This window comes from Piliocolobus tephrosceles, chromosome 10 (assembly GCF_002776525.5).
Source record: "Piliocolobus tephrosceles isolate RC106 chromosome 10, ASM277652v3, whole genome shotgun sequence".
Taxonomy (NCBI): domain Eukaryota; kingdom Metazoa; phylum Chordata; class Mammalia; order Primates; family Cercopithecidae; genus Piliocolobus; species Piliocolobus tephrosceles.
In genome coordinates, this window is record NC_045443.1 from 6,532,525 (window position 1) to 6,596,732 (window position 64,208).

General features: G+C 50.9%; 1 protein-coding gene across 1 annotated transcript; it reads left to right on the forward strand.

Annotated features, from left to right (window-relative positions):
- The first annotated feature begins 20,440 nt into the window (after nucleotides 1–20,440).
- On the forward strand, nucleotides 20,441–59,749 carry CD9 (CD9 molecule). The gene is made up of 8 exons (XM_023232399.2): nucleotides 20,441–20,683; nucleotides 45,725–45,833; nucleotides 52,964–53,061; nucleotides 53,740–53,814; nucleotides 56,137–56,235; nucleotides 56,383–56,472; nucleotides 57,095–57,178; nucleotides 59,247–59,749. The coding sequence occupies exons 1-8, from the start codon at nucleotides 20,618–20,620 to the stop codon at nucleotides 59,310–59,312; spliced, it is 687 nt and encodes a 228-aa protein (XP_023088167.2). The 5' UTR covers nucleotides 20,441–20,617; the 3' UTR covers nucleotides 59,313–59,749.
- Nucleotides 59,750–64,208: the final 4,459 nt, after the last annotated feature.

The window sequence follows — 64,208 nt, forward strand, 5'->3', positions numbered from 1 at the left end:
GAATGTGTGCCCCATATTCATGCCATACTCTCCTCTCCCCATCCAGTTCCAGGCTCTGCCTTATGTAACAAGGGAGCCTTTCTCCTTGGCCTTTCTATTGCTGGACAGGTACCAGGTTTGACTCAGTGGACCTGAGGAAAAGGCTTTATCCCCCAGAATGCCTGCCCTGACCCCACAGAACCAGGGTTGCCCGAGGCAGCCCCAGCCAGACTTTCTGCAGGGGAAGCCGTCTCACTCAGGAGAGACCACACTGCTCGTCCTGGCCAGAGACAGGTCAGAGGCTGCAACTGCCCCTGGCTATTCTAAGAACAGACAATTTGTCAAAACGTCTCTGAGCAGGCCCCAGGGCCAGCCACTCCCTCCCTCCTCCTTCCTTCCCCATCCATTCATTTACCCATAGGTATTGAGCGCTCCCAAGGGCCCAGGACTCGCTTCCTGGACTTCCAGTCCAGCAGGGGAGACACACTGAGCAAGTAATAACTAGTGTGACGAAGCAGTAGGGAAGACAGAAGGAAAAGGAGGCCAGGGAGGGAAGGAGCAACCAAGAACAAACGAAGGAAAGAAGCCAAAAGCAGAAGAGGCGTCACAGGCCAGCCCCTCCCTACTCTTCCCTGCATTCCAGAAACCAGAAGGCCTGGAGAGGAGGCATCAGTGAGCCACAGACAAGCATTGTATTCATTTTCTGGGGCTGCAGTAACAGAATGCCACAGACTAGGGGGCTTACACAACAGAAATGTACTGTCTCACAGCTCTGGAAGCCAGAAGCCTCGAGGCTCCTTCTGAGCACTGTGAGGGGGTCTGTCCCACGCCTCTCCACTGGCATCTGGGGGTTTGCTGCAGGCTTTGGCATTCCTGGTTGTGGATGGCATTCTCCCTATGTCTTCAATCAGCTTCCCTTTGTATGTGTCCCTCTACACATGGCATTCACGTGGCTGTTAAAAGTTACCATTTTTAAGTATTTAGTTCAGTGGCATTATGTGCATCCACGATGTTGTGTCACCATCCATCTCCAGAACTTTCTCATCATCCCAAACGGAAACTCCATATCCATTCAAGACTGACTCTCCATACCCTGTTCCCCAGCCCCTGGTCACATGTATTCTACCATCTGTTTATGATCTCACTATTCTAGGCAGCTCCTCCATGGAATCACACAGTTTGTCCTGATGTGACTGGCCTTTTTTTTTTTTTTTTTTTGAGATGCTCTGTCACCCAGGCTGGAGTGCAATGGCACGATCTCGGCTCACTGCAACCTCTGCCTCCTAGGTTCAAGTGATTCTCCTCCCTCAGCCTCCCAAGTAGCTGGGATTACAGGCACCTGCCACCACACCTGGCTAGTATTTTGTATTTTTAGTAGAGACGGGGTTTCACCATGTTAGCCAGGATGGTCTTGATCTCCTGACCTCGTGATCTGCCCGCCTCTGCCTCCCAAAGTGCTGGGATTACAGACATGAGCCATCACGCCTGGCCATGGCTGGCTTATTTCACTGAGCACAATGCCTTCCATTTTCATCCATGTTCACGTGGCACTATTTTATAAAGGATCCCAATCATAGAGGGCTAGGGGCCCACCCTCCTCTAGTCCAACCTCATTTTAATTTAACTAATTCCCTCTGCAGCAACCCTATTACCAACTAAGTTCACAGTTTGCACTGGGAATGAGGACCTCAACTTAGGAACCTGGGGGGATACAACACAACAGGTGTGCCGTGACCGAGACAGAGATGGGAGGAACAGAAAAAGACACCCTGACATGCAGCATGGGAGGAGTGACGGGCAAGTTCTTGTTTTGTTGACCCTTAACTCCTCTGTACTCCTGACGGGAGCCACTTCCCTGGCGCACTTCCCCAGCCCAGCTGACTCACTGGACAGAAAGAGGAAAGGCAGGAATTCAGGCCGATGAGCCAGAGACCCTCACCTCTGGCCGGGCCTGGCACAGCCTCCTGGGAAGCCCCTGCACACCAGCCTTCCCAGAACCACTCGGTGTGTCCTGCCTGGCTGATGGGCAGTCACGTATGCCCCACCCTTCCCTGACCATGCCCACTTACCCAGGGGCCCAGCTGTCTTGGCTGGGAGGCGTCCATTACAAGTCACTCCTCCGTCCACACAGACAGATCACTCACGTCCCTCACTCCGTCCCTTGTTCCGCAGTCAGTGTTGACACCCACTACGGGGCAGGCCTGGCTGCAGGCCTGGAGATGGAACAGCAGCAAAAGGAGCAGCCCCTGCCCCAGGAGGCTCACATTCAAGTGAATGCAGCAGACGAAAGCCCACGGCAATCGAGTGCACACTGTCAGACGGTGATGAGGGCCAAGGAGGCCCGGCAGCAGGGGAGGGGACACGGAAGGCCCCGCTGGGCTGGGCTGTGTGAGCCCAGCTAATTTTTGGAATTTTTAGTGGAGATGGGGTTTCACCATGTTAGCCAGGATGGTCTCGATCTCCTGACCTCGTGATCCACGCGCCTTGGCCTCCCAAAGTGCTGGGATTACAGGCGTGAGCCACTGTGCCCAGCCATGAAGAAGCACTGGTTTTTAGGCTTTGAGTTTGGGTTTTATCCCCAAGAAACTGGGGGTAAAAGAGGGAGTAAAAGCAAAACATCCCATGTCCTCAAGGAATGTCTAGTCCAGGATTAGAAGTGGGGCAGTCCCAGGAAGGAGCCATCTTGACGGTGAATTCACGCGGACCACGGCGAGCCCAGCTGGCCCGGAGAGACAGAGGTGCTTTGCAGGGCGTGGGGAAGCAGCAGGTCTCAATCGAGAAACCTGGTTTTCTGTCTGTATTGGTTGAGGACTCTTTTTCCCACAAGGAGTCGCTTGTTTGCTTGTTCACCTTAAGTTTAAATTGAGAGGGGTGAACGGCTTTTGCCTCAGAAGGCAGGCTGGCCTGGCAGGGTGTGTGTTGTGAGGTGCGGAAACACATCTTCTCCAGCTGGCCTCACAGGCCAAGAAGCAGATACTGTCTTCCTTCTGCCAGCTTCCCTGCAGCTTGGTTTTCCTGGGACGGTTCCTCTGCTGGAGGAAGGGACTGGGGATGGGTACAGGGGATGGAGGAGGAGTTGGGGAGACCCTTCAGAGAGTGTTTGTTTGTGGCAGAAACGTGTGTACAGGCTGGCACACGGCCACAGGTGGCTACGGGGAGAAATGGGAGCGGAGCTCATGCAGTTGCTGTGAGTGAGTGCGCTCTCGCAGCTCTAAGGATTAGGGAAAACAACGTGCAGATCCAGACATGTTTATGTAGGGAGGGGTGCAGTGTGCTGGACCAGGTCCAGAACTAAAAATAACGCAGTATTTCTGTGCCCAGCAAGAGCGCTAGCAACTGTGAGGCTTGTTTGGTGTGTGGTGGGAAGACTGTGGTTTCAGCTGAACCAGGCACGGTGCAACCAGAACAGCAGGAGGGAAGGCCAGGCCTGGGTGGGAGGCCCCAGGAGGGGCGGGGAAGGACTGAGGTCGAAGGCCATCCCATCCCGCAGCAGAAGAAAGCCTCCAGGCAGCCATGGGCAGCCCACCACATGAGGCTGGATCTGGGTCCTCCTGCATGTCTGAAACAGCACAGAGCAGTGGGGCAGCCTCCAAACCTCCCCGGCAAGGAGCAGTTAAGGGATCCAGAGGGCGTGGCCTGGAGCAGAGGGAAGGGGAGCAACATGTGTGGGGCATTTAGGAGTGCGGGATGCCTTCCCCAGGCTCCCATGATGATCTGGACAGGTAGGCGTTTTCCTTCCCTTTTTGCAGATTGTGAAAACAGCGTTCAAAAAAGACTCACAGGCCGGATGCAGTGGCTCACCCTTGTAATCCCAGCACTGTGGGAGGCCAAGGCAGGCAGATCACGAGGTCAGGAGTTCGAAATCAACCTTGCCAACATGATGAAACCCTGTCTGTACTAAAAATACAAAAATCAGCCAGGCGTGGTTGTGGGCGCCTGTAAACCGAGCTACTCAGGAGGCTGAGGCAGGAGAATCACTTGAAATCGGAAGGCGGAGGTTGCAGTGAGCCGAGATTGTGCCACTGTACTCCAGCCTGGTCAACAAGAGTGAAACTCTGTCTCAAAAAAAAAAAAAAAAAGTCACTTAACCGTGGGGCCACCCAGCCACAAAGAGGCAGGGCTGGGACAGGTCCCTGCAAGTCTCCTCTGGAAGGCAAAAGGGCTGCTACTAGGAAGGGGCAGCAGACTCATCCCATGTGGCTTCAGAGGGCAGGACATGGACAAGGGTTATGGGAAGGGAGGGGAATTTTCCAATAACCAGAATGCACAACAGTGGAGTGGCTCGTCTCAGGAAGGGTAAGCTCATGCAAAAGCTGGCTCTTGGGGACATTGGGAGGGACTCTGAAGGTCCCCACCACTTTGAATCTATGCTGTGTGGGAGGATACCAGGGTCCACTGGGCCCATGATGTGCCTTTAGTGTGGGAAGCAAGGAACCTCAACTTTGGAAAGAGTGAGGGCACAGTGACGTCCAGTCACTCCCAGAAGCTGTCTGTTAATAGAGCATCCCCTTGGACAGTGTGCAATCCTAATGACCAGCGCCAGGACATCAGAAATAGGGTCCCTGCCCTCACACTGCTGACCACAGTCTAGGAGACAGGGCTGCACACAGACGGAACCAAGCACACAAGACAAGAGAGGGTGTGTGCTGCGGAAAGCAAGGGTTCATTTATGTGCCGCGTTTTTGGTCTGCGAGGAGTCAGAAGAGAGGACAGTGAGGCCAGGAGAACTCAGGGAACACTGCTTGTTGTAATCATCACAGTTGTGTTAATCATATTACCAGCTGTTCTTTCGTGACCATTCCCTATGTGCCAGGCTAAGTGTTTTGTATGCACTGTATGATTTAATCCTAGAACCACACTATGAAGCAGGAGCTCTTATTATTCCCCTTTTACAGACGAGGAGGCAGCTCAGAGAGGTGATGTAACTTGCCCAAAATTATACAACTAGTATGTGGCACAGCCTGGACTCAAGCCCAGATGTGTTGGACTCCAGACCCCGCGTAGAACCAGAAGGAACTAATGCTGCTGCAATTTCTGCATTGATAGGGAGATCTCTCCGAGATATCATGCCGTTGTTTTCTGTCGTTGCTATAGCATATTATCACAAGTTGCACACATATTTATTGCACTACACTTCTGGAGGTCAGTAGTCTGACACGTGGGTCTCACTGGGCCAAAATCTCAGTGTGGGCAGGGCTGGGTTCCCCTCTGGAGGCTGCAGGGCAGAATCCCTTTCCCTACCTTTCCCAGCTTCTAGAGGCTGCCTGTGTTCCTTGGCTACTGGCCCCTCCTCTGTCTGCAAAGCTACCACTGTCATGTCTCTCTAACCGTTTGTCACAGCTCCCTCTGACCACAGCCAGGAAAGATTCTCCGGCTGGGCGCGGTGGCTCACACCTGTAATCCCAGCACTTTGGGAGGCCGAGGTGGGCGGATCAAGAGGTCAAGAGATCAAGACCATCCTGGCGAACACGGTGAAACCCTGTCTCTACTAAAAAATACAAAAAAAAAAAGTTAGCCAGATGTGGTGGTGGGCGCCTGTAGTCCCAGCTACTCAGGAGGCTGAGGCAGGAGAATGGCGTGAACCTGGGAGGCGGAGCTTGCAGTGAGCCAAGATCGGGCCACTGCACTCCAGCCTGGGCAGCAGAGCGAGACTCTGTTTCAAAAAAAAAAAAAAAGATTCTCCGACTTTAAGGATCCATAGGATTAGATTGAGCCCACTTGGATAATTCAGGATACTCTCCCCATCTCAAAGTCCTTAATCTTAATCACATCTGCAAAGTTCTTTTTGCCAAGTAAGGTAACATGCACACCTTGCAGAGATGAGGGAGTGGTCACCTTTGTGGGGCCCATTATTCTGCCAACCACATATGAAAAGGAAAGAAAAGAAGCCGGGCGCGGTGGCTTATGCCTGTAATCCCAGCACTTTGGGAGGCTGAGGCAGGCAGATCACAAGGTCAGGAGATCAAGACTATCCTGGCTAACACAGTGAAACCCCATCTCTACTTAAAAAAAAGAGGGGGGGAGAGAAAAGAGCAAGGTGCAAACCAGTAGCAAGGTGCTTCTTCTGGTGTTAAAAAATTTTTTAAGTGGGGAGAATAATAATATACACTACTATTTGCTTGTATTTGCATAAAGAAGGATGCAGTAAAGAACCAGCATTGGTTATTGGAGAAGAGCTAGACTGACGGGGACAAGACTGGATGGAGATTTTTGTTATCATTATGGAAGTGCTCAAACACACACAAAAGTAGAGAGAACAGTATAGTGAACCCCATATACTTATCGCCCAGCATCAACGGTTTTACATTCTTATTGCATTTTATCTCTCCACTTCTGGGGAAAGGGACTGAAAAATTTAAAGCAAATCCCAGACATCATACCATTCTACCCACAAAAACTGCAGTGTGTGTCTCTAGGAGGTACGGTTTTCTCAAAAACATAACCACAATGCCATCATCACACATAAGAAAGTTAACAATATTTTCGTAACATCATCCAGCCCTTAGTCCATGTTTAAATTTCCCTAATTGCCTACAAAACCTTTTTTTTAATAACTGGTCTGTCTGCATCAGGATTCAAGAATCAGGCCCACACATTGCCCTTGGTGGATGGAACTCCTAAATCTCTCTTACAGGTTAACAGTTTCCAGGAGAAACACATTTCCCTCTCTTATATCTTTATTTTTCAGTTATGTAAACAAATAATCTATTTTTAAATTAAATTTAAAAGAAAATAAAAATCTAATGCTTCATGGACATGTCAGGGAGGCTCCCAAGGGGGCCCAAAAAGTGGTGGGTGAGGGAAAGTCTCAGTGGAACTCTGGGCCGGGGCAGATGGGAGGCAGCAGGCCCCACCAAAGCACCATGTGGTGAACAGACTCGGGGAGTCTAAGCTCTGACATTCTGGTTTCCTGGCCTGCTTGGAGGTGGGTGGGGAAGTGACGGGGATGCCAGCGATACAATTTAGCCCTGAGGAAAGTCCCCAAAGTCAAGGGTGCTGCAGTCACTCTACGTGGGTAGGGTGGGGAGAGCCACAGGAAACCCACCATCCTTCCGTCAGAGCCATATCACACTCCTAGACCCAGGTGTTAAATCAAAGCGCCCCCAGATTGGACTCCAGGGGAAACTGGAGATGTGCAGAACGTGCAGGACAGAGGGGGCTGGCTAAACTGGAAGTCAGGAGGCCCAAGTCCTACTGTAGCTCTGCTACCAGCCACCTGCACAGTCCTGTGAGAGCCACCTGTAAACACACTCCTTCTAGTAACCACGGCTGGGAGAGGTAGAATGGGGAATAACATCTATTAGTGTTTGCTTGTATTTGCATAAAGAAGGGCACAGTAAAAACCAAAGCAGCATCAAATGAGATCCTGGGTATGGAAAACGGAATGTCAATTAATATTGTTAACAGCCAGATCCCAAAACCCCAATCCTACCAAGTTCCCAACATGATCCCTAATCTAAGAGAGGGGTTCTGCAGGATGAATAGGAGTTTGCTGGAAACAGGAAAGTTATTGTAGAAAAAGAGAATGACAGGGTCAAAAACAGAGAGACAGGAAATGAGCCCAGTGAGTCCAGAGAATTTTTAAAAATGCAAAATACAGGCCGGGCGCGGTGGCTCACGCCTATAGTTCCAGCACTTTGGGAGGCCAAGGCGGGTGGATCACGAGGTCAGGAGATGGAGTCCACCCTGGCTAACACGGTGAAACCCCGTCTCTACTAAAAATACAAAAAATTAGCTGGGCGTGGTGGCGGGTGCCTGTAGTCCCAGCTGCTAGGGAGGTTGAGGAAAGAGAATGGCGTGAACACGGGAGGCGGAGCTTGCAGGGAGCCGAGGTCACGCCACTGCACTCCAGCCTGGGTGACAGAGCAAGGCTCCTGTTCCAAAAAAAAAAAAAAAAAAAAAAAAATGCAAACTAACAGGCTGGGTGCACTGACTCATGCCTATAATCCCAGCACTTTGGGAGGCTGAGGCGGGAGGATTGCCTGAGGACGGGAGTTCGAGACCAACCTGACCAACATGAGGAAACCAGTCTCTGCTAAAAATACAAAAACTAGCTAGGCATGGTGGCAGGTGCCTGTAATCCCAGCTACTCAGGAGGCTAAGGCAGGACAATCACTTGAACCTGGGAGGCAGAGGTTGCAGTGAGCCAAGGTCATGTCACTGTGTACTCCAGCCTGGGCAACAGCGAGACTCCATGTCAAAAAAAAAAAAAAAAAAAAAATTACAAAATACAAAATGCAATGTGGAAACTTGGATTGGATTCTGGAACAGAAAAAGGACATCAGTGGAAAAACTGATGAAATCTAAATAAAGTCTACAGTCTAGTTAATAGTATTGTACCAATGTTAATTTCTCAGTTTTGAAAAATATACTATGATTATATAAGACGTTAACATTAGAAGGAATCTGCACTATCTTTGCAACTTTTTGAAAACTAAAATTATTCCAAAATTAAAAGTTTATTAAGAAAGAGGGTTGGCAAGAAGTGGAGATTGCAGTGAACTAAGATCATGCCACTGCACTCCAGCCTGGGTGACAGAGGGAGACGAAAGAAAGGAAAGAAAGAGGAAGAGAGAAAGAAAGAAAAAGGAAGGACAGAAGGAAGGCAGGAAGGAAGGCAGGAAGGCAGGAGGGAGGGAGGGAAGGAGGGAAAGAAGGAAGGAAGGAAGGGAGGGAGGGAGGGGGAGGGAGGGAGGGAGGGAGGGAGGGGAAGGAAAGGAGGGAGGGAAAGAAAGAGGGTTACAGTTATTTAGGGAAGTAGAGCTGTTAACAGCTAGAGCAGGCCAGGCACAGTGACTCACACCTACAATCCCAACACTTCAGGAGGCCAAGGCGGACAGATCCCTTGAGTCCAGGAGCTGGAGACTAACCTGGGCAACATGGTAAAACCTCATCTCCACAAAATATACAAAAATTGGCTGGGGGTGGTGGCGTACACCTGTAGTCCCAGATACTTAGGAGGCTGAAATGGGAGTATCGTTTGAGTCTGTGAGATCGAGGCTGCAGTGAGCCATGATCTCGCCACTGCACTCCAGCCTAGGTGACACAGTGAGACCCTGTCTCAAAAATAAACAAATAAAATAAAACCAGCTAGAGCATATGAGGTGCCAGAATGGGAAGTCAGGTGCTGAATGTCAGCAGAGGCTGGTTTACAAAGGCCTGTGCCACACAATGAGGTTCAGACGTCCTTTGTCTTTAGGCAGTGACTCCACGGCAATATTCTCCCTCTCTGAACCCTTCCCACAGGCCACAGGTAGACATTAGTGACAGCTTCTTACCTTCCCTGTATTTTACCTGCCCATGTTTACCTGAACCTACACAGGAAAGTCCCAGCTCTTATACACACGCACACTGTCCCTCTAGGGGGACCTTTGTCCCACCCACCCCGATACAGCTGAGAGAGACAGAGACCCTGCATCCACGTGCTTATAGTTTCAGGAGCATCAGCCAAACATTGCATGAGACACCAAGAAACTGTCAGCAAGATAGATTCAGCAACTTCGGTTGCCCTTTGATATGAATAGAACCTTCTCAGGAGCAGCTCGGGCTAAGCTGTGTGGAAATGGGAAGCAGGCACAGAGCTGAGCCCAGCAGCCCCCAGCACTGCCCTGTCCCCACCCGTGTCTTGCTATGGCTGCCTGGTCAGCCCTGCTGTCAGATATCTGAACCCCTGCAACTCCTCACTCCCCTAACTCTTCCTCACCCTGTTACCATCTAATGATTGGCGTCCACCGCATCCTATATCCCCAGTTAGGAGGTGAGTTTCTCATGAGCAAAACTAGGGTGTGGCTTATCCTGGGCCCCTCCCACGGCCTAGCACTCAGGTGATCAGTAAATGTGGGGCGAACAGGAAGGACCTAGCATGCTGGGCTAAGACACTCAGAAGACACAGCTGAAAATGCTCATCTGCCAACATTCTCCAAGACTCCAAGCCTTGGGGCTATTTAGCATTTTGTTTTTTTTTTTTTTTTTTTTTTTTTGAGACGGAGTCTCGCTCTGTCGCCCAGGCTGGAGTGCAGTGGCCGGATCTCAGCTCACTGCAAGCTCCGCCTCCTGGGTTCACGCCATTCTCCTGGCCCAGCCTCCCAAGTAGCTGGGACTACAGGCGCCTGCCACCTCGCCTGGCTAGTTTTTTGTATTTTTTTAGTAGAGACGGGGTTTCCCGATATTAGCCAGGATGGTCTTGATCTCCTGACCTCGTGATCCGCCCGTCTCGGCCTTCCAAAGTGCTGGGATTACAGGCTTGAGCCACCGCGCCCGGCCTATTTAGCATTTTGTAACAACCAAGTCCATTATCCCTGTACTCTGAGATTAAAATTGAAAATCAAGTTTGTAAGCACCCTTACAGTTTACAAGCACTTACACATCCAGGATTTCATCTGACTCTCTTACAACAGCAAAGTAGGAGTTTTTATTAAGCCCATTTTGTGGATAAGGAAATGGAGTCTCAGAAAAGCGAAGAGACTTGCTCAGGTCATCTCTGCTCCCAGGTAAGTATGCAGTAGGGCCTGCACCTGTGACTTCTAATGTCAAGCCCCATGCTAATTGCCTACAGCTTCTCTACCCTCTTACGCAGGAAATACCATAAATACACAGCCCCCAAAGTCCCTGCTCCTCCACCTGAACCCAGAACCACCAACCAGAACAGAAGCCAGCAGCCACAGAGTGGAGAGAAGCTGCAGCTGCTACCCACGGGCTGGCATTGCCTATCACTGAGCCAGGGCAGGCTGCTTGGGCACACACCCGCCCATCCCCACCCCTCATGGTGGAGAAAAAGCAGTAATTATCCTCGCTCTGCAGCTGTGGAAAGGGAGCCTCAGAGGAACCAACAAGTACCAGCAAAGGCAGGACCCAACTGCAGGCTCCCCACCTGTCAGCAGTCCTAAGACTCAGAGAGTTGGCTTGCAGGGAGGCACCTTCAAGATGGCACAACTGGGCCGGGTGCGGTGGCTCAAGCCTGTAATCCCAGCACTTTGGGAGGCCAAGATGGGCGGATCACGAGGTCAGGAGATCGAGACCATCCTGGCTAACACGGTGAAACCCCCGTCTCTACTAAAAAATACAAAAAGCTAGCCAGGCGAGGTGGCGGGCGCCTGTAGTCCCAGCTACTCCGGAGGCTGAGGCAGGAGAATGGCGGGAACCCGGCCGGCGGAGCTTGCAGTGAGCTGAGATCCGGCCACTGCACTCCAGCCTGGGCGACAGCCAGACTCCGTCTCAAAAAAAAAAAAAAAAAAAGATGGCACAACTGCTGAGGAGTCATCTGCAGCCCCTTCACCCACCTCTACAGTCAAAGGGCAAAAACGGCAGTGTAGTGCCAGTCCACATTTACCTACCACAGGAAGAAGCAGCTTAGCACCTGGGCTCTGGAGCCAGGCCACCTGGGTTGACGTCCTGGCTCTGCTGCTTCCTAGCAAGAGCAGGAACCGCCTTGGGACTTGGCTTCCCCATTTGTAAGATAAGACTATCAACCTCATAGGGTCATTTGTGGATTGAGTTTATAGAGAGCAGTTAGAACAGCATTAGTTACATCTTATGTACCCATCCAAGTGTTAGTTCTTCAGAGCTACTACATTAAGTGTCTGTTGTACTGTGGGTACAACAGGAGCTGGTAATCTAGCAGAGAGTATTTATTTATTTATTTATTTATTTATTTATTTATTTATTTATTTATTTTGGAGGGAGTCTTGCTCTGTCGCCCAGGCTGCAGTGCAATGGCACCATCTCAGCTCGCTGCAACCTCCGCCTCCTGGGTTCAAGTGATTCTCCTGCCTCAGCCTCCTGAGTAGCTGGGATTACAGGGACCTGCCACCATGCCCAACTTTTTTTTTTTTTTTTTTTTTGAGATGGAGTCTCACTCTGTCACCATGCTGGAGTGCAGTGGCACAATCTCAGCTCAATGCAACCTCTGCCTCCTGGGTTCAAGTGATTCTCCTGCCTCAGCCTCCCAAGTGGCTGGGACTATAGGTGCCTGCCACCATGCCCGGCTAATTTTTTTGTATTTTTAGTAGAGATGGAGTTTCACCATGTTGGCCAGGATGGTCTCGATCTCTTGACCTCATGATCTACCTGCCTCGGCCTCTCAAAGTGCTGGGATTACAGGCATGAGCCACCACCCCTGACCAATCTGTTGTTATTTTTTACTAGAGATGGGGTTTCACTATGTTGGGTAGACTGATCTCGAACTCCTGACCTCAAGTGATCCGCCTGCCTCGGCCTCTCAAAGTGCTGGGATTGCACACATGAGTCACCGTGCCTGGCCAACTTTTTTAAACAGATGCATGAAACCTGAAATTATCACCCAGGACAAATCTTGTAAGAGTCTAGTGGATGATTCAGAAAGAAGTTGCTACAGGAGTGTCCTGAGAGAGAGGATCAGAGCAGACTAGGATGACTGAGGATGCTGGGGAAGGCAGGGTCTGGGCTGGCCTCAGAGATGGGCAGGCTGCTTGCAGGACAGAAAGGAGGAAGTGCCGAGAGCTGGGGCTTCGGAAAGAAGAGGTGGGGACCCACGCATAGAGCTGGGGATGCATGTGGTATTCCAAAAGAGTGAACAGAATTGGAATCAGAGGGCCTGTATGATGATTTTAGAATTGAGACATCGTCTTTTCATACATTCAATAAATATTTATTGTGCACCTACTGTATGTCAGGCACTGTTCAAAGCCCTTGGGACACATAGAGAACAAAACAGCCATGTGGATTTTACATTCTAGCTGGAGGAGGCAGATAAATAGCTATGCACATACCAAGAAAACATTCTCCTCTGTGAGAAAGGAAGTGATAGGGGAACATTGTTTTTTTTGCTGTTTTTTTTTTTGAGATGGAGTCTTGCTTTGTGGCCCAGGCTGGAGTGCAGTGGCGCGATCTCAGTTCACTGAAAGTTCCGCCTCCCAGGTTCACGCCATTCTCCTGCCTCAGCCTCCGGAGTAGCTGGGACTACAGGCGCCCGCCACCTCGCCCGGCTAGTTTTTTGTATTTTTTAGTAGAGACGGGGTTTCACCATGTTAGCCAGGATGGTCTCAATCGCCTGACCTCGTGATCTGCCCGTCTCGGCCTCCCAAAGTGCTGGGATTACAGGCTTGAGCCACCGCGCCCGGCCAGGAACGTTGTTTAGAAGCAGAACAGGGTAAGGGGAGTTGGGAGATCTTTGAGCAGGAAAGAGTAAAGCTGAGCCTCAGAAGTCTGATGATAGGATGATATTAAATATTGCTTATTTAGGGCCGGGTGTGGTGGCTCACGCTTGTAATCCCGGCACTTTGGGAGGCCGAGATGGGCGGATCACGAGGTCAGGAGATGGAGACCATCCTGGCTAACACGGTAAAACCCCATCTCTACTAAAAATACAAAAAATTAGCCGGGTGTGGTGGCGGGTGCCTGTACTCCCAGCTACTCGGGAGGCTGAGGCAGGAGAATGGCGTGAACCCGGGAAGCGGAGCTTGCAGTGAGCCGAGATCTGGCCACTGCACTCCAGCCTGGGCGACAGAGCGAGACTCCGCCTCAGTAAATAAATAAATAAATAAATATTGCTTATTTAGAATTGCTCTGTGCTGGCCCCCAATCCGCATATACTAAGGAGGACGGACCCTGAGAGCCATGATTTGTTTTGCTGAGCAGGGCGAGGGGAGGTGGGGATACAAACTGAAAATGCCAAGTTTAGAGCTAAACTGCTCCACACAGACATGTGCAGAGGACATCCACAAGGCAGGGGCTGGCTGAGGCTGGGCTGGGGGGCAGATGACAGGGGTGGCTGCCACCGATTGGACGTTTGAGAAGAGCTATCCAGAGGGATTCTTAGAATGGGATTCTTAGAACATCCCTCTGGCATGTGAGAGGGAACCCTTCATCCACCTATCCGTGAAACCTTCATAAAATCCACACTTGACACAGGCGGTTTCCAGGTTGAGTGTGTGTGTGCTTAATGCGAGGAAAAGCAGCGACAGGTGAGAGCAGGGCAGCCCACCCCCAAGGATGCGTGCGGCAAGACTCTCTGGGTCCAATGTTGCGTGCATCCTGGGCAGGTGAACAGCAGCAAGGCAGGGCAAGGGTAGAACAGCCGTTTGGGATGCAGATGAGCTTCAAGGATGCAGCCCCCATTGCTAGTGGCAGAGCATCAGGGGGAAAGAAAGATCGGGATCCAATCCTGGACTGAAACCAGAAGACCTGAGGTCTGATCTGTGCTCTGCTGCTAGATCCCCACATCCTCCCTTAGCCCTGGTGCCTCCCAGCAATGACGTAAGAACAGCTAAGAAACAAGAACCACGTTCACTAAGCAGCTGTGAGGCCGGGGGGAAGGAGGAGCCCCAGGTGATGGCAGGTGTTGGTGCTGACTGATTAGAGACAGGGAGGGCTCAGGAGAAAGTCATCAGCGAGCCTAGGAAGCCCTCAGAGATTATGAATTCTGATCTTGATGTTTATTTACATTGAGATTACTCTATTTATTTCCTATTGCTTCTGTAACAAATAACCACAACTTTAGTAGCTTAAAGTAACACATATTTACTATTTCACAATTCTAGAGGTCCGAAATTCAAAATGGGTGGGCAGGGCTGTGTTGGATCCTTCTGGTGGCTGCAGGGGAGAATTCGTTTATTTGCCTTCTCCAGCTTCTAGAAGCTGTCCTTGTTCCACAACACACAGCTGTGCATCACTGCGACCTCTGCTTCTGTCATCACATCTCCTTCTCTGGCTCTGACACTTCCACCTGTCTCTTATAGGAACCTTTTGGATTCCATTGGGCCCACTAGGATGGTCCGGGCTATGCCATGGAAAGTGACACATTCACAGTTTTGGGGATTGGACTGTAGGCCTATTTGGAGGGCCATTAGAAGTGGAAATGGGCCAGGCACGGTGTCACAGGCCTGTAATCCCAGCACTTTAAGAGGCTGAGGTGGGCGGATCACTTGGGGCCAGGAGTTCAAGACCAGCCTGGCCAACATGACGAAACCCCATCTCTACTAAAAATATAAAAATTAAGGCCGGGAGCCGTGGCTCACGCCTGTAATCCCAGCACTTTGGGAGGCCGAGGCGGGTAGCTCGCAAGGTCAGGAGTTCAAGACCAGCCTGGCCAATATGGTAAAACCCCGTCTCTACTAAAAATACAAAATTTAGCTGGGCATGGTGGTGTGTCCCAGCTACTTGGGAGGCTGAGGCAGAAGAATCACTTGAACCTGGGAGGCGGAGGTTGCAGTGATTCGAGATCATGCCAGTTCACTCCAGCCTGGGTGACAGAGCAAGACTCCATCTAAAAAAAAAAAAAAAATTAGCCAGGCATGGCGGCACACAATTGTAATCCAAGCTGCTTGGGAGGCTGAGGCAAGAGAATCGCTTCAGCCCAGGGGGTGGAGGTTGTAGTGAGCCAAGATCGAGCCACTGCACTCCAGCCTGGGCAACAGAGCGAGACCTGGTCTCAAAAAAAAAAAAAAAAAAAAAATCTTCAGGCTCTTGGATATCAGGACTTGCATCTACAGAGAGATGAATTACACAGAGAAAATGGTGGGAGGCACAAAAGGGGATGAGTGCTCCAGGAGAGAGCTGAGAGAGTAGGGCAGGGGCCTGAGAAAGCCCCGTGCCCAGCGGTCATTCTGCAGATGTTTGCAGAGGGCCTGCTGTGGGCCAGCAAGGGACTGGGAGCTAGGGAGAGCACAGAAATTAATCAAATGCAAGTGCACCCTGGAGAAGCTCACTACCAAGAAGTGGACACATAAAGGAAGATGATGATGACCAAAGAGTCACACATGAGAGACTCAAACAAGGTAATCCATGGAGAAAAAGACTGCAGTACTCCAGAAAGGCTTCATGAGGTGGTGCATTTGAGCTTAGAAAGAGGAACAGGAGAGAAGCTTCTAGAAGTGAAGGAGGTGCATCAAGATGGCCACTGGTGTGGTGGTTGGAAGGGCCTTGGCGGCCTGTGAGAGCGGGGGTCCTGCCTGTTGCCTTACAAAGCCATTGTCCACAGCTGGAGGGACCCTGGGCGTGGGTGTGACGGCTCATTAGCTCACCTGGCCTCTGCGTGAGGCCAGGTGAGCTAATGAGCTCTCTGCGTCAAATCTTACCACCAGGGGGAGCACAAGAGCCAAAGTGGACCCTGGAGCCTGAACTGGGGTTTCTTTCCCAGAAACAGGAGGCCTTGAGGGAAGGGAGGAAAAGTTTTCCCACTCCAGCACCACAAAGCCTGGAAGGCCTGGCTGCTTCCATGTGATTTCTGACTCAGGGGCTTACCCATATTTTCCTCTTCCAGTTAAGGCAAAACATAATTTTTCCATCGCTCCCTTTCCTGGTTGCCTGTAGGACTAACTGCCTGTAACAAATGCACTGTGGCCCAGAGGTTTACTGTGCCATAGAACGTCGGGAGGAATGAAAGACATCTCCTGATCCAAAATGCTGTGAACCAAAAAGTATCTGAGACAGATCTCAATCAATTTAGAAAGTTTATTTTGCCAGGGTTACAGACGGGCGCCCAGGAGGCAGGTCTGTGCCTTTTGCAAAGATGATTATTTTGAGGGCTTCAATATTTAAAAGGCGGCTGTCCGGGAAAGAGGAAGAAAGTTTTTTTTTAAGGTGTGGGTAGGTAAGAGACAAACGGTTGCATTCTTTTGAGTCTTTGAGCATCCTCTCACTGAATGCACAATTTACATGACGCAGGAGGGTAGAGAAATCGTCACTTACGCTTGTCTAGCACAGTGAATCTGCATTTTTACATTGGAGGAAGCAATCAGATATGCATTTGTCTCAGGTGAGCAGAGGGATGACTTTGAGTTCTGTCCTTTGTTCTGTACCTGTAAAGATAAGCTATCAATTTACATTGTCACGATGAAATTCAACAGAACTGTTTTAGGGCAAATATCACAGGGTCCACAAGAAATTTCCTCGTGGACAAATTGTGAGAGAAGTGCATAGCTTTTTTTTTTTCTCTGTCGCCCAGGCTGGAGTGCAGTGGAGTGATCTGGGCTTACTACAAGCTCCGCCCGCTGGGTTCACGCCATTCTCCTGTCTCAGCCTCCTGAGTAGCTGGGACTACAGGCGCCCGCCACCACGCCTGGCCAATTTTTTTGTATTTTTAGTAGAGATGGGGTTTCTCTGTGTTAGCAAGGATGGTCTCGATCTCCTGACCTCGTGATCCACCTGCCTCGGCCTCCCAAAGTGCTGGGATTACAGGCCTGAGCCACAGCGCCCGGCGAGAAGTGCATAGCTTTTAAAAAAATCTTTGTAGCTATCTTATTTAGGAATGGAAGGCAGGTTTGCCTGTGGCAGTTCCCAGCTTGATTTTTCCCTTTGGCTTATTGATTTTGGGGTCCCCATATTTATTTTCCTTTCACAATACTCTTATACAGGCGAGGAGACTGAGGCCCAGAGAGCAGGCTGCCTAACATAGACCAAAGAGTCAGAACCAAGAGTAGAACTCAGACCCCCTCACTTTAAGTCCAATGCTCTTATCACATAAAAAGGATGCCTTGATTATATGAATGTGGCACTGAACTATATAGGCTGACCCCAATTCTTTCTTCAGTGTAAACAATAATAGCAATGGGAGCAACAGGCAGCATTTCTGTGGCAGGTAGGTTCTAAGGCCTCCCTGTGGATTTCCTCTGCCAACACTCATGTTTACCCTAATAAGTTGTTTCTATTATAAACTTAAATATTTACTGAACTCCTCCCACCAGTACTTGTTAACTTGAAAGAAGGGGGAGATGAGATAAAACCTTTCTTTTCCTAAGACCTGTCTCCCAAGATAGATGGACGCAGGCCCAAAAGGGCAGAATGGAACATTGTCTGTTTTTTGATCTCCTTCCCACCCTCCAGGGTGCTGGAATCGTCCTGGACACGGGTTAGGATGCATAAAGTCAAGCATCACCAAAATTCCTCTGCTTGTCCTCTTGGCATTAGGCGCAGTTTAGGCCCTGCCTCTCCTTCCTTGTCCTCCTTCCTCCCCATCTACCACTATCGGTAGTTTCCCCAGTGCAGCCAGCTGCCTGCTTCTGTGTCTCTGCATATACAGTTCCCTCTGCTCGGAATTCCATCCTCCACCTTGACTACTGACTCCACCTTCCCAAGTCGTCAGCTGCTGCAATGTCCCCTGCTCTGGGAAGTCTCCCGGACTCAGATTGACTTGGGGATATGCCCTGTGCCCCTACTTGTTATTAGCTTCTGCTGCTCTGCCTCTGATCTCTCCCTCCCCTTCCCGCCCTGACACCTCATGGGGTTTTGGCCTGCCCTCTCCAGCCTTTATCCCATTGCCCTGCCTTCATTCACTTCTCTCACCTGAACTACTCCACAGCCTCCTAGCAGATTTGCACCTGGTCCTCAGCTCAACTTTCATCTCCCACTGCTCCCCTCATATTACCTAATTGCATCTCCCGAAATACAACATCTCCATTTTCTGGGTTTTTTTTTTGTTGTTGTTGTTGTTGTTGTTTTTGAGGCAGAGTGACGGAGTCTTGCTCTGTGGCCCAGGCTGGAGTGCAGTGGCGCAGTCTCAGCTTACTGCAAGCTCCACCTCCCGAGTTCACTCCATTCTCCTGCCTCAGCCTCCTGAGTAGCTGGAACTACAGGCACCCGCCACCGCGTCTGGCTAATTTTTTGTATTTTTAGTGGAGACGGGGTTTCACCATGTTAGCCAGGATGGTCTTGATCTCCTGATCTTGTGATCCGCCCACCTCGGCCTCCCAAAGTGCTGGGATTGCAGGCGTGAGCCACCGCGCCCTGCCAACATCTCCATTTTCCATGCAATCCCCTAAAGCACTGAGCCAAGGACTGGAGATGCCTACAATGGTCCTGGTCCTCAAGGGGCTTCCTACCTGCCCCTCCGGCCTTCCCCCACCCAACTACCTAGAACACAAGCAGAGAACCTATGAAAACACAGCAGATCCAACCATTCCCCTGCTTGAACCCTTCGGTGGCCCCTAATGCTCAGAGTGCAAAGTCCAGGAGCACAAGGCGCTTTCTCACCTCCCCACAAACCTCCCGTGACAGCCCCTGCGCCAGCCTTTGCCCAGGATTCTCCCTTGGCAGCAACTTTCCCTGTGGTTCTGCAGCATCACTTCCCAGTCTGGGTCAGAGGCCTCTCCTTAGCCTCTCAGCCCCCAAGCCTCTCTCTGTAACTGCACCTGTCACCCTCAAACCATCGTCTGGCTGCCTGTCTCCTCCCACACTGGACCCTGAGCAGAAACAAGGGCTAATCCATTTTTTTCAGCTCCTACCCCTAATGAAATACCCTAAGAGATACTGAAAAATGTTTTTGAATCAATGAGACAAGTCTAATGATAATAAACAGGAAAATAACAGCAATGTGCTAACAGTGGCTGTTTCTGATGAGCAGAATTTTGAGTTCTGTTCCTTTTTTACTTCTTGGTATTTCGGTTGTTTCTGTAATGACTATATCTTGCTTTTGCAATAATAAAGGACGCTAAAGGAAACTTCATTTTGAAAATAATACAAAGGGATTCTGGGACTTCAAAGGAAGGGGACTCTCCTCGTCCACTCCAGAGAATCAGGAAAGTAGTGTTTAAAACCCGCAGAATTCCTACAAGTGACGTGGGGAGGGCCGGCCAGCCAGCCAGCCAGGGCGCATGCTGGCCAGAGAGTGAGGTGGGCTCTGGGTCCGGGAGAAGTCAGCTCAGTGCTCTGCACAGGGCCTTGAAGGCAGGACGAGGAATTTCGACTTAGGTCCTTGAATCTGGAGAGCTACAGAAAGTTTGCGAGCTGAAGAGAAGCGCTCCGAGCTTGGCATCTGGAGCAGTCCAAGGCAGCAGCGAACACGTCCAAAGACGCAGGAGAGAGGGTGCGGGAGTAGGGAGAAAACAAGCCGTTTACAAACCCTTTTCCCCTCTGGGGCAACTAAACCTCAAGTGCAGGAAGCGCGTGGGGACTGCCCAGCCCTCAGCTGTGTTATTATTCGGTGATAGGTACTTGCTAATTACTTCCAAAAGCCTCCACCTGTCATCCCACCCTGACTGCGAGCTTCTAATTCCTCCCACCCCACAGGCTGTGAAAAAGTATGGCCAGCGAGCGAAGGTTTGCAAGGAGACAGCCGAGGGCGAAATTAAGCCAGGTGGCTTCCCTTTAAATCCTCGCAAAGCAGAAGGGCCCCTCATTCCGGCAGCAGGCCTTGGCCAAGGGGCCTTTAGCCCAGACGACCCGGGGAGAGAGTCTCCCAAAGTAGAGAGCCGGGTCGGGCGCCCAGACCCAACGCGGGGGAACCGGAAGGGCGAGGCCTCCACAGAAGTCCGCGGTAAAAGTGGCGGGGAGTGGCTGCCTGCAAAGACCCCAAGACGGCTGGAAGGAGGAGGGGGTGGCGGGTGGGGGTTAGGGCGACTAGGCGGGGAAACAGGGAGAGGGTCGGGCTCCGAGGGGCAGCTGGGGCCGAGGCACGCGGGACCTGGGCGGGGGCAGGGGGCGGGGTGCGGCCCGGGCGGGGCCGATGGGGCGGGAGGCGTGGCCGGCGGGGGGCGTTGGGGCGGCTTTTCCCGGCACATGCGCACCGCAGCGGGCGCGCGCCCTAAGGAGTGGCACTTTTTAAAAGTGCAGCCGGAGATCAGCCCACAGCCGCCTGTATCTGTGTCCAGCCCGGGTCCCGCCTGTCCCAGCTGCGTGCGCCCCTCAGTCCCGCACCCGTTCGACCCAGGCTAAGTTAGCCCTCACCATGCCGGTCAAAGGAGGCACCAAGTGCATCAAATACCTGCTGTTCGGATTTAACTTCATCTTCTGGGTGAGTGAGCGCGACTGCCGCACGCTCCACTCAGGGGCCACCTGTTCGCGGACCCCGGACACTGGCCGCGGGTGCTGGCAGCTGGCACTGCCTGCACCGGGCGGGAAGAGAGAGGGCCTGCGGCTGCCAGCTGGCTCCAAGGCCGGGTCCAGAGCCGGGCGGGACGGCCGCGACGGGCGCATTCGGGTGGGGGCTCATCACCGCCCAGCCGGCGTGGGGAGCCGGGCCCTTCTGGGATGGGGCGTGCGGGCGGGTCCTGAGCCCTTTTCCTCGCCTAGGATTTGAGCTGGGCTGTGTGTCTGCTCCCAGCCCAAGCCCCTCCAAGTGCCAGAGGGGAAGGCAGGGAGAAGCGGAGCACCCCACTTTGGGCCAAGGAGGACGGTGGTGAGCAGTGTGGCTCGTGGTCGGGTGGGGTCTCCCAGGTAGTAGGGGGCGCGAGGAAGGGAGGGTGCGGGCACGGCGAGAGCTCAGCCAAGAGCTGCTCTCACTTTTACACAGGAGCGGAAGGGGTGCCTTGGCCGCGGGTCCGGCCCCGGGACCCAGTCCCTGAGAGTCGGGGGCCCCTCCACCCTTGAGGAGGAACCTCGCAGGTCCCGGTTCCCTCAGACTTTGATTCTGAACCACCGTGAGAGCGCCAAACTCCCTGGAAGCTACTGAAAGACTAGCTTGTCTTGATTTCTTTCAAGGATGATAAGTATCTTCACTGGAGAGAACTCTGGGAGTTGGGGAGAGGAGAGGGCAGATACCGATCTGCGCCTCTAGTGGGATGAGTCCTGTGTGTGCATTTCCGGGAGAGATCAGGTGCCAGCCAGCTGCCCGCCCAGGACAGCCTTGGCCTTGCCCCCTCCCCTCCCCGCCAGCCCAGGCGGCCCACCCAAGGCCAGGCAGGGCGCAGAGCGGTCGTTCATCTGGAGAGGCCAACGGGGCCAGGAGCTCCAGGGACAGCCACTGCAGGCCACTCAGCCTCTACAAATGGGAAGGCTGAGAGAGGTGACAGAAGCAAGGAATAGGAAACTTTTGTGTCCTTGTTTCTATAGCCACATTCCCTACACACGCATGACGATACTTGCCCCTCTGCAGGCAGGAAGATAGTCTCTGTGCCACTCTCAAGATGGATGTAGAAACAGGTGCATGCCACCAGAGTCTTGTAACAAAAAAAGTGCACTTGGCCAGGCACAGTGGCTCATGCCTGTAATCCCAGCACTTTGGGAGGCTGAGGCAGGAGGATCGCTTTCTTCCAGGTTCAAGACCAGCCTGAGTAACATAGTGTATTAGACCCCATCTCTACAAAACATAAACAATTAGCTGGGCGTGTTGGCATGCACCTGTGGTCCCAGCTACTTAGGAGGCTGAGATGAGAGGATCACTTGAACCTGGGAAGTCAAAGCTACAGTGAGTCATGATTGTACCACTGCATTTAGCCTGGGTGATAGAGTGAGCCCGGTCTCAAAAAAAAAAAAAAAAAAAAAAAAAAAAAAGAAAGTGTACTTACTCCCCTGGAGCTGGTCACTGAGGTCCCCACAAGCCTCCTTAGGGAAATCTCCTAAGATTTGCTCCTCCCCAGAGCTGAAGGGGTGGTCGAACAGATTTTCCAATTTGCAGAGATTGACCTCTCCTTCATCAGTCACCATAACACACGCCCTAGTAAGAACAGCATGTAGGTGTGCTCCTGCCCAACCCTTGACTTGCTTTAAGAAGACCCTGCCGGCCATGGGCAGCCCTCTCCTCCTGTGTTGCCACCCACCCCAGCAACCAGCCAGCTGCCACGCTTAGCTTCTTCCTTTCACCAATTCCTGGCAGCAGAAACGTATGTGGGAAGGCAGCTGGCCTCGCCCACCCCTGACCTTTGGGAGTTTTCCTCTCCCCTCCCAGGTACAGTTTCTCCCTGCCTTAGTTGGTTAGCTGTCTGCCTAGACTGCATCCAGGTCTGGGACTGCAGGGAAACACAGACTGCCACCGTGTGCCTCCCTACCCCCATCTGCCCCATGGCATATGCAGGAAGCTGATGCGAGGCTCCCACGGCCCGTGATGTCTACTCTGTCTGGCCTGCTGGCCTGCAATCTGTCCATACTGTCCTCAGCCTGCCACCCCACTCGTATTCAGAGCCCCCTACCCCTGGCCCCGGCCTAGGTGCAGCTGATGAGCTATGTAGTCTGAAACAGAAATCACTCACACTGGAAATGTTTGGAATGACTTTTGAAGATGGTGCAGTCCAGCCCTCTTATTCATAGTGAGGCAGCAGAGGAAGAGAGATGGGGTGATTTGCCCAGGATCACAGAGACAGAGCCGGTATTACAACTCCTGGGGCCTCTACTTCTGTCCTCTTCGATCTTCATCAGAAGCAGGAAGGTGGGCAGTAGCTATGCTTTCCTGAATTACTGCTCATTTGTCCGGTATCTGGGTCCCTATGGAGATGAAGCCCTCATCCCTAGGAGATGATGTAATGAAAAGGAAGACTGTGGTCGGTCCACTTGTGCAGAGTCTTAGTCTTTAGAGCCTTTCTTGTTCTAGCCCCATGATGTAGCCAAGAGCAGGAAGCATTGTCCTCACTGTACTAACGATCAGGAAACTATTTCCCAGGGAGGTTAGGTGACTTATCCGAGATGACGGGGCAGGGTGGTCTCAGAACTAGGTTACTTCACCCGACTGGGTTTGGCTGCTGAGTGGGAACAGGAGAAGGGTGGAATGAAGCTCCCAAAACTCTCTTAAGGAAAACTGTAACACAAGGGAACTGCTTGGGTGATTATATTGTCACCACATCCGTTTCTCTCTTGAGACCAGACATTTATAAACTTGGCATTTGGAAGCTGATGTGGGCCTTGAAAAGCAGGAATTGTGAGGCCAGTGCCCAGCGGTGCTTCACAACACAGAGGATGCTGAGAAGGGGTGTCCAGCAGGCATCCAGAGAGAGGCCAGCCTCAGTAGAGTAGGATGGTTCTTGGGGGGCTGTGCCTCTTCCCTGGCCTGATCTCATCCCCGTGGATCACTCCCTGATGGCCAGTTCTGCACAGCCTGCCCTTCCCAGGTCTGATGGCCACAGCCAACCAGCAGATCAGTTTGTTCTTCCAGCGCCTCCAGAACCAGCCCTCCTAGCTCTATTTTGGTTGTTTCTACATTTCCTTCAGACCTCTGTGCCCGCCCGCCCACCCCCCAAAAACCAGTTGAGAGGGAAAACATCTTGCTGATGTCCATGTGGTAGACAATACAAGTATTTATCTCCAGCTGAAATGGGGAGCCAAGGTTAGGGCCAGTCCAGTCTAACACTTGCATGTCTGCCCTCTTTCTGGTCAGACAAGGGGGGAGGAACTCCTTAGGGCAAAAGAAGGAAAGGTTTGGCTGTACAGAGAGAGCCCAGTCCCCTCCCCACCTCCCTCAGCCCCTTTGCTTACCGTCTCTCACCCCTCACTCCCTAATGGAAATAGCAGTGCGGGGCTGGGGGTCTCTTTCCAAGAAACCATATCCCCTGGACCTAGGGGAGGCTAGTGCGAAACACAGAGACCTAAACTGGGAATTCAAAGACCTGGATGTGAGTCCAGCTCTGTCCTCAACTCACTTTGAAACCTTGGGCTGGTCACTTCTGTGCTCTAAGCCTCAGTTTCCTCATCTGTAAAACAATGGCTTGGAACAGATGGTCTCAAAAGGTCCTTTCAGGCTCAGTCTACGAACGCAGCGCCCCTCCCCACACCACATGCAGCAACAGGACTTTCCCACACACCCAAAATAGGAACCAGTGTTGGGTACAATGCATGCTATGTTGGTGATGGTCACACTAAAAGCTCAGACCTCACCGCTATGTAGCAATGCTACATTCGTGTCCCCTAAATCTATAAATAATAATATAAACAAAATACAAGTCATGAATTGGAAATGGAAGATGGATACCAAGGCTTGTCCTCAGAATTCAGCTTTTCTTGGCCTTTACCTCTGGAGCAAGAGCCCAGCTGTTGCTTCTCTTTTCTCTTACCACTCAGTTCCCTCTCCTGGCTGGGGTCTCTCTCTGAGGGAGTTCTGTGTTCATTGCCCATATTCGTTAGTACGTAGCCTAGTGGTCAAAGCACCAATCCTGGGTTACGTGTCTCATCACCAGATAGGACTGGTGACCACCGCACAGGGTTGCTGTGAGAGTTAGATGGGGAATGTGTGTAGTGCACTTAGCATAGTAGATTGCACTAGACGCGTCTTCCAATGGTAGCTCTTGTTACTCACTAGTGGAGAGTGGATTGGGGCCCTGGGGAGGGTGGGAGCAGTTCTCTAGTGTGGAAGTCTAAACCACAAGTGTGGCCAGGAGGACCCTCAGCATCCACACACCGGCCTCCTTGCCTCTTCCTGTATCAGCGCCAGCTTTTGTCCTGTACATCAAAACCCCGACTCCATTTCATGGGTTGCTACTGCTCATCTGGCTACGGGGAGGCCCTGCTTCTGAAGATAAAATCGCATGTCAGAGAAACCCTAAGGATCAGGATTCTGGATCTGGGCAGGGCTTGGACAAGTTGGGTGGCAGCGGCAAAAGCCCTTCCCCATGGTCTGCCTTTTCCCCCAGAAGCAAGTTCCTGGGACTGTTGCATAAAATGGCTCCCACCTCCAGTGCCCAGACAGCCTGCGCTGGGGCGAAGCTGGCAGGCTTGGGGAGAGGTGAGCTGAGGCCAGGTGTCTGCATCCTTTGCCCAGAATTTTGATGGTCTCTCCCCTGCACCCACAATGGGTGTGAACCACAAAGACCCGATCTTTTGATGGTGGTAAGGGTTCCTCTGCACATGCTCACACTCAGGGTTTCTGCCCCTTTCTTTTCATCGTGGCCCACAGCACCATTCCAGACCCTGCTCTATTGTGTTCGGAGGAAGCAGCTGCTAGGGCCCTGCCAGTACTGACTCTAGATGAGCTCTCTGCGGCTGCTGGGCTCGCAGATCAGCCTTCTCACCCCTTACACACACGGGTCCTGTGTTTGTTTTGTCTGCTTTTTTTGTTTGTTTGTTTTTGTTTTCCTGTTCTGTTCAATTTTATAAGGAGGCGTAGCGTTTGGACTTGGTTGCAGGGTTGGGTTTGGAACTTAATAATACGTTGGATTTACAAAAGCGCCTCTTCTTTTAAAGAACACGAACCTTGATGGTTCTTGCCTGGGTGTGGTTCTCACCTGGGTGAGCCTGGCTGTGAGGGTAGGGGGCCTGAGGTCACCCCAACCACAGCTTCTGTGGTCCTACTGGCAGCATGTTCTAGACAGACCTGTGTGTGTGGAGCTGGGAAAAGGAGAGTGGAGAAGTTTGAGGAAGCTGCATGTTTATGTTCTGTGTTGCTCCCTCCCCCAGGTTGGGGTCAGCGGGACTTTATTTGGATCTACCTCAGGTCTTTTCAACCAAATCCTTGCAGAAACAGGCTTTACCCTGTGTATACAGAAGAGCCACGACTTCATTGTTAAGAGTCTGAAAATCTGGGTGAAAGCCGGTCAGACCCATGGCCTCAGACAGTGGGAAAAATCCTTTGCAACTAGGAAGGAAATTCAGAAGACAAAAAAGTGTGGGGGGCTGGAGGTCGGGGGCTGGTCTTTCTACATTTCTTTTTTTTTTTTTTGGAGACAGTTCTCACTCTGTCACCCGGGCTGGAGTGCAGTATTAACAATCATGGCTCACTGCAACCTCAACCTCCCAGCTCAGGCGCTCCTCACACCTCAGCCTTCTGAGCTCCTGAGTAGCTGGGACTACAGGCATGTGCCACCACACCCAGCTAACTTTTTAATTTTTTTGTAGAGACAGGATCTCACTATGTTGCCCAGGCTGGTCTCAAACTCCTAGGCTCAAGCGATCCGCCCGCCTTGGCCTCCCAAAATGCTAGGATTACAGGAATGAGCCACTGCGCCTGGCCTACGTTTCTTAAATATGTTTTAAGGCCTGACTGCAGATTGCTCGCCTGTTTTATTCCACGGAAAAAGTCATGCTGGTCCAGGGACATTCTCATTTTCCATCAAGCGATGGCATGCAGCCGTAGAAAGCAACATCCTGTCTGCAGATGAGATAACTGTTTTTGAGATAATTTTATAATAATTATATCTATCTGGTAATTTCCTTCCCCCCACCCCTCCAAAAATACTTAGTTGTGGATAGTTTTTACGTACTATATCCTGTCATCCTAGGCTAGTACATCTTAACCTTTTTAGGGAAATTCCTTTTTGGGAATTCCTTGGAATCAGTACAACCTGCCTCCAGAAAAATGGTATGTCTGTTACTGGAGGCCCGTAGACATCCTTTTTTTTTTTTTTAATTCTTTTTCTCTGTTGCCCAGGCCGGAGTATGGTGGCACCATCATAGCTCACTGCAGCCTCAAGCTCCTGGGCTTTACACAATCCCGGCCTCAGCCTCTCAAGTAGCTGGGGCTACAGCACACACCACTATACCCGGCTAATTTTTTTGTAGAGAGAGAGTCTCTCTATGTCGCCCAAGCTGGTCTTGAACTCCTGGTCTCAGGCAGCCCTTCAGCCTCAGGACTCCCAAAGCACTGGGATCATAAATGTGAGCCACCATGCCCAGCCTGAACTCACGCTATAAACACTCTCTATTGGTTTTTCTCCTTCAGTTTCCAGACAACCCCTGCTCTGTCCTGAGTCCCGTATTTCAGCCCTAAGAAGCAGGTTGCCTCACCGTTCCCTGGGGGCTGCAATGGGGGCATAACAGGGGACTTTGTGAAAGGCATGAGAAACCCTAAATTCCCTGGTAATCCAGTGCAGCTCAGATGGGACTGCTGGCCTCCCACCCATCCGTCTGACCCTCAGCTTAATCATTGCCCAAGGAGTGGTTTTCGCTCTCGGTTAGTTTAATGAGTACTCTGTATTTCTAGTCCACACGAAAAATGCAACTTTATGATCCTCCAGCCAGGTTAGGCCTCTTCGCTTAGCTTTTTCCATAGCTTGGTGCTTCGTCTTTGTTCAGGAAGCGTGGAGGTCCGTCTCTCTTCTCCTTCCCTCCAAATGCAGATGGAAAGGCTTGTCCTCTGAGGACTTTAAGAAAGGAGGAATGTCTCAGGAGGGATCAATTGGGGAGCTAGACTCCCGAGGAGTTGAGAAGCAGCCTGGTTGAGTAACTGGGAAAGGCAAAGCAGCCTGACTTGGAAAGGGGCCCATGTTAATGTGATTCCAGAGAAGGTCCCTGTGGAGAGAAGTTTGGGAACTACTGACTTGGAGAAAAATCAGAAACCAGGGTCTTAAGGGCCCTTCCTGTTCAATCCTTTTGCCAGGCATTGTGCCCACGGGAAGAAATAGTGGCTCCTGTGAGCTCTGTTAGAGAAGTAACCCTTCAGGCCAGGCGCGGTGGCTCACACCTGTAATCCCAACACTTTGGGAGGCCGAGGCGGGCGGATCACCTGAGGTCGGGAGTTTGAGACCAGCCTGGCCAACATGGAGAAACCCCGTCTCTACTAAAAATACAAAATTAGCCAGGCATGGGGGCGTGCGCCTATAGTCCCAGCTACTGGGGAGGCTGAGGCAGGAGAATCGCTTGAACCCAGGAGGTGGAGGTTGCGGTGAGTTGAGATTGTGCCATTGCACTCCAGCCTGGATGACAAGAGCGAAACTCAATCTCAAAAAAAAAAAAAAAAAAAGAAAAGAAAAGAAACCCTTCAGAGCTTACCCAATACACATCCAAGTTTCCAGTGAACACCCCTGGGCAGGCCAAGCAGCTGGTGCCTCCTGCCAAGTCTCCACCTCGCAACCGAGCTTCACAGCTTCAGGTGCCAGTCCCTTGCTGACACTCCTAGTCTGAGCTGTGTGTTATCATCCAAGCGCAGAAACAACACCACACATGGGCATAGGAGAAGATCCTTGACTGAGGCTAAAAATACCATAATAAGGCAGTTTTATTAATTACAAATTTATTAATTCAAAACCTATACTAGGATTTTAGGGTTTTTTTTTTTTTTTTTGAGATGGAGTCTCTCTCTGTCACGCAGGCTGGAGTGCAGTGGCGCAATCTCGGCTCACTGCAAGCTCCGCCTCCCAGGTTCACTCCATTCTCCCGCCTCAGCCTCCCAAGTAGCTGGGACTACAGGCACCCGCCACCACACCCAGCTAATTTTTTGTATTTTTAGTAGAGACAGGGTTTCACCGTGTTAGCCAGGATGGTCTCGATCTCCTGACCTCATGATCTGCCTGCCTAGGCCTCCCAAGTGCTGGGAGTCACCGCGCCCAGCCTGTTTTGTTTTGTGAGATGGAATTCGCTCTTGTCACCCAGGCTGGAGTGTAATGGCGCCATCTCAGCTCACCACAACCTCCGCCTTCTGGGTTCAAGCGATTCTCCTGCCTCAGCCTCCTGAGTAGCAGGGATTACAGGCGCCTACCACCACACCTAGCTAATTTTGTATTTTTGGTAGAGACGGGGTTTCTCCATGTTGAACAGGCTGGTCTCGAACTCCTGACTTCAGGTGATCCACCCGCCTCGGCCTCCCAAAGTGTTGGGATTATGGGCGTGTAGTTTAATTTCTTTTAAATCTAAGTTGATTGAGTCTATAGTATAATAATATAGTGTACTGATTTATTAAAACTCTAGATGAAAAGATCAGCAAAATCATAGTATTTGTGAACTCATTCTTGCTTTTTTTGTCGTTTGTTTGTTTGTTTTTTTTGAGACAGAGTCTCACTCTGTCATCCAGGCTGGAGTGCAGTGGCATGATCTTGGCTCACTGCAACCTCCGCCTCCCAGGTTCAAGTGATTCTCCTGCCTCAGCCTCCCGAGTAGCTGGGACTACAGGCATGAGCCACCACGTCCGGCTAATTTTTGTATTTTTAGTAGAGACAGGGTTTCACCATGTTGACCAGGCTGGTCTTGAACTCCTCACCTCAGGTGATCCACCCACCTCTGCCTCCCAAAGTGCTGGGATTACAGGACTTTGTGAGCCACTGCACCAGGCTCATCGTAGCTTTTCAAGTCAATAGAAGTCTGGTGTTTGCATCCACGTCACGTCTTCCCTTCTAGGTGGGCAGTTGTGGTGCACTAGTGTGCATACACACCCCAGATTCATGCCCAACTCCATTGGATATTTTCCAGGTGGGGAGTCGTCCATACCTCCCTCAGCCGCCCCATTCCTAGACACAGGAAGCCCTTCCCACTAAGACATATTCCTCCTGCTCTCCGTGGTGCAATGTAAACATCTTCTTTCTCGCGACGTGGGGCTGTGGATTTAAATTTATTACTGTTAAGCTCAGATGTTTTAAAGCTTCCTGTCTACAAGCCTGAGAAAATCTCTTCATACTCTCCTTTCCTCCACTCTAGACAAAGTGTAGCCCTGGCTCCCTAAGGCATACAACCCTTTAGAGACCCAGACTGCTAATTTCTTCCTTTTCTTTTCTTTTTTTTTTTTTTGAGATGGAGTCTCGTTCTGTTGCGCAGGCTGGATGGAGTGCAGCGGCACAATCTCGGCTCACTGCAACCTCTGCCTCCTGGGTTCAAGCGATTCTCGTGCCTCAGCCTCTCGAGTAGCTGGGATAACAAGCATGTACCACCATGCCTAGTTAATTTTTGTATTGTTAGTAGAGATGGGGATTCGCCACGTTGACCAGGCTGGTCTCAAACTGCTGACCTCAGGTGATATGCCCACCTCAGCCTTCCAAAGTGCTGGAATTACAGGCCTGAGCCACTGGCGCCCAGCTGGGACCGCTCATTTCAAATAGAAATTAGATTCTTTTCCAGGATGAGGAGGGACACTTTGGCCTTCTTTGTCATGGGAAGCTGTCGCTCTCCTCTAGGACTCCGGGGTGTGTCTTGAGAGCTCAGGGCTATAACACAGAGACCTGTGCTGATGTCATCTTGTTCCTCTGCCCTTTGCTGGCAGGATGGTTCTGGGGAAGGGCAGAGGCTCCGGGTCCCGCTCTGGGGCTGTTTCCACGGGGTTTGGAAGGACCATGGCCACTGAACGGGCTGCGGCCCCGTCTATGGACGCAATGCCAATAGGCAGCTGCAACAGTGCAGCCGGGGGAGAGGAGGGTGTGCGAGTTACCCTGGAGAGTCCTTTCCCAGAGCGCTGCCTCTGTCCACGCTGACTAGATGACCAGTAGAACCAAGGGTGTGGCTGAAGCTCTCAGGCCAAAACCCAGGGAGAGGAAGCACCAGCTGTTTTTTTAGACTCTGTTCATTGAGCACCCACTCCCCCCACCGACCCCGAGTGAGGCCAGGTGTAGGTGGCACCTCCAGCCCAGGTGGCCACTGCAGCTGCCTTGCTATCGGGGAGGAGGCGAGCATCTGCAGGCTGCCTTCCTTCCTGTGCAGATGGACTCCCTTGGGGCCTTTAAAGATGGAAAACACCACTTTGAAATGGGATTAGATATGAATGGGGGGAGAATGGGCAAAAGGGAAAAATTCTGGCTTCAGAATAGAAGAAATGGATCAAAAACACAAACAGCTTAACAAAGTAATTAAGAATGTGGGCTCTGCAGTCAGACCATTCTGGGTTCAAGTTCTAACTCTGCCACTTACATTCTGGGTTCACGTTCTAACTCTGCCACTTACTTGCCCTGTGATCTCAGTTCAGCAGGGCAGTTTAACTTTTGTGCCCCAGTTTTTTTCATCTAAAAAATAGAAGATACTATTACCTACTTGGCGGGCCTATTGTGAAAATTAAGTAGTTCCAGGGAAGTACTTAGGGTGGGGTGTGGAACATAGATAGCAAATATTTGAGTGTTTGCTGCTAGTAATTAGATGACCTCATATGAAGAAGGAGCTCCTGGCACAGGGGTAGGGCAGGTGATAAGTTAGACAGGAGTTTGGGGATCTTGGCCCCCCTTGCTGGCTTGGGGCTTGGAAGATCCCATGTTGGACAAGGAGGGCCGTTCCACCAAGCGGGGCTGAAAGTGCTTTTAACCCACCCTGCCACTCCAGGCACCACATGGCATTGCTTGAAAACTGTCAAGGAAGGAGCATCTCCCACCACTCAGGGCCACGCACACACGTGGTGGCCAGCTCTGCAGATGGAATGAGAGCAAGCTGCTGCAAGTGGCTAGAGTGTGTCAGCAAGTGTATGTGCAGTCATCCCCAGACAGCTCGGCGAGGCATACACAATGGAAAACAAATGTGTGGTATTCTGGAATGTAAAGCAAAACATCCAAAACAATCCCCCACATCAGATGATTTTGGTTAAGATCAGAATGCCTGCTTTCAGCGGAAAAGGGATTTATGGGCTGGCCAGCGTATGCTACGCGTCTGGCAAGCAGGCAGTGGAAACTTGAAATGGGATTTCTTGTTTAGAAAGAGGTTACCTTGGGCCAGGACCTCCCTTCCAATGAGCCCCAGCATCCTAACGCCAGCACACTTCGCTGAAGCTTTTCTCCTCTCCAGGGCAGAGGAAGGGCTCCAGGTTTCTAAATGATGCTGACTTTGTCCTTGAAAGGAGGGAAGATTTCTCAACTCTTGAACTTGTTCAGACCAGGTAGCTGCCTAATTTCCAGAAAGGTATGCTGAGAAAAAGCTTGTGGAGTTCCTCATCCTCTGCCACACCCTGGAGAGGGGACCAAGCTGTCTCCCTCTATCAGGGAGGAGACAGACCAGCAGGTAACTGATGTCTGCATGGCATGTGCTGTGCACGGGACAGAGCGAGAGTGCTGACAGCTGGGTCACTCATGCCTACTCTGTGACCATGGGCAAGTCGCTTTACCTCTCGGAGCCTGTTTCTTCATCTCTCACAGGGATGATACTAACTAGCTTTCAGGCTCTAAAGCAGCCGACTAAGAATCAGAAGGAGCAACAGGGCCTTATAGTGTAATTCTAGCCACCTCCCTGGGGAAACTTTCATGCATTGCATTACTGTTGCTCCCATAGGGAATGTTCTCCTGTAAAGTAATGCCCCGGACCAGCGTGAGGCCAGGCTCGAACATTTACACACAACTGAGCCAGGCATAGCAAGGTCGTGGCACCCCCAGGCTGTAACTGTCTAGGGCCACCTTCCCCCTTCCACCCAGGAGCCCCCCAGCTGCACCAGCACCCCTGGAAAGGGAGGCCACAGAGTCAGTAGGCAGACTAAGCATGTGCTTAGGACACCAACCATGCAGGTAGCTCAAGGAATCCAGGGAAATAGGCACTTTTTTGAGCTTTATCTTACAAGTTCAACTTTTTTTATTTTGAATTGTGTGGGTTGTGAGGTAGGGACTGTAATCTTCCAAGTGTCCAGAGCACTAAATGGCCACAGAAGGCAGAAGTTGGCCTCCCCAGGGACCTGGCTTGTCATGAAATGTTGGGTTTAAGTGTATGGGTGGACCCCTCTCCCCAGCCTGCCCTTGTGGTGTAAAAGAGCAACATATAATAGCAGGGGCCATTTATGACCCAGGGACATTGCTGGGGTTGCGGGGAGTGGGCCAGGAGCAGGCAGGGAGTTGTCGTGATAGAAATGCCGATTCCCTTGGGGATATAGCAAATTAGTGACTCTCCTTAAGCCTCACTTTCCTTATCTGTGTAATGAAGGTAATAATACAACCAGTGTCTTATGATTGTTACTGGGACTAATGGGATATGTAATGTAAAACTATTATGTGGGCCTGGCTCACAGGCAGAGCTCCTGTGTTAGCTTCTGCTGCTGTTGCTGTAGTTGCTGTTACTGGTACCCCTCCTTAACATTTTTCACAGTTTGAGGTTGTCTAAATGTTCACATTCATCCATATTTTCTCACTTCAGTTCATGAAACCACATCACACAAGATGACTCAAAGCTGAAATCTACCTCCCGTCTTTCTCCCTCTCAAACACGAATTGGAGGACGTATCTTTCCATCTGTCTATAAAACACTCATTTCTGAGACATCCCCAGTTTGGGGAAGATGGAGAAAGAGGAGAATCCGTTTTGCACTTTGCTGGAAACGCCTGTAAGAATGCCCCATTGGCAGAGACTCGCTTTGTGGAGCTCAACTTGGAAATTAATTTACAATGGAAATTGAAGGAAAATCTACTTCATATCCACACCAAGAAGGGTGGCCTCAAGGCTTCTCCTTCAGTTCACTCCTTGTGCCTCCCAAAACGAAGTTGATTCTTCATACGTAGAATTTTCTGGACACCTAGAACACCCACACCCAGAAACCAGGTCCCAGAGAGGTGGAGAGCCACAGTCACCATTGCTTGTGTAGACACCGGGGGTAGGAAGTGGAAGGAAGGTAGCACCTGAGGGTGCAGCTTCCCAGGGACCACCACCTCTCCCAGCCTCAGTGGAGGGAGACAAGAACAAACCCAAGGGAGAAGCTACTGGTCGGCATCTTCTCTCTCTCCCTCTTGGCCCTCACCTAGGCCAGGGTCAACAACCTGAATCGAAAGTGTCTGTTGTCAGGCTGCAGCAGGCAGGGAAGCCCTGTCACCAGGTTAAGGTTTAAGTCAGAGCATTTTGCCAAATTCAGTATGTCCAAGCCTCCCACTTGTCCCCCAAGAAAATTTCTCAGGGATTGGCATCTTTCCCCGTCACCCCCCAGCCAGTGAGGAAGCACCGCTCATTGAGAAGAGCATAGCTTTGAGTTGTGTATATGGAGCTGGTTCCATTTGAGCTCTGCCTCTTCTTGACTGTGTCTTTTTGAGTGAGTTGCTTAAAATCTCTGAGCCTGATTCATCCATAAAATGAGGGTGATGAGAGGATTCAGTGAGAGACTGTACATAAACCACCTCCTGTAATGTGGCGGGGGCGTGGGTCCTTGTACATAGTAACGCCTACTGTGAAATTGCTACTATGGTGTTCTTTATTTTCCCTAAGCTAGATAACCTACAATTTGACCATCAGCCTCTTTTTTTTTTTTTTTGAGATGGGGGTCTCACTTTGTCTCCCAGGCTGGAGTGCAGTGGTGCCATCTCAGCTCTCTGTAGCCTCGACCTCCTGGATTTAAGCCATCCTCCTGCCTCAGCGCCCCCCCCGCCCCAAGTAGCTGGAACTACAGGCGTGTGCCACCATGCCCAGTTAATTTTTTGTATTTTTTAGTAGAAATGGGATTTGACTGTATTGCCCAGGCTGGTCTCCAACTCCTGAGCTCAAGCAATCCACCCCCCTCAGCCTCCCAAAGTGCTGGGATTACAGACCTGACCATCAGCCTCTGAGTGTATTCTATGGAAAACAAATGTTTTTCTAGAGTTCAGGAAGGTTTGAGGAGAAGTCCAGTGTCGTGCATAACAGTGGGCTGGCCTAGGGAGCACAGCCGGCTGCAGAATTCGGCGGGGAGGATCTTACCAGGAGTGCCCGGCTGCAGGCTGTGGGAGCCTCTCACGGGCCCACTGAGTCATCAGGGCCAGCCTGTTACCGAAGGAGAGTTCACACAGGCAGGGCCTGGGTGAACTGGGAGCCAAATGCAGGTTCCAACTTGAGCCCTTTACCATGACTTCCTGGCTCAGTAGTTTCAGTACAGAGTTGTCCAGCCACTCTCTCTCCTTTCTTCACTCTTCCTGCCTTCCCACCTCTCTGTATCCTCACCCTTAGTGGTCACCACGCCGCAGTTCCAAGGTGACCCCAGGTGCGCTCCCCGTGGCTTCACAGTGCTGGTTAGAGCACTTGAGCTCCCACTCTCCAGATCGGAGTGTAAGGCAGCAGGGTCCCGTCCTGCTCCCGCGTCGGGCTGGGCGGTGAGCTCTCCCTTACACCTGCGAAGCACCTCCAGCTCCTCAGAGGAAGCTCACACCTCCCATCCATGCCTCAGGCTTTTGAGCACTGGCATTTAGAAAGCTATTATCTGGGTTCAGAACCCCCCGAGAGAGCTTTTCTCTCTCCTTCCTGATTGTTGGTGTGTAAACGAAGGCCTAGAGTAGTGGTTCCTAAACTTGAGGGTGATGAGAGTCACCTGGGGAGGTGTTGGAAGACAGTGCCGGCCCAGTCCCACCCGTTACACTGAGTGGGTCTAGGAGGGAACTGTGAATTTGCCTGTCCGGGTTCCTGGGTCATCCTGCTGCTGGTCTGGGGTCACTTTGAGAGCTGCTGGACTGGCAGAGAGAAGAGTCTCCTGGGTTGCCTTTGAGGATAAGAATGTCTGAAGATTCGAGCACTGCCTTGAGACAGGAGCTCGGTAGAAGTCCCAAGAACAGAGTTGTCTAGAGAGGAGAGATGGCCCCCCAGGATGCGCCTGACCAACCAGTCATACATACAAAAGGGAACTCAGGTTCTCTAGGGCTGTGATCTCTGAGGCTTTTCGACTTGGCTGTAGTAAAACTAAAGTGACTAATATGCCCTGTTGTCATGTAGAAATTCCACCATGAACTATCACAGTAGTTCACTTGTGATGCTTAAGGAGAGCAAGTCGTAGCGGTTTTTTCTGCTGATTACAGCGGAGTTCAGTTTTCTTGTTGCTGGTGTTTGCTGTGCGGTGGGGCTGGATAAGGGAGCACCCCAAGACCTCTAGTCCTGCCCGAGCGGCTTTGCCGTTCCAAAGACAACAGCCCCAGCCTTCATTTGGAGGTGGGGGAGGAGGACACAGGTTGGAGGAGGTTGTGGGCATCGGGATCCTGTTTGTTCTTGCTGGCACCGCCTGGCCCGGCTTCCTGAGGAGTGAATCAGCCCATCCAAGGCTTGGCATGCAATAGTGAGCCAAGGTTGCCATGGAGATGGGCGAGGCCCAGAGCCCACAGGTCTGGGTGGCCTGACTTGTTTTTAAATGTTGAAGTCTGTGCGAACACAGAGGGCTATCTCCACTTCTGTGGCTTTCTTAAAGCGTGCCTGGTATTTTGGGGTCTGGAAAACTGCTACTGGGGGAAGCTTGCATCCCCAATATTTGGTGTGTTACTTACTTCCTGGGTGCCATGGACAACTATGACTAATGGTCTCCCAAGTTTAGTAGATTACAAAAACGAAAACCAGGGCTGACAAGCATCTTACTGAAGGAGGGTAATAAAGAGGCCGAGGTTCTCTTTCCTGCCCAGCCCAGGAAAATCCCCTCCCTCTCTGTTATCTGCTGCTGTAATAACTCCTTTCAGCAGGACTAATTTGTCCACGGAAGCAGTTTGTGATCCGAGGAAGGGCAGAAGCCTAAAATCTGAGCCAACAGTTTCCCTTAAGCCTTCCTTCCCCACTTTTCTTTGGCCATTCCCATCCAGTCTTAGTGGAGCTCTGGATGGCAGTTTGCGGGTGTGAAGCGGATAAATTTATCCATTTTCCTCCACTACCCAGCGCTCACACAGACTCCCACAGAAACCAGAAAACAGAACCCCAGTGTCCTAAATTCCCCCGCTGCCACCCAGCCGCCTTCTCCGATCACAGGAGGACACAACAGCCGTCCACAGAAGGCCCATGAATTGCCCCACTGTCACCTCACGTCTTTCTCAAGGTTTATTATTATTGTCATTTTTTTTCCCTATGGAATCCAGCTGGCTGTAACACTTCACAGTTTTCAGAATGTTTTACATGCATCACTTTATTTAATCCTCGCCCTCAACCTGTGTTGAAGGCAGGACAGGTATCATAGTGTATTTTTTCGCAAATGAGGACTGTAACGTTCAGAGAAGCTGAGGAAAGTGTGTAGTGTCAGAGCGCTCCTAGGTAGCAGTGCCAGCATCAGAGCCCAAGTTTATATCCGTCACCGTCCAGTCATTCTCAACAGAGGTGTGCAGTAGAATCCCGGGGAGCACAAAGAGTCCCCTGGGATTGCTGAGGCAGGTGCACGTTTAGAAATCCCCCAGCTAGGCCAGGCGCCGTGGCTCACACTTGTAATCACAGTGCTCGGGAGGCCAAGGTGGGTGGATTGCCTGAGCTCAGGAGTTCGAGACCAGCCTGAGCAACATGGTGAAACCCTGTCTCTACAAAAAAAATATGAAAAAAAAAAAAAATTAGCCATGTATGGTGGCTTCCACCTGTGTTCCCAGCTACTTGAGAGACTGAAGTAGGAGGATCGCTTGAGTCCGGGAAGCAGAGGTTGCAGTGAGCCGAGACTGTGCCACTGTACTCCAGCCTGGGCGACAGATTGAGACCTGTCTCAAAAAAAGTATTTCCCACCGGGCACGGTGGCTCAAGCCTGTAATCCCAGCACTTTGGGAGGCCGCGACGGGTGGATCGCGAGGTCAGGAGATCGAGACCATCCTGGATAACATGGTGAAACCCTGTCTCTACTAAAAAAAATACAAAAAACTAGCCGGGTGAGGTGGCGGGCACCTGTAGTCCCAGCTACTCGGGAGGCTGAGGCAGGAGAGTGGCGGGAACCCGGGAGGCGGAGCTTGCAGTGAGCTGAGATCCGGCCACTGCACTCCAGCCTGGGCGACAGAGCAAGACTCCATCTCAAAAAAAAAAAAAAAAAGAATTTCCCCAGATGATTCTGATGCCCACCCCATATAGAACCAGGCCCTAGGTGGTACAGCTGTGCAGGTAACAGCTCACTATTCTTTCTATTAAGCCACCTGTCCCTTGCTGAAAATTGTATATCATTTTTACCATGGGCTCAGCAGAGTGACCAAGTAGCCATTGCTTTTCCAGGAGGACAATGGGAAGTTGGGAAGAAAGTTATCCCTCCTTCCTGGACTCCATCCACTCACCACTGCCCACCTCCAACCCCTCCCAAAGTGGCAGATGTGGCCACCTCAAGGCTAAGGCAGTCCTCGGCAAGAAACCACCATGAACAATGATCTTCTCCCCACTTTCTGGGCTTTCCAAGACAGCTGAATAGAGGAAGCGTAACAAATATTTTGTCCTTTTTAAAAAATGGGCTGTGTACAGTGGCTCATGCTTGTAATCCCAGCACTTTGAGAGGCCAAGGTGGGTGGATCTGCTGAGCCCAGGAGTTCGAGACCAGCCTGGACAACATGGGGAAACTTCATCTCTACAAATAATTTTAAAAATTAGGCGGGCATGGTGGTGCACACCTGTAGTCCCAGCATCTCAGGAGGCTGAGGTGGGAGGATCACCTGAGCCTAGAGAGGTCGAGGCTGCAGTGAGCCATGGTCACACCACTGCACTCCAGCCTGGATGACAGAGTGAGACCCTGTCTCAAAAAAAAAAAAAGCGTATGGCCAGTCAGTCATATTACAGAAGAGGAGACCTGGAGGAAAAGGGGGCCCATGCCAACAGCACCCAGTTTGTTTGTCTACAAAGAATTTTTCTTTCAAGTAGGATTTGTCCCATAGGCAAACTTGGCTTCTCCCACCTGGGGAAGTGGTATGCAGTATGCCCTCCCCTCACTGAAACCACCTTCATTCAACCCAGTGCTCTTTTCCTCTTCCTCTGGGTTACCTTCTCCTTTTCAGCACACTTACTTCAATAATTTCCTTCAGGAAGCCAGGCTGTACATACGAACCTCCCCGGGTTCTAACTGGAACTGGTTTTGCACACTTGGCATAGGGTCCCTAGAGCAGCCAGGTGCCCCTAAGCTCCATTACACTTCGATGTTTTGTGTTTAATCCTCCTTTGAAATTGGAAATGTTTCCTTTGACTCCAGGTGTGTGTTTCGGTGTAAGATTTCTGAACCTGTCCCTGCAGCAAGATTTTGCAGTGTGAGTCACTGAAATTCTCATCTTTGCGTGGGAGCCTTGGGTGAATTGTGCTTTCAGTGGTGAGTGGGTGTGGCAAGGGATGACCAGGACAGTGTTTGACTGGACTCCTTTGAGGGATAGGGGTGCTGGCAGAGTTGCAGATAAAGACTGAGGACAGCAATGCATGGGTTGTTTGTTGTTGTTGTTTTTGGAGACAGAGTCTCGCTCTGTCACCCAGCCCGGAGTACAGTGGCTCGATCTCGGCTCACTGCAACCTCTGGCTCCCGGGTTCAAGTGATTCTCCTGCCTCAGCTTCCCAAGTAGCTGGAATTACAGGCACACGCTGTCACACCCAGCTAATTTTTGTATTTTTAGTAGAGACGGGGTTTCATCATGTTGGCCAGGCTGGTCTCGAACTCCTGACCTCAAGCAATCCGCCCGCCTTGGCCTCCCAAAGTGCTGGGATTACAGGCATGAGCCACCGCACCCAGCCTGCATGGGCTTTTTATAAACTTGCTTTTCAAAAGTCTGTATAAGGATTTGCCCATAAGTCACACTGGGACATGTTTCACCAACAGAAAAAGAAATCATTGTCATTCCCCAAATATTCCCCAACCAACCTTCATGGGTCTTCCTTAGTATCTTCTCTGGGTAAATAATTGTTCTTTGTGGTTTCTTTTATTTTTATTTTATTTTATTTTATTTTATTTTTGAGACAGAGTCTCTCTCTGTCATCTAGGCTGGAGTACAGTGGCGTGATCTCGGCTCATTGCAAGCTCTGCCTCCCGGGTTCACGCCATTCTCCTGCCTCAGTCTCCCAAGTAGCTGGGACTACAGGCAACCGCCACCACGCCCGGCTTATTTTTTGTATTTTTATTAGAGACGGGGTTTCACCGTGTTAGCCAAGATGGTCTCGATCTCCTGACCTCAGGCGATCCACCCACCTCGGCCTCCCAAAGTGTTGGGATTACAGGCGTGAGCCACCGTGCCCGGCCTCTTTGTGGTGTCTGACTCTTATGAGACGTTAGAAGATGGATCTGGATAAAAGGCCTGGTGGGAAAGGAATCTGGTCCAAATGAAGAGGATGCAGGAGAGGAGATCTGGGTGGGTTTCAGATAATTTTTCACTGAAGTAGTCATTCATTCATGGAGTAATTATTTACTAATGACCATCTGTCCAAAGCATGTATGGGGCAGAGGAGATAAAAGAATGACTCAGAGGTCCCCCGGACCTCAGGGAGCTTGTGCTCTGCTGAGACAGGAGGCAAGCCCCAGATAGAGGAAGGGCAGAGAGTGCGAAGCGCGGATGCTGGAGAGGACAGGACAGGACGGAGGCGACACTGGCCTGCTCACGTGCTTGGCTTGCTCGGGGATTGCATTTGCCGTTTGCTTGGAGGAATGGGGGAAAATGGGTGGGGAAGCAGCGGGCTTGGCTTAGGTGACCGTGACAGCATTCCAGGAGGAGGGACTTGTACTAGCAGAGGCACAATGCATGAGGCTTAACTCAGGAAACTTGGAGAGGTTCGTCTAAGGAGCAGACAAGGAGAAGGCAGGGTTCAGTGGTGTCAGCTGCTGCGGGATCCCAAAACATGAGGATTCAGCAAAAGTCTTAAGACTTGCGGCCCCTTTCAGGTTGGGAGAAAGGCGGTGACGAGCCAGTGAGAACTTGGAGGTAGTTAAGCCGCTCCCTCAGGGGTGAAAGGAAAGCAGAGAGCACCCTGAAGGAGCTGCGAGGTTGAAGAAAAAGAGGGTTCTATTTTTGGTTTTGTTCTGTTTGGATTTTTAGGTTAGGGAGACCTGCCTGTGTCTTCGCAAAGCTCAAAAAAGTGGCAGAGGCAGACCTGCACCGTCAGGAAAGTGGTTAATTAATGGAGCAGGTTCTTGAAGGAGACAGGAAGCTTTGAAAGAGAGAGGCCTCTGCTTCTTTATTGTTTTATACACTTTGCTCTGGAATAATTTTAGATGTACAGAGAAGTGGCAGAGAGAGTGTAGCCAATTCGCTCACCCTCCTCCCCAGTTTCCCCCATTGTACTGTCTCATATTACCATGTTTCATTTGTCACAACTAGGAAACCCCTGTTAGTGCATTCTGTTAACTGAGCTCCACACTTACTCGGATTTCACTAGTTTTTCATGTAACGTCCTGTTTCTATTCCAGGGTCCTATCCAGGACACCACAGGGCAGTTGTCCTGCCTCCTCAGTCTTCTCTGGGCTGTGACAGTTTCTGTCTTTCCTTGTTTTCCATGACCTTGACGGTTTGGAGAAGGACTGGGCAAGTATTTTGTAGGCTGTGCTCAGTTGAGGTTTGGCTCATGTTTTTCTCCGGGCCTAGCACCAGTGAAGAAATGAAGAAATTTCCAGTAAAACAATGGGAAAAAGTGACCCTTTTCCTCTCGGCCCTCTCAAAGGGATGGAACCATTTTTTGGCCAGATAGCAAAGGAGCTTTTCCCAGCAAAACCAGAATGTTTCCATTTGGCTTTTCTTGGAAACAAAAGAGGAAACCATGGGCAGGGCCGCGGGCTGGGGGTGGAAGCTCTGGGCTCTCTCCTGCATCCCCGCCCGACCAGCTGGGGATACTGCAGGTTGCCATCCTCCCTCCACAGCCCTGGGAACAGGGCCCAGTCTCTCTGAGCATCCGCGTCAAACCTGCTCCGCTCCCGCGACGGTGGGCTGGGGTGGGGCAGCCATCCAGGAGATTGCGTGGTCAGCATGCCGCCATATGTCTGCTAATTAACCTGGAAGCCATCGACCCCTTGGCCTCCCGGACCCCTATATTCTCATTTATGGAGTCCCTGAATAATTGACTTGGCGCCGTCTTTTAAGGGTTAAAGCAGTCTTTGTTTCTTGCCGCTGGCCCCTCCCATTTAGTTTCTCCTGTTAAAGTAGCTGAAGCTAGGTGCAGTGGCTAACACCTGCAATCCCAGTGCTTTGGGAGGCTGAGGCAGGAGGATTGCTTGAGGCCAGGAATTTGAGACCAGCCTGAGAAACATAGCGAGACCCCTGGCTCTACCAAAAAAAAATAGGTTTAAAATATTAGCCAGGATTAAGGGCATGCACCCGTAATCCCAGCTACTCAGGAGGCTGAGGTGGGAGGATGGCTTGAGCCCAGGAGTCCAAGGCTACAGTGAGCTATGATTGCACCACTGCACTCCAGCCTAGGTGACAGAGCAAGACCCTGTCTCAAAAACTAAAGCAGCTGGGGTGAAAGCCAGATGGGGGGAGGGGAGCCCCTCTATGCCACACCAGAAAGTGAGTTCTCCTGGAAAGTACTTTAGAGCGCCTTAGCGCTGCCTGACAACCGTGAAAGCCGTTATTGGGTGGCACTGATTATACAAGTTTTGTGACCCTGCGACCCCAAGCCATTGTGACTCAGCCAACTGGAGCAATTTCTCCAACAGCGTTACAGAAAATGGGGCAGCTAATGGTTCACATAGCATCCCCTCCGGCCAGTTAACTCAGTCATTCTATCTAAAAAGGCAGCAGGGTTCACTCCTGATTTTTGTGAGCCAAGTGCTCCCAGTCATGCCCCTGGCCCTCCCTTTTCTCTGGGTTACTTGAACCTTTCTCCTCTCTTATTGTGAGTTGTTAAGCCTATGAGACCGAGACCTATGACAGCTTTTCCCATTTTTCCAGAGCCAGCTGCTCTTCCTTCCTGGTTGTAGTGAAATGTTGTAGCTTTGACAACCAAGCAGCGTGATGTAAGGTTTAAGGTGGGGTCCGAATGCAGGGGACTCCCGACTCCCGGCTTGGCCTGGCCCTTGGCCAACATAAGACCTGAGAGCTTCCTTTTCCCTCCTGGTTCCAGTTCTCCAGCCCAGCATCCTTCTTACCACCTGTGCACAGAGACCAGATCAATGACTCAACGTAACGTATTGACTCAGGGTCCTTGACATGGGGGCTTTCTATAAGATGGAAGGGGCCTTATCCCTGGAGCTTCCACTGGGGTACCCTGTCATCATCCGAGCATGGAACATTCCCAGAGAGACGCAGCTCCTGCCCGTGAGCGGCTGCTGTGCAGAGCGTAGCTTTACCTCATCTTACAGCTTAGTTCCTTGGCAGGCCTGGGATTGTTTTCATTCTTTTCTGCAACTCACTTAGGAGTTTTCCCAGCAGATAAGGGGTGGGGTCATAACTTCACTCATCAGGGAAGGTAAGATGACTTGGAGATAATTGCTTGATAAGCACAAGTCTAGAGCAAAAAGGACAGTAATGAGCACTGTCTTACCATCTCCCTGTGCCGCAAGAGCATCACAAGACGAGGGCGAGAGGGGAGGACCAGGATGAGAAACAGGTTGTGGCTAAACGTGGACCAAAATTGAGCTCCGTGGACCAAAATTGAGCTCCGTGGACCAAAATTGAGCTCCGGCCTACAGTTTTCAGGTTAACACTTTCATGTCCAGAAAGTGGCCAGCAGCCTCAGTCTTCCATTCCCAGGGGTCTGACTGGGCCTCCGTGGGGTTGGGGTGGAAGGAGGGAAGGTATCACCTTTGTACTTTTAACGCTCAGGGACTCGGGGACCCAGGCCAGGACTTGCTACCTACAGAGTCAAGACCCACCCAGTGTATGTTTGTGTAGTCCCTTGTGTACGAAGATTCAAGCCACATAACTCTTCTAGCCCAGAATGCTCCCAGCAGGGCCCGCCTCCCCGCCTAAGCTGACTGCAGTGCTCCCGGCGGTCGGGGAGCCCACAGTCTGAATGCGAGTACCCTGTTTGGTCCAGGACGGTGGAGACTCACGCTTCTCCCCAACCAAGCAGTGATCTGCTTGCTGCCTCTGGATTAGGCCAGGAGACCCTCCCTCACTGGCCTGTCTTCTATTAAGAAGGAAAACCGGACCCGTGTTTGAATGCAGAGCTCTCAAGTTCATTTTAACACTAAAGTTCCTGTGCCTGTATGCGTTTTTATCCTCTGCCTTGTCCAGCCGCGGGGCATGTGGTGTTGTACAGTCCTTACCAGTGTTGGGAGCTGCCTGCCCTAAGGTGGGGCTGAGAGGCTGAGAAGATGCCGAGCCACAGTCCACAGGCTGGGGAGTGCAGGGCTGGTGGGGCTTCGCGCTGGTAAAGTGAGGTTGTTCTCCCAGAGCCCATTTGGTACCTTCCTCTTCAGATGCACTTCTGATATTAACTCCTTTATTCTTTTTTTTTTTTTTCTTTTTTTTTGAGGCGGAGTCTTGCTCTGTCGCCCCGGACTGGAGTGCAGTGGCTGGATCTCAGCTCACTGCAAGCTCCGCCTCCCGGGTTTACGCCATTCTCCTGCCTCAGCCTCCCAAGTAGCTGGGACTACAGGTGCCCACCACCTCGCCCGGCTAGTTTTTGTATTTTTAGTAGAGACGGGGTTTCACCGTGTTAGCCAGGATGGTCTCGATCTCCTGACCTCGTGATCCGCCCGTCTCGGCCTCCCAAAGTGCTGGGATTACAGGCTTGAGCCACCGCGCCCGGCCAACTCCTTTATTCTTTAGCCATACCTAAAAGGCAGGGAAGGGCCGCATCTTACAATCCCTGCTTTACAGATGGGAACACTGAAGCAATAGAATATGAAGCCAGACTCTGCAGCCCCTCGTGGCGGAAGCAGACCTGTCTGGCAGGAGCAAATCTGCTTATGTTCCTGGGGTGTAGGTGAGGTTGTGACTGCTGCAGGCGGAGGTCTGGGTGGCCCTTCCCAGTATTTCCACCTCCTCTGTCCACCCAACATGCCCGCACTCACTGCCATATCGTGAGGGAAAGGAGAGGAGAAAAGAGGGAGGGAAAGAGAGGCCTGTCCACACCATGGGCTATCACCAGCTCCTATAGCTGAGAACCAAGGTCCCTGATGAGTGGGCTCTGGCATAAGAGTGCCTCTGTTGAGGAGAGTGGGCCAGCAAAACCTGAGCCCACCCACTCCTGCTTCCAGCCGGCTACCACACTGGAGGCCTGTGAGTCACTCCCCCGGCAAGCCCTGGTACGGGCGACGACGAGGGAGCTCAGCTGGCGCTGAGTGGACTTGGCAGGAGGCCTCCTGCCCAGCATCTAGTTCAGCAGTGCCAGCGAGGGGAGGCCCTGACATGTCATTTACTGAGCAGCAGGTCTCCAGGGACGTTGCAGCTGCCCTCCCTGGTGCATGTGTGTCTGTAACTGCGTAACCATCACCCAAGTCAACCGTTAGAATGCGACACCCCCAGCCACGTGGCACCTCCCTGAGCGTGATTTCCTCCTCCACCTAAGCATCACCGCTCGCCTGACAACAATGCTTTTCCTTTATCATTTATAGCTACACGTAAGCATCTCGCTCTGTGTGCATCCCTAAACAGCACAGCGATTTTTAACTACATGGAATCGTATTGCGTGTGTTCCTGTGGCTCTGGCTTTGGTTTAGCATTGTGAGATGCACTCACAGTGTTGTGTGTAGCTGGAGTTATTCGTTTTCACTGCTGTATAGTGTTCTGTTGCCTATAAAATACCCCTGCGGCCAATGGGCGGCAGGTAGGTCACTGTTTATTCCTCTCTTGCTGGTATTTTTAGTACCTGAATTAATCAAACACACCCCGTAATGGCATCTGCAGCTACCAGGCGTATATGAGGGGCAGAGACCAAGAGTGGTCACAAAGTCCTTTGCAAGTCTCACCCTTCAGCGCGCGGGGACTACGTTGTTGCCGGCAGCCAGAATTAATGCTGACGTCCTGTATGTCTTGCAGCTTGCCGGGATTGCTGTCCTTGCCATTGGACTATGGCTGCGATTCGACTCTCAGACCAAGAGCATCTTCGAGCAAGAAACTAATAATAATAATTCCAGCTTCTACACAGGTGAGGGACGGGGAAGGCTTGGTGAATTCAGATGGCAATTCTGCGTGAATTCAGACTCTGGCTCCAACAGAGTTCCTTCAACTTTGGAGGCCCCAGTTGACCCAGGGACTTGGGCTTGGGAAAGACTTTTGCTCTGGTCACACTGGCCAGTCGTGTCCCTTTCAAGTTGTGCAGTTTTTGTGTGTGTCATTGTGCCTGTGAATTTGCATTTAACTGATGTGGTTTCTTTTCCTGATGGCCAAGTCGGGCATGTTGATGGTTCTCTGATGTGATATTGCGTCTGCCAAAGTTGCACCCATTATTTTTTTCTTTTTTTTTTTTTTTTTTTGAGATAGAGTCTTGCTCTGTCACCCAGGCTGGAGTGCAGTGGCATGATCTCGGCTCACTGCAGCCTCTGCATCCCAGGTTCCAGCGATTCTCCTGCCTCAGCCTCCTGGGTAGCTGGGATTACAGGCGCATGCCACCACACCTGGCTAATTTTGTATTTTTATTTGTATTTTTAGTAGAGACAGGGTTTCACCATGTTGGTCAGGCTGGTCTCGAACTCCTGACCTCGTGATCCACCCACCTTGGCCTCCCAAAGTGCTGGGATTACAGGCGTGAGCCACCACTCCCAGCCAGTTGAACCCATTCTTGAGGGTTTACAAACCTCCGTTCTCATCTCTGATGCTCTCTCCTAATTATGTCTTCTTATCCTGCATAATTTCCTTAATTCAAAAAGCTTTGTCCTGGGGTCTGCAGTGCTGGAAGAAGATATAGATGGCTTTCCTCTTCACTGTTCAGATAGGGACTCTGAGACTCAGAAAAACATCAGCCTCCTGGAAAACACAGCAACAACAGGAGAGACTAGAATGGACTCTGCCCAGCCCTTTGAACCCCCTGGTACTGGGGTAAAGCTGTGGTGTTGAGTTTTATTTGTTTGTTTTTGAAACGACTTTGGCTTTGGGAGAAAGGCTTCCAGTTTAAACCTGCCTGGGATCCTCTGAACATGAACAGACTTGGCAGGGTTTTTCTTTCTACACTCAGGCAGCCTTGCTAGCACCATTCTGTCCCTCTCGTTGCTGTATCACCACGTCAAATCTCCCTTCAGAGGAGGGGGATCCTGGTGCTTGCCAAGTGCAGTTGCTTGCGTCTGCATGAATTCAGACTCTGTGGCTGTATTCTGCCTGGCTTGGAGGTAGGAAACTTTTCATTTGTGAGAAACAAAGGAAACCTCCTATTTTTAGGATGACACTGACATGTTGTCAGGCTCAAAGTGTAAGTTTGGTCACTTCCTTCCCACCCACCAAAAAAGTTATTTTTACAAAGGAGGGAGAAAACAGTTATCTCCCAGTCCCTCAGGGAGAAGCAAGGCTGGCCAGCCATGTAGACCTTCCCTTTCCCACCTCTTGAACCGGGTAGGGAGAGTCTTTAAAAACAGCTCATTGGTTGCGTAACATTTGAGCCCCGTGGATAGTTTTGCTGGGTTTACTGCCTTTTATTGTTAGCTGGGGCTTTTTGGGGTGTGTCTCTCTATTGTCGGAAAGAAAGTGAGAGAAAGCACAACGTATGTTTAAAAAGAAACTACACATACACACAGAGTTTTTAGGGAAAAGGTTTCTATAGCGCCCTGACTTGTTTTAGCAACAGAACATTTTTTGCGAGTCTGCGACAGGCTTAGAATGCTGTCCTGCAGAGCGGGAGGGAGGAGCCGGGTGCGGGTGCTGGGGAAGGCTCTCCACGCTCCACGCCATGTTCCAGAAGAGAGCCCTGCACTGGGGGAGCAGGTCTGCCGGCAGGAGCAGGCACGGTCAGGCCCGCTTTCCTAAGCAAAAGCCCTGTGGCCGGTGCCTGTGTCTCCAAAGAGAGACTCAGCCCTCCCTTGTCCTGGCTGCTTCTAACAAACCACTTTTTCTTTTCTGTTACCCAAAGCCTCTATGGCTGATTCTTTATATTTTCAGATGTGGGAGGTAAGAATCTCATGGGTAAGAGGATGGAACTGGGAGGAAGACACTCACATTGTTGAGCCCCCTCCTTTGTGTGTCATTCATTGTCTTGTGCGTATTATATAATTTAATCCCCTTCACTCCGAGAGGACTGTGGAATGATTCTCATCTCACAAGTGCAGGAACCGAAGCCCAGAGAGCATAAATAACTTGTCTAAGTTTATATTCCCTCAAGAGGCAGGGCCAGGCTTTGAACCCAGGCCTAAAAGAGCTGCTTCTCGGGCTGTCCTTGCCAGGTTGTGGGGTCTCCCTCTGTAGGAATGGAAAAGGTCTGTCCTGGCTGAATGTGCCCCATTGGCAGGGATGGGGTGGGGCTGTCTTGGCCCTTTTACTTCACCCAAGTTGTGCTCGGGGAGAGAAACCCCTGTGTGGGTGGCCCAGCCGGCAGGTGGGAAGGCGGCGGGGCGGCCGGAGAGTGGTGAGCACCGTTAGAGGAGCTGGGGCTCGCCTCTGGGAACCTCACAGGATTCAGATCCTGCAGGTCATCGCAGGGCCTCCGTGGTGGCCGGTGGTCCTACCTGAAGTGACCAGGAGGGTGATCTGAAGGCACAACCCAAAGAGACACAGATCCCCTCGTTGGGGTCTAAGGGCCACTGTCCATTTAGCTGTGCCAGAGAAATACAGATCCTTTGCAGTTCCACCCGCTCCTGGGAAAAGAGCAGAGCTTCGAAGACTTCGTTCTGCTTGCAGAAGGGCAGGCCAGGGGGATGATGCACGTGACGTTAGAACAGCAGCACTGACTGGGCATGGTGGCTCACCCCTGACCTCAGGTGATCCGCCCGCCTCAGCCACTAGCAGTTTGGAGGCCGAGGCAGGCAGATCACCCGAGGTCAGGAGTTCGAGACCAGCCTGGCCAACATGGCAAAACCCCTAAAAAATCTCTACTAAAAATACAAAAATTAGCTGTGCGTGGTGGCATGCGCCTATAATCCCAGCTACTCAGGAGGCTGAGGCACAAGAATCTCTTCAACCCGGGAGGCAGAGGTTCCAGTCAGCTGAGATCACACCACTACACTCCAGCCTGGGCAACAGAGCAAAACTCTATCTCAAAAGAAAAAAAAAAGAACAGCAGCACAGCACTCTGAGCACTGCTCAGGTCTGGGCTGCGCCTTGAACTTCACTGAACGCTTTAGGAAATAATAATTGTCATCCTTGGCAATGGGCCAAGGAGGCGTCACTCTGTGTCCCCTTCCCCATGAGACTGTGAGACCAACCTTCTGTGCTGGCCCGGAGTCCTTCTCCTAGCAGATGAGCTTGGAGTGCCAGCCACACCCTGGCTGCTTTTCCAGGGGAGAGTCATGGGGTAACCACCCCTTGTACTGGGCCATCAGCTGTCTGCAGAGCAACCCACAGGCCAGCCTGACCGTGCAGCTGACTTTTCAGGAAACCTGAACAGCCCAGGGGTGGTTTTTCTCCAGTGGGGCCACTGCTTACCAAGTAAAGAAAAAGGATATCACCAGGCAGAAAAGCAAGTGACAATCTTCCCAACATTCAGACAGTCCGTGGTGAGTCCAGTACGGCTGACGGCCTTATATGGGCCTTCTCTCCAGTCCAGGCCTGGAGATTCAGCCCGTCAGCAAGATCCCTAATCCCAGGCTGCAAGCATGTTGGGGAACTTCGTTTTCTTGGTCCTAGGCCAACAGCCTTTCCCAACTCCCTGGTGTACCTCCAGAGCCATGGCTGCTGAATGAGAGCTTCTAGGAGGGCTCCAGCCAGAGGCCACGCATGCTCCCCACTTCCTCGGCCAGCCCCCTATCCTTCATGAGGTGCCTGGTGATTTTCAGGACACGCGACACTTGGCCTCAGTGAGCTGGCGTCCCCATCCTGGCTTGTGACCTGGGGCAGTTCATTTTGTTGGTCTGGGCTTCATTCTTCTCCCTCCTGAAACCAGCATGGCTTACACAAACACTCCCTTACACAAACACTCCCTTACACAAACACTCCCTTACACAAACACTCCCTTACACAAACACTCCCCTCTGAGGCAAAGAAGTACAGTGTGTGGCAAATGGAATTCCATTGTGGCGCTTATTCCTGTGAACTCAGGAGGGCGGGGAACAAAGACAGAATCAGTGGGGGCAGAGGTGGGGCTCCTTTGAACACCTGATGGAGTTATTTGGATATAATAAACTTTTATTGCAGGCCAGAGGCCCTACCGGATTTTGTTCTCCTTCACACAAATGGGCGTGGTGAATGCTGTTTGCAAGACAGAGCTGGTGTAGGGACAGGAGCCTGCTGTGTCCTCTCCCTGGCCTAAGCTGAGAGCCCTGATGAACAGTGAAAAACACTGTTCCATTTCTTGTATAAAGGACACCCTGGCTTATGCTACTGCTGCTACACCAGCCTTTTTTTTTTCCCCCTAGGCCTGTCATGTCAGCCTGAAAAAAGCAGAATAAACAACCCTTAAGCAAATTCATACCGTAATCCTAGAGAAGGCTCTGTGATGGATAAGTTTTTCCATGAGTCAGACAGCAAGCTAACATTCACTTGTTTTATAAGGAGGAACACTTTGTCATTGTCATCAGCAGCCCTGGCTCACAAGCTTGGGGTGTAAGCGATGAGTAGCCTTTCCAAAGGGAAGCACTTAACAGCCCTTGTAAAAAAGCAGCCCAAGCCCTGCAGTGGTTCCGTGACTTCCATGGGGCCTGCTTCCAGATGAGCTGCCCCTAGAGCTTGCTGGCTGCTGCTGAGTCCCCAAACACAGCTGCCAGGGGATCGCTTCCCTTTTCCCCTGACTAGAGAGGGCTAAAGCTAGGCACTGGAGATCTGTGGCCATCCACGCAAGATTTAAAGCCCACAAAACCATTGATCTTAAAATCTTCCTCTGCTGAGCCCTAGCATGAATATTTAATATTAACCACAAGCCCCATTAGGAGAATGTTCTCTTTCTTTGCGTGGGAAATACTTTTCCCTTTAGTAGCTCACTTGCAGCTAATCCAACTCCCTTGGCCTCTGCCAGGACCGCCAGGTTCATGCACTGGGATCTGGACTTAGAGAAAACATGTCTGCCTATTCGTTCCCACTCCACTGTATTTCATGTGCTTGTAAATCCTTTTGATCTCTTAATACCTCCTGTTTGTTCAGCCCCTGCTATGGAGCTCAAAGGAGTGACCTCATCCTTCCTTGACTTGCCCCCATGAGATGGGGAGAAACTGGGGCCTTTTCACTGTCCCCATGTGAGAGAACCAAAGGAGGCTGCCCTCTTACCCAGTGCCCCATGCGTGGGGCTGCACGGCCTCCCCAAGCCCAGCTTGTGGCCTCACAGTGTTTGACTGCCCAGGAAGAGGCGACCTGACTTGAGGACAAGCTACATTTGTCCCCGTGCCCAGTCTGGGCCAGGCATGCACAAGAACAATACCCATATTCTTGCCCCGTGGGGTTTGCCAGTAACCAGTAACCCCACGTGACTTGACCTCACGACGGATGTGGGGGAGAAGGGGGAGGAACAAATGCTCTCTGTGTGCATTCTGCTCTGTGCTGCCCGTGAGCCTCAGCTGTGGGCAGACTGCGTGGTTTGTTGCCTGCAAAGCCTCAGCCCTGCTCAGATGCAGATGTGGGACAGTGAAGTCAGTGTGTCACCTGCCGAGGGTTCTCATGGAGTGTCCTGCTGTGCGTCATGGGGAAACATCACAGACTTTCTCTCGCGTGTGCGTTTTTAGCCCCTACTTCAAGGATATCTCTGGTCCCAATGACAGGACCGTAGGGAGACAGCAGCAGGTTAAAATTCACCGCGGTGGTTAGTAATGATTGTTACATTGTTACTCATGTTGTAATTAACAACAGCTAGCATTTGTTGTGCACACGTGGATTATATCACTTAATCCTCGCGGCAATCCTGGAAGTGGGCATTATTGCTACTCCTGTTTTGCAGATTAAAAAACGATTGCACAGAGAGGTGAAGTGGCTTCCCCAGAGTCACAGAGCTGGTGCTGTCGACATGTGACAGTAGCCTCTCCCAAGGCTAAACAGAACATGCCTGCAAGACAGGCACAGAGACGTCTCTGCTGGTTTTCCCAGGGGGCCCATGTAGGGCTGGGGTGCTGATTAAGGCAGTAGTCCCTGCAGGACAGCTGTGGCTTCTCAAGAATAGAACCTTGGGGTGGCCCCTCTGGGCATTTGTTCCTTTGCTGGGCTGTGGAACGAATGGGGCCAGCGCTGCTCCACTGTGTTTCTGTCCCAGGTATTTGCATTGTTCTGGGTTTGGGCAACAGTTATAGAAGTCGCTGCCCTTCTCTCACCTCCTTCCCATCAGCCACTCAAATCAAGGGCTTAGTAATGGTGTCACTCATCCTCTCCTTAGCAAGGAGGGGCCTCTTCACCCTTAACCTGGAATAACTGAGTTGCGACTGTTAAGATCTATAGAGATCTTTTGCAATTTCCAGCAACATACCTCTTTAATTTTACTTGTAAGGAAATTGAGGCCCAGAGAGGGAAAATGTCTTACCCCAGGTCACACAGCAATCAGCATCAGTGTTAGGGCCAAAAGAAGGGTCTTCTGACACCCCGATCCGTGTCCTTTGCACTAGAGTCAGGTATTGGACCTTTGCCAAGAGGTGCCTTGGGGGTGTTCCTAACTCTGTGTGCCTCACCACCACCCAGCAACAGGGCAGGGAGGCCCGCCTTCTGGGAACAGGCAGAGTTGGTTCCCCCCACCCCTGGGTACGGGGGTGCCTAGGGGTGCACAGCCCCTTCTGCTGGAAGTCTGCTCTGACAGCATCCTCTGTAAGGCAGAGTCCCAGAAGTTAGCCAAAGTGTGGAGGGTGTATGCTAACTAGCTTGAGTGGACTCACCGTGCTGGAAAGAGCTGAGAGACTGGAGCAGCTTGCATTCCCAATGTGGGGATTCCCATGGATAGTCTCTGTCCTGGATTGAGGGCTAATGGGCACCTTCCAGAAGGGCTGAGGGTAAGGTAGGTGCATAGGCTTGATGAAGTAGAGTCATGGAAGAGAGGCTGGTGGGAAGGAGACCTAGGGGCAGAGGTGGAGGAGGAGGCTGTAGTTTAAGGAAAGGGAACTTCTTCTACGAGAGGAGGGGAATAAGGAGTCGGGGAGGCAGGAGTTAGGCAGAGGGAAACAAATTGCCGAAGATGCCTGAGCCTCTGAACTGATGTCTCCACACGTGTGTGCTTCCTCTGTCCTCCCGTAGGAGTCTATATTCTGATCGGAGCTGGCGCCCTCATGATGCTGGTGGGCTTCCTGGGCTGCTGTGGGGCTGTGCAGGAGTCCCAGTGCATGCTGGGACTGGTGAGTCTCCCCTCAGCATCCCCGCAGCCACCCTGACTCCCACCGCCAAAACCTCAGCGGGCCCAGACCCAGACCCACAGAACAGATGGAGGGGGATGGGGTCAAGAAGGTACCCAAAGGGCACGAGCTGTCCTCAGCCAGGGCCCCTCCCCAATGTGAGGCATAGCCCCTCTTCCTTTCTGGAGCCTGTCTTACCGCTTCCCCTAGGCAACTAAAAGGACTTTGTTTCCCCCTTTTCTCGAGGACCACGTTTGCTTTTTTTCCCTGAATCCACAGGTACCTTTGCCTTCTCCTTCTTTCAAAATCTGTTTTGATCTTTTCCAAGCTCCATGGAGTAGATTCACTCCCTTTACTTCCCCAAATCTCTGTGTCTTTTGTGAGCAATGGTAGTGTCCTGCTCACTGACTCTTCACTAACACCTTGTAAATGCTAGTTCTGGGCTCGGCTGTACTCAGCTCTTTCCTCATGTCCAGGCACCTTGCCTCACTGTGGCCTCTGTCCTGGGCTTGGTTAACTGCCTGTTCTGTGAACTTCTTCCCTGCCCCTTCTAGGCTATTCATTTGTGCCACCAGATGCCTGTTCCCCAGGGAGTTGTCCTTCCTTGTCCCAAAATATCCTTCGATTTTCCTGGCTGGTTGGCTGGGACTGTTCTCACCCTGTCCCCTCGCTGCCTTCCAGTTCTTTGGCTTCCTCTTGGTGATATTCGCCATTGAAATAGCTGCGGCCATCTGGGGATATTCCCACAAGGATGAGGTAGGTTTTTCCCATGAGATCTCTTGGGTTTGGGAGTTGGGGGATGGGGGACAGTGAAGCAGGGGGCAGGTCCTGGCTGGGCACTTTGTTCCGCTTTCAGCTGTTGACCAGGCCCCTTTTATCTCATCGTGTGCCTGTGTGCCAGCGAACGTGCCCTCCTCGGGGCAGGAAATGTCAGCGCGCTTACTGTCCTGTGCGAGATTGTGTCAGTCATGGTGTTGGCTAATAGTAGATGTTCAGGAACTACCCATTGGGCCTGTGCGTGTGTGTCTGTCCGTCTCACACCTCAGCAGCCCTCTCCCCCAACTTTTAGAAAGATTACTCAGAAAATACAGGCTTTCTGTGGGCTGGACACCCTTGCCTCCTCCTCTGATCTATAAATAACACGTTCAAGTGCTGCCCCCATGAGCCAAGTGCTGCCCCCAAGCCTGTGCAAGGTCCACAGATGTTTGAACTATGGGCCCCACTTCCGGAGACTTGACCATCTAGTATGGGAAAAAGACATGAAATCAACAAGGGTCATAGAGGTGATTTATATCCAAAGTACTATGGGATTTGAAAAGGTGGGGTGGGGAAGGGAATCTCTTTTGGCTTCATAGACAAGGGAGCCATGAAACCTTGAATGAGAGATGTGTTCAGGAGGAAAGTTGGAGGAAGGGAACTTCCAGTCAAAGGGGTGGAGCATGGCTGGGCTTGGGCTTACATGGGGAGCCCTGCAGAGTTTTGGACCAGGATGGGCCATATCAGAGTAGTGTTTTTGGAAGGGCTACCTTGTCATGTTCAGCAAGAAGAGGGAAGGAAGAGAGATGCTGGAGGCAGGAAAGGAACCCTATTGTTTTGTTTTGTTCTTGAGACTAGTCAAGTACGGTAGTGAGAAGCAGGGAAAAATGGAACGAGGACTTCCATCTGTAACTGACGTAAGCAATCCATTGAGATAACTCACTACTTTTAGACCAGCCGAGGGAACTCTGTTTAAAAAAAAAAAGTAGGGCCGGGCGCAGTGGCTCAAGCCTGTAATCCCAGCACTTTGGGAGGCCGAGATGGGCAGATCACGAGGTCAGGAGATCGAGACCATCCTGGCGAACACGGTGAAACCCCGTCTCTACTAAAAAAATAGAAAAAACTAGCCAGGCGAGGTGGCGGGCACCTGTAGTCGTAGTCCCAGCTACTCAGGAGGCTGAGGCAGGAGAATGGCGTAAACCCGGGAGGCGGAGCTTGCAGTGAGCTGAGATCCGGCTACTGCACTCCAGCCTGGGCGATAGAGCGAGACTCTGTCTCAAAAAAAAAAAAAAAAATTATCCAAGCAATAACAGCTACAGCCATAGAAACAGGAAGGGATCATTGTGAAAAATGTCAGAAAGATGCTGAAGGAAAAATGTTGGCTGTTGGTCTGTTAACTGGATGTGGGTGAGCATCAAAGGGACAGACATGCATTAAATTGGGATGTACCAGATGCAGACACATAATAATATATCCCCTATATTATAATACAATAGCTGACACGTCCTCCAGATTTACTCTGTACTGGACATAGTGGCAAAGGACTTAACGTGCAATATCTCATTTAAATTCTCACAATAACCTATGAGCTATAGGGACAAATGTGGAAACTCCGTGCAGAGAGGTTTAGTAATTTGCCAAAACTCATACCTAAGTGAAGAGAAAAAGAAGATGGAAGCCTGAGGAAATAGTCAAGTCAGGAGTAGTATTTTTAAAATATTATTACCTTTAGATCATAGAGCTTCAATTTAGGAGCGAAGCAGAGCTGAAGAACTGACCAAAGTATAAGACACAGGGAGAAACGGCCAGAGCGGGTTTCTGGAGGATGTGGGAGGAGATGGAAAGTGCCCAAAGGCCCCAAAAGAAGGCATTGCTAGCGGCTGCCATCTGCCCAGTGATGTCCAAGCACATGGCCGAGAGCTTAGAGAGAACAAGATGGAACACATAACATTTGTTCGTGGAGAAAGATGTGAAAATGCGGCCGGGCGCGGTGGCTCAAGCCTGTAATCCCAGCACTTTGGGAGGCCGAGACAGGCGGATCACGAGGTCAGCAGATGGAGACCATCCTGGCTAACACGGTGAAACCCCGTCTCTACTAAAAAAATACCAAAAAAACTAGCCGGGCGAGGTGGCGGGTGCCTGTAGTCCCAGCTACTCGGGAGGCTGAGGCAGGAGAATGGCATGAACCCGGGAGGCGGAGCTTGCAGTGAGCTGAGATCCAGCCACTGCACTCCAGCCTGGGCGACAGAGCGAGACTCCGTCTCAAAAAAAAAAAAAAAGTGAAAATGCCGCCTCTGCCCCTCTCTTGTCTGCCCATCGTAGGTGATTAAGGAAGTTCAGGAGTTTTACAAGGACACCTACAACAAGCTGAAGACCAAGGATGAGCCCCAGCGGGAAACGCTGAAAGCCATCCACTATGCGGTATGTCGCCTTGGCAAGGCACCCTCCTGTCTTACTCCGGACTGTGTCTGCACACAGGGGTGCTGACTGTACCAGACCAGTGCACACGTTCTCATCATCTTTTTAAAATGTGTTTCTCTCATCCCCATCCCTGCCTTCTCGCTGTAGTTGAACTGCTGTGGTTTGGCTGGGGGCGTGGAACAGTTTATCTCAGACATCTGCCCCAAGAAGGACGTACTCGAAACCTTCACCATGAAGGTAAACTCAGAGCAAGATCCTGGTGCCCCTGCGCCATTACTGTGGGCAAACCCTGCAAGCGTAAAAGTGACAGCAGCCCAGGGCTGCTTCAGAAAGACCCAGTCTGCCTGTGAAAGGGTCCCAGGGCACCCATCTCTTTCTCCCCTACTTTGGGCCCTCCGTTTACCGAAGGGCAATAAAACAGGCCAGACCAGGGGAATGACAAGTGCTCGGGCACTGCCCACTGCTGCCAGCCTGGAAGCTGTCAAGGGCAGGCGTGCTTCTGAGTCTTGGACTCCCGCTCTGACTTTGTCAGTGGCTCCTATCTGTAAGCCGGAGTTAATGTCCAGCTCCAGAATAGTAAAAAGTGACCTTACAACCATATCAGAAACAGGCCCCCAAGCAGGGCCTGTCCCTCCTCCTTCCCTGATGTCCTGCCCAAATTTTTAGCATCCATTAGCATAGCCGTCGCTTTGTTCCCCTCTCCATCCAGCAGCCAGAACTTCTCTTACCCTGAACACCCCTGTCCCCAGCCCACCCTCTGCCCACCCGTTCTCCCAGGTGAGACGGGTGCCGTGGGAGGAAGGAGGGGCCCCGGGAGCAAGGACTGTGTGTGACCCAGGTCTTGGTTTGTCTCCCCAAGTCCTGTCCTGATGCCATCAAAGAGGTCTTCGACAATAAATTCCACATCATCGGCGCGGTGGGCATCGGCATTGCCGTGGTCATGGTGAGTGGCGGGACGTCGTCCCGGGAGGGGGACTGAGGAGTTCACACCGATTCAGCCCATGCTCTGCCCAGACACTGCCGCAGCCTGTGCATTTGTCAGCTCACTTTGTCCTCATGCCTTTAGCATTTCCATTTTACCACTAGGGAATGGAGAGACAGAGGCCGACGTTCTGATCAAAGCCTCTCACCTCCTGAGTGGAGGATCTGAGGTTTCCCCTGGGTTTCTTCAGAGTCGACTCTCTTAGCCTTTAAGGTTCAGGGCACATGGGCAGCAGTGCTGGCGCACTCGTCCTCAGAGCATGTCTCCTTAGGCACCTGCTGTTCTTCTCCCTAAGAAAGTAGTTCACTAGAGGCTACCGGCATGGGAATTGTTCCATTTCCTGAAGAGTCTCTGAAAACGGGCAGCCAGAAGGAGGTCTCCTGCTAATCAGCCCCTAGAAACCAACAAGGGCCAACCAGGTTCCTTGGGGTCATGTCCTCTCTCCCCATGAGGGAAAACCCCAGACGGAACATGGTCCTGCTGGGATGGCCTTGGCTCCCTGAGTCTTCCCCCACCCCCGCCCGCTTCTGCCCCCTTGCCAGACTGCCCCCAAAGAGAGAATCGCCTCCTTTCTCTGGCATCTAAGAAAGGCATGAAGTACCTTTCAGCAAAAGATACAATAATACCTTCTTTCTTTTCTTTTTTTCTTTTTTTGAGACGAAGTTTCACTCTTGTTGCCCCGGCTGGAATGCAATGGTGCGATTTCAACTCACTGCAACCTCCACCTCCCAGGTTCAAGCAATTATCCAGCCCCAGCCTCAGCCTCCCGAGTAGCTGGGACTGCTTGCGTGTGCCACCATGCCCAGCTAATTATTTTTAGTAGAGATGGGGTTTTACCATGTTGGTCAGGCTGGTCTTGACCTCCTGATTTCAGGTGATCTGCCCACCTTGGCCTCCCAAAGTGCTGGGATTACAGGCGTGAGCCACTGTACCCAGCCAAGATATAACAATACCTTTTAAAACAGAATATTAGGCTGGGCGCGGTAGCTCACGCCTGTAATCCCAGCACTTTGGGAGGCCAAGGCGGGCAGATCACAAGGTCAGGAGATTGAGACCATCCTGGCTAACATGGTGAAACTCTGTCTCTACTAAAAAATACAAAAAAATTAGCTGGGCGTGATGGCAGGCACCTGTAGTCCCAGCTACTCGGGAGGCTGAGGCAGGAGAATGGTGTGAACCCAGGAGGTCAAGCTTGCAGTGAGCTGAGATTGCGCCACTGCACTCCAGCCTGGGGGACAGAGCGAGACTCCGTCTCAAAATAAAAATAAGGCCAGGTGCTGTGGCTCACGCCTGTAATCCCAACACTTTGGGAGGCTGAGACGGGCGGATCACGAGGTCAGGAGATCAAGACCATCCTGGATAACACGGTGAAACCCCGTCTCTACTAAAAATACAAAAATTAGCTGGGCGTGGTGGCGGGCGCCTGTAGTTCCAGCTACACGGGAGGCTGAGGCAGGAGAATGGTGTGAACCCGGGAGGCGGAGCTTGCAGTGAGTGGAGATTGCGCCACTGCACTCCAGCCTGGGCGACAGAGCGAGACTCCATCTGAAAAAAATAAATTAAAAAAAATAGTAATAATAAAATAGAATATTAACACTTTGGGAGGCCGAGGCAGGCAGGTCGCACCACTGCATTCTAGCCTAAGCAACAGAGCAAGACTCCATCTCAAAAAAAAAAAGAATATTAAATACACACAAAGACAAGCGCAAAAGTACTAACCTGTATGAACTGTAGGAAAACCTGGAATTTGAGCATTAAATTTGGCTCTGAGCTTCCTTGTCTCACCCTGAAAGTTCCCAAGGAAACTGCTTGTGCACCTGACTGCCAACCCCCAGATTCCTCACGTCCCGCATCCTTCTTATTACCTGGCCTGCATCTCTCCTGCTTCGGTACCTTCTGACTCGTTTGGCCTCCTGGATACCATTCTCCTTGTCATTTGTCTTGGACTGGGTGACCCATGACCTGCCTTTCCCTCAGCCTGCCTTCACATCAAACCACCCTGATCCTCATGTTTCTTCCTGTCTCCCAGATATTTGGCATGATCTTCAGTATGATCCTGTGCTGTGCTATCCGCAGGAACCGCGAGATGGTCTAGAGTCAGCTTACATCCCTGAGCAGGAAAGTTTACCCATGAAGATTGTTGGGATTTGTTTGTTTTGTTTGTTGTTTGGTTTTTGTTTTTGTTTTTGGTTTTTTTTGCCACTAATTTTAGTATTCATTCTGCACTTCTAGATAAAAGCTAAAGTTATTTTATGTTTGTCTTTTAATGCTTCATTCAATATTGACATTTGTAGTTGAGGGGGGGGTTTGGTTTGCTTTGGTTTATATTTTTTCAGTTGTTTGTTTTTGCTTGTTATATTAAGCAGAAATCCTGCAATGAAAGGTACTATATTTGCTAGACTCTAGACAAGATATTGTATATAAAGAATTTTTTTGTCTTTAAATAGATACAAATGTCTATCGACTTTAATCAAGTTGTAACTTATATTGAAGACAATTTGATACATAATAAAAAATTATGACAATGTCCTGGACTGGTTTTGGTTTCCTTTAATTATTTGCAAATGTCTTTCAACTGCTATTAACTCCACCTGCATTTATATGAGAAGTAGTTTGGGAAGTGCTCACCCCAGTTTACTAATTAAGAAATCTAGCTGGGCGCGGTGGCTCAAGCCTGTAATCCCAGCACTTTGGGAGGCTGAGGCGGGCGGATCATGAGGTCGGGAGATCGAGACCATCCTGGCTAACACGGTGAAACCCCGTCTCTACTAAAAAATACAAAAAACTAACCGGGCGAAGTGGTGGGTGCCTGTTGTCCCAGCTACTCGGGAGGCTGAGGCAGGAGAACGGCGTAAAACCCGGGAGGCGGAGCTTGCAGTGAGCTGAGATCGGGCCACTGCATTCCAGCCTGGGCCACAGAGCGAGACTCCGTCTCAAAAAAAAAAAAAAAAGAAATCTAGATGTGGAGAGATTAAGGGATTCTGATCCAGAGTCACACAGGTGTTAACAGAGGAGTCAGCACCAGCAGCTGGTCCCCAGATGCTCATTCAGCAGTGTGACATGTATATCTTGGGGACATGACAGTACACGTCACACCATGGTGGCAGGAACTTTGTTTTATTCATGGCCTAGCCCCTAGTTTCTGGTGCATAGTAGTGCTCAGTATTTTTTTATCAGTTAATATTTGTTGGTTGAATGAATAAATGAGTGTGTACCCATCAGGGTTTCATTAGAGAAGCAGAACCACTAAGAGGTACTTCTTTGAAGACATTTGTTGTGGGAATTTGACCTTACACAGTCACTGGCACTGGGGCTGCTTAAGCAGGCTCTGCAGACAACTGGCAAGGACAGACGGACTTAACGTAAGGGAGGACAGGCCCGAGCGGGAGCCCTTGAAGGCAGACACATCCGTCTGTGTCAGTTCTTTTTTTTTTTTTTGAGACAGGGTCTCACTCTGTTGCCCAGGCTGGAATGTCATGGCCCAATCTCAGCTCCCTGTAGCCTCCCAAGTAGCTGGGACTACAGGCATGAGCCACCACACCCGGTTAATGTTTGTATTTTTTGTAGAGAAGGGTTTTGTCATGTTGCCCAGCCTGGTCTTGAACTCCTGGTCTCAAGCTATCCACCCGCCTTGGCCTCTCAAAGTGCTGGGATTACAGGTGTGAGCCACCACACCCGGCCCTGTGTCAGTTCCTGTCTCTGCTGAGGTGAGCCAGCAGAGAAGCCACAATTCGTGTGAGCTGTGAAATGACTGCTGCTTCACTTCCCACCTCCAAACCTTCCACAAGTTTCTCCTCTGTGCTCTACTCTTAACCGGAAACACACGGGAAGAGAATTCTGGGAAGTGTGGTTCAGCTTACCCAGGTGGACAGATCACAAAGGCACTGCTGCATGGGAGGTGTGGTCCGTGCTCAGACTGCACTGTCGTGGGCAATTCGGAGGCAAGCAGGCGATAATGGCAGAGTGGGATGAACAGGAGAAAGGTGACGTGCAGAGGCATAAGAAACCGATTTTTATTTTCCATTCCTTGATTCCATTCGGGTTCCTCCTTAACACTACAAAAACAGGAAAGAAGGATCAAAATGTCCCTGAATGCCATTACATTTAAACATCATAACACCAAAGTTGATAGCAGCGTTATTCACAATAGCCAAAAGGTGCCAACTCAAATGTCCATCAACAGATAAATGAACAAACAATATGTGGCATATCCATATGATGGAATAGAATTCCACCTTAAATGCTGCAACATGGATGAACCTTGAGTACACTATGCTCATTGAAATAAGCGAGACACAAAAGAACAAATATTCTACAATTCCCTTGATAGGAGGTACCTAGAATTGGTAAATTTATAAAGAAAGTAGATTAAAAGTAACCAGAGGCTAGGGAGAAGGGAAAATAGGGAGTTATGGTATAATGAGTACAGAGTTTCTGTTTGGGATAATGAAGAAGTTCTAGAAATAGATGGTGGTGATTGTTGCAAAACTTTATGAATATATTTAGTGCCACTACATTGTATGCTTAAAAATTGTTAATATGGGCTGAGCACGGCGGCTCACACCTGTAATCCCAGCACTTTGGTAGGTTTAGGTGGGAGGATTGTTTGAGCCCAGTTCAAGACCAACCTGGGCAAAATAGTGAGACTCCATCTCTTAAAAAAAAACAACTGGCTGGGCATGGTGGTGCACACCTGTGGTCCCAGCTACTTGGGATGCTGAGTTGGGAGGATCACCTGAGCCTGGGAGGTCAAGGCTGCAGTGAACCATGATCTCACCACTGCACTCCAGCTGAAGCAACAGAGCGAGACGCTGTCTCAAAAAAGGAACAAAAAAGGGTCAAAGTGGTAAATTGATTATTATATATATTTTACTACACACAAAAAAATAGCTGGGTTGGCATTGTTGAGTGTCCTTGCTGCTCTGTGGCCCTAGGTCCCTTGTTAATCTGAGGGCTGACTACTGTTCCGGTTGTGGAAATAACAGGTCAACCATTTGTTTTATTTTATTTTATTATTTTTGGGAGATGTAGTCTCGCTCTGTTGCCGAGGCTGGAGTGCGGTGGCACGATCTCGGCTCACTGCAACCTCCGCCTCCCGGGTTCAAGCCATTCTCATGCCTCAGCTTCCCGAGTAGCTGGGACTACAGGTACTCACCACTACGCCCAGCTAACTTTCCTATTTTTAGTAGAGATGGGTTTTGCCATGTTGGCCAGGCTGGTCTCAAACTCCTGACCTCATGATCCACCCGCCTCGGCCTCCCAAAGTGCTGGGATTATAGGCATGAGCCACCACGCCTGGCCAACCATTCATTTTATGTAGGAGTGGAGGAGACCCCTGAGGAGTTCTAACATCAGCCCTGCCTGTAGTCGTCAGCTCCTTCTAGAGAAAGCAGGTCTCAGAGGCTACACACACTTTCCATGCTGCTGCTTTGCTGAAGGGTGGGTTAGTATGGAATAGACCTGGCTCCTTAAATCCCGGAACACCTCAGAGCTATCCATATCCTGCCTTTCTGTTGGTTAATAACGTAAGGACAAATGGGCCAGCTTAGGCAAAAGTGAGCAATTAACCCAAGAATGAAAATGGTTGAGCCTTAGGAAGATTCTGGAAACATGGACTAGGAACTCCTACAGCTCTCCATTGCTGTGCTACTATATTTTGCTCTCCGAGGAGACCAACTTTGCTACTCAGTCCTCATGGGGTCGGGAAAGGGCTGCCCCCCAGCTCCCCAGCTTACACAGAGACAACCTCCATTAGCCCCACTTGAAGTTTTAGGAGAGAAACATTTGACCCAGTTTGAGTCAAATGTCTACCTCTGTCCCTTCAGCTAGCAGCGGGCAGGGAGGGGTGTGTGGAGTAAAGACTCGGCCACCCTCTGTGACCTATTACTGGGGCTAGCGCCAGAAGACAAGGGATCATTGAAAGCTGGCAGACATCCCAAAAGGAGCGGGCTGTCCACACCCTCAATCAGGCCTAAACGAGCCTCCCCTGAATCTTGGTGGACAGGGCCAGGTGTAGCTCTGCAGTTAAGGGAAAACCAGGACGGCCTGCTGCTCTCGGCTCCTGAAGGACCTTGGAACAAAGGCCTTTAGGAAGTTTAGGTCACAAAAAGGCAACAGACACTGCCAAAAGCAACAACTGATTTGGGTCCAGAAAGAATCTCCTTGAGCATAAGAGAAGCAGTTGTATGGAGGTGTTGGCCTCTTGGCTCAACTATAAAAAGCAGCCCAGGGGCAACAAATTTGAATCAAAGCAGCTGGATTTAGCAAAAGGACATTACTTTACCAGTGTCCTCAAGGACTGAAAGTGCTTTAATATCCATAAACCCCCTGGACTCTCCTCCCAAGGCCCTACTCTCCAAACCTATGTCCTCTGGATGAGTTGAGTGGCCAAGGGTGGGACCAAGACTCCACATGGATCCAGGGGCTCATTCCGTGATGTTGTCATTTCCTAGAGTCCTCCAGGTGTACAGGGAATCGTTTCACCGACAAGTAGACCAGGATGTTTCATAATCTTGGGCACATGATGGAGCAGTATGGGTGGAATTCCAGCACAATTAGGCATATCCGTGGTTGGGTGAACACAATCATACAAGGGGGAGAGGTCTCTACTTGTGCAGCCCTGCCATGTTCCTTCCTGGTCAACGTTTTAAATGATAACTTGGAATACTACTAAATACAGCCAGGTGCAGGATCAGGCCTGTAATCCCAGCACTTTGCGAGGCTGAGGTGGGTGGATCACTTTAGGTCAGGAGTTCAAGACCAGCCTGGCCAACATAGTGAAGCACCATCTCTATTAAAAGTACAAAAAATTAGCCAGGCATGGTGGCAGGCACCTGTAATCCCAGCTACTCGGGAGGCTGAAGCAGGAGAATCGCTTGTACCTAGGAGGTGGAGGTTACAGGGGGCCAAGATCGCACCACCACTGAACTCCAGCATGGGCAATAGAGTGAGACTCCATCTCAAAAAAAAAAAAAAAAAAAAAAAAAAAAAA

Coding starts and splice junctions, on each gene's coding strand:
- CD9 (XM_023232399.2), top strand. CDS start 20,618: ATGCCGGTCAAAGGAGGCACCAAGTGCATCAAATACCTGCTGTTCGGA. Junction 20,684..45,724: donor GATTTAACTTCATCTTCTGG/GTGAGTGAGCGC, acceptor TATGTCTTGCAG/CTTGCCGGGATTGCTGTCCT. Junction 56,473..57,094: donor TCGAAACCTTCACCATGAAG/GTAAACTCAGAG, acceptor TGTCTCCCCAAG/TCCTGTCCTGATGCCATCAA.